At 35.4% G+C, this 72,089-nt stretch overlaps 1 protein-coding gene and 1 long non-coding RNA gene across 4 annotated transcripts; one reads left to right on the top strand and one right to left on the bottom strand.

Moving 5' to 3' along the window:
• Positions 1 to 38,315: 38,315 nt before the first annotated feature.
• LOC145674647 (uncharacterized) lies at positions 38,316 to 55,509 on the bottom strand. Of its 3 annotated transcripts, none has more exons than XM_081744866.1 (2): positions 55,068 to 55,509; positions 38,316 to 40,580 (listed from the first exon to the last, which is right to left on the bottom strand). In XM_081744866.1, coding segments are annotated over exons 1-2 (915 nt in total). In that variant the 5' UTR covers positions 55,070 to 55,509; the 3' UTR covers positions 38,316 to 39,667. The 3 variants fall into 3 exon arrangements, with proteins under 3 accessions (XP_081600992.1, XP_081600993.1, XP_081600994.1); XM_081744867.1 differs by lacking the exon at positions 55,068 to 55,509 and adding an exon at positions 49,520 to 49,648; XM_081744868.1 differs by lacking the exon at positions 55,068 to 55,509 and adding an exon at positions 47,914 to 48,336.
• On the top strand, positions 49,945 to 66,532 carry LOC145674648 (uncharacterized). Its single transcript, XR_014129007.1, has 3 exons — positions 49,945 to 50,072; positions 54,371 to 54,465; positions 63,365 to 66,532. It is a non-coding gene; the product is annotated as an uncharacterized LOC145674648 (long non-coding RNA).
• The last annotated feature ends 5,557 nt before the right edge of the window (positions 66,533 to 72,089 follow it).

The following is a 72,089-nucleotide window of genomic DNA, read 5'->3' as shown; positions in this document are numbered from 1 at the left end:
GCTCCTTATTGATATGTTTGCACTTTGTCGTTAAAGAATATAACAGATTGTTTAGTGTTATGGTAATTGCATACAAACTATATAAAGTGCACTGTCCCCTTGGTCTGGGTAAAAAAGTGTCACATTCCCGCGACACGTGTGTCGAATATCAGCGACGCGACGACAGCCTGTCGCGAGTCTTCGACACACGAAGACGCCTAGTCTGCGAAGGGCCTAAATCCCATCCTCTGCTTTTCAGCGGTTGATTCTTGCTCAAATACAATTTCTCAATGTATCCTTTTCATCGTTCTAGAACTTCATTTGATCCTCTAGAGACTTTTTTATCCTTAATTTATATGTTATCATTGTTGTTTTCAGTTGCTATTTTTCTGTTTCCATTAAATTTAACTTCTCATGGATTATTAATTTTTCTGTCGTTCGTATTTCTTTCTAATACCTTTATGGCTACTGCAGTCTTCCCAGACTTTGTCGATATATTTTCTTATTTCATTGGAACTCTCTCCAATACATCCTTTTCTCTTAATCTGTTTAACTTAGTTTTTACACTTGACATTCCCCCATTAACCGACTTGAAAAAAAAAGTTTCTTAATTTGACCTATGTTATGTATGTACAGTCAGCGATAGAAGTTCATTCCCTTTGATAAAATTTATTTTGAGAATAACGGTAATATGGCTGGAACGTACAGAAAATTATATTTCGTTTAATTTATTGAATATGGATGGTATCGAGACGAGACTTTGTACACTCTCGGTCTCGTCACGGTTGATAAATAGCAATCTCAGTCTCGATCTCGTCTCGAGTCAAAAATCGCCGTGTCGGTCTCGTCCTGATTAACAGATATTTGTCTCGATCTCGGTCTCGAGGCCAAGTCTCGGTCTCGTTCCGAAAGTCTCGAAATAAATAGTGTGAAATTAAAGTTGTGAAGGTATTGTTATCATACAGTCTATCGTTTCCGTTTCTAATCTTTTGCCTTCATTCTTGACTTAGAATTATGGTATGGTGCACCTCCTCATAGCTAATTTGCTAGCGCTAATGCTTTCCATGTGTGTGTTCCAGGTTCAGTCATCAATTGGTATATAATACCTGGGATAAAATCCTAAGAGTAATCAATATTTCACTTTCCGCAATAGACTTTGTCTCATATAGCCTCAGTACTGCCTATACAATTAAATTATATTAAATTAACTCCAGTACTATATAGTAGTTTATTTCCTTCCTTTGAATCTGAAATGTTCAATATCTCTTAACGGATAACGTAACACATAGCAGCACGAATGTATTTAATCGTGCCGAAATTGAAATTTTACAATTTCTGATTTATTATCCAATAAGTTCTGCTTTGACTATTAGTTTGGAAACAGAGTATAACGTTCATTATCTTAACAAATATAGTAACTACTTTATATTTTGTATCATATTGATTAAATGCTTTATTACCGTTTTATATCTCCGTGTTTAATTGACACTTTATAAAGCGAAATTCCTGAATCTTATGGTAGGAGCTAAGGCATTCATCTTTGCTATGTGTGGTCTCGGATTGGATCACCAAACAAGTTAGATTCAAAGTCCTATGTTTCGCATAGTTCGCGTCTCACTTTAAGTATATGCTGTTTCTTATACAAGTTCAGAAGGTCGTAATGCATTACATAAACATATAGCCAGTGCTGTGACTAGGCAGGAACAACTGCGGCCTCGGAAAAAAACAGTCAGGTTTACAAAATTGCTACTCTGAGAACTGAATAGAGGATAATATCTACGAAACTGAAGGATTTAGTGCTATAATTTGATTAAATTGTCATGGATACTGCAGACCTAACTGTTTGTACGCCAGGACAAATGTCACCCCTGGATGGCGACGAAATCTGCTTTGGGGGCAAACACAGTTATTGTTACTCAACTAAGTAGGAGAAAACACTAATTTTTTCCTTTCGGAAACATCTTGTTTTACTCTTCATTCTACTACTATTCGCAGTAGTTTATGTGAAGTATAAAAAAACTTTTTTTTTTTTTTTGCTCTGATTAACCATATAATTTCAATGGTGTCAGGAGAGACTTAAGCAGAAATAAGCTATATTTCAGGGGAGGGAGTCCAAAGCTTTTTGGGGTAATCCAAATTTAATATCAGGACAAATTGTATTAAAATTTGTAAAATCGACCCTAAAATTAGGTAAAATTTACAGAAAAGTGGGGATTTCAAGGAAAGGGGGTTTGGACCTACATCCTGCGCGTCCCTGATGTCATGTATCTTTTCACGTAGCTACGTTGAAATTTTAATAAAGTATTACCACATTTTAATTGTAAACACTGATACCGGAAACACGAGATTTTATTTTAGTGAACAAACTCCATGGCTCTGGATAAGTAGAGTAACAAATAAAACACAGTTTTGACCAGAGCAGAATGAAATATATAAAAAAACTATACTTACAATGTGTTTATTTTAGTATATGTTAGATTCTTATCTTTTGTTTATAATACAAAATATGAGAGGGGGCCTCATGTTGTTAATCAGTCCCGGGGCTCCAATTACCTACGGTATGGCAATTTATATATACTTTTTTCTTACGCTTGACAATATGAATAGTTCCAGATTGTCACATACTTTCGTGTTTGTAGTGGTGCAAAATAAAACTGCTATAATTTTGGATATAATTACAAAGATTACAAAAATAAAAAATAGAAAATAAATTTTAAACATGAAAATTATATCTGCTACTAATTAAGCTTTTCTTATTTTCTTTGTCTTCCGTTCAAATTTAACTGGCTACTTTTTGATCTTCGAATCTGGCAACACTGACTCAGTGACCTTAATAAACACAATGTGAGAACTCCCATTTGGTCTAGTGGCTAGCGCGCTTGACTTCGGTTCGCGTGGTCCCGAGTTCGCTTCCCGGAAGGGGTACATTTGAACGACGGAAGTGGTTCGGATTCCACTATAATCAGTAGCTCCATGTCTCCTTTAGCCGCCCTAGCATAACTTTGGGACGTTAAACTAAAACAAACCAAACCAAAAATCAACACAATGTGTATTACTAACTGTAAGTCCTTGAATAAATGCATATAGCTATATGCTGTGGATCGAGTTTGAAGTGGTCGATGGTCAAGCTAAAACTAGTGAAATGGAATTAGGGTGTAATTAGAACTTTTAATTAAGCACGGTTTTAAACTAAAGTGTACACTAGGCCTAAGGCTTAGACGGAACAACTAGTGTTACTGAAAAGTTATGAGTTACATTTAATTTCAATTACAATTTGCATTCACATGTATTGCTGAAACGAAAACTTTGACATTAACATTATAATTAGCCGAAAGACTATGAAAAATGCCGTCTTCTGAAAACATTATTGCACCATAAAACAAACTACGATTACTTTTAAATTATCTTGCAGTTTAGCTACGTTATTTGCACTATATTTAGAATAATATTTACCAATTTATTTAAGTTGGCAACACTGCATAAAATAATGTAACTGCAACTTGTAACTAAAATCACCGAAAACTATTGCTGGAATGGTATAGAAACACAGAAAAGCAACAAACATTATAAAAAAATAACACAAATACGTCATTTTAAACAGTATAACAATCATTTCCGTTGTGTTTGTTATCTCTGAAACGGTTTGAAATAATAATTGCTGTAAATGGAATTATGATCATTGAAGTCTTTGGAAGCATCTACATGATGATGCATGATATATCAGCACGTTTTCGAAGTAAAGTCTTTAGAAAAAGTTAAATTTTCAATTCCTTGTAACTTTGTTCCTTCATTCATTCGAAATACATTATGCCATGATCATAGTATTGACACTAAGATACATTTGATGCTCGTTGCACAGTCCATGCCATTAGAGTTATTTGAGATTTCAAAAATGTTGATGTTAGTGATACTGTATTGCCCTTTGTTACACTGAATAATGTATATGGTATTGTGGTTTTATTTAATATCTAAATTAGAAATATGTGATCCCTTACGCAGTACAATTTGAGAAAATGCAATTTTATGTTGCTTTGGCAACACTGCTTGTTTTTTAAATGAAATGAAACCTTTGAGTTTTACGTCCCACGCATATGCCGGTCAGGCTAAAGGAGACGGTGATGATCAGTAATGCATGAAATGGTGGAATGAATAAAGTGGGAGGAAACGGGAGAACCCCAAGAATACCCACGCACACGGTGTTTGTCCACCAGAAAATTCACTTGGCGGGGGCTGAGATTGAACCCGGGACCTCAAGCACCAGAGGTGAACGCTCTACTACTGAGCCACCGCGGCCCCTGCTTGTTTATCTAGTGGCATTACAGGGTATCTAGGATAATTCCCTCTTCAATATTTCACACAACATCGTACAAAATTTCAGCATTTTAATATATATATGAAAAAAATGAAATCTTTGAGTTTTACGTTCCACGGTTATGCCGGTTAGGCTAAAGGAGACATTGATGATGAGAGATGAGTGAAATGAAGAAAGTGGGAAGAAACGGGAAAATCCCGAGAAATCCCACGAGCACGAGGTTTGTCCACTACAAAGTTCACTTGGCGTGGGCTGGGATCGTACCCGGGACCCCAAGCACCAGAGGAGAACGCTCTACCACTGAGCCCATATATATATATATATATATATATATATATATATATATATACAACAGTTGCGGATCCAGGATATGATCAAGGGAGGGGCTGAACCATAGTTTACCGTTTTATCCAGTGTGAAGAAAGCAGGATTGAAATCTATTTTATCCAGTGTATATCTGAGTGTCAACGAGGGCTATAGCCTCCCCCTTGGATCCGCACCTATATATATACATATGGAGAGAGAGAAAGCTATATACATCAGCAATGGATTTTGTTTCAGGAAAGCTTGAGCCTTATAGCCACCCCAAAATACACCACTGGTCAACCGTTCTCACACTATCTAACAGCAACGAAGCAAATTTTGAGTAAAGGCAATTTTAATAGCTATTAATATTCGAGACGAGACCGAGACTTTCGACATTGACCTAAGTATCGTCCCGATTTATAGAAGTCTATTTCGATCTCGTCTCGATTATATTAAGTCTCGATCTCGTCTCGATAATTCGACTAGTCTCGGTCTCGGTACCACCCCTATTACAGAAAACTGTACTCAAATTTTCCTACCATTCTGAAGTTATTAACGAAACTAATTTCATCGAACGGAAAGTACTTTTGTCTCTGGCTGTACATATGTTCACAATTATATTCGGGAACTGTTGGTCATATTTCGGTAGGGTTATCACTAATGGAATAAGCTGTTCCCAAGGCAGGTCCTAACATATAAAATATTTGATTTTTTTTAAATAATTAATTTATTAATTTTCAGAAATCAAATAATGCCTGCAACGCCTGATGAGAAAGATATCCTAAAACAGATAATCAAAAGAGTAAGGTGGGTTTCATATAACAAAGGCGTTATACATCTTTGTATTAAGTTTTCTTCAAATGGTTTAACACTGGTTTGTGATGGATGTCTAGGTCACAGACTTGCTTTGATTTTGAGTTTAACGTCGCTTTTAGCAGCGAGGCTACTTTAGACGTGAACCTACAGCTTAACGTGGGATCAGAATCACAAGAGTTCTGGCCGGGAATCAAACCCGGGTCTCCATGCCAAAGTTTCGTACGCTAATCACTATGCCAAGAGGGAACTCTTAAGGTCTTGGATCTTGTTATGGCATTAAATTAAACAAACCTTAAGTAAAAATAACGAACTACAGAAACCTACTAAAGAGCAGAAATTAAAAGCTTTTTTGAAAGAAAAATAACAGACTTTTAAAAAGTTCGCAACGTTGCGGAAAATGAGGTATTTGTAGAAATTATTGAAAACTATTGTTATTTTTCTTCTTCTTCTTATTTTTTAGCATTACAGCGATTTCTTTCTGTAGCATTAATTACAAGTTGTCGCAATTACAAGATTTAAGCAGTGTTACAAACTTCAGCACTGTTTATCATATCTCCGGAACGGTTTGAAATATAGAAGTGCTGCAAACGGCAAAATGATTTGTACGTGCATTTTTTCGAAATAAAACCTTTCAAAAAATTCAAAAATTTTAAGCCTCGTAACTTCGTTCCTATTCATCCGAAACAAGTCATACCATGACCATGGTATCCAACGCTAAGATACTTCGGATGTGCATAATCATGTCCATCTCCATTGTGCTGTATGTGTGATAGAAGTTTCCAAACTTTCGATGTTTGTGATACTATAACATCCTTAGTTTGCAACAGTGAATAATAAATCTGGCATTTTAAGTTTTCGTTTAACATGTTGATTTGAAATATGTAATAATCTGATTTAGTGCTATCGAAAAAAGAACTTTATATTGGGTTGGCAACAATGTTGATCCGGTAACATTACAAAATACCTATTACGTTGTCCCCCTCTCTATAGTTTTTTGCTGCAAAATTTCGCTTCTCTGCCTTTTCGGATTTCTGAGATATTTACTACTATCATTATAAATGGACCACCCTGTATATTAATGTCATAAAATCACCATCGAAATAATTTTATATTAGTCATTAATTTGCTCGATTTGGTACGACTTCATATTTTTATATATAATAATAGTTAAATTATTTTCTGCTTTTCAGTTTTTTTCTTTTTTTTTAAGACTGTTCATATACACAGGATCAGCGAGAAACGACAATACTTTACGAAATGGTACTATTAGTGATTCTAAGCAAAAAAAAAAAAGAAAAAAAGTTGATATGAACATCGAATTCCCTTTCCAATCGTATGCAGCATGTGGCAGATGACTGTGGTGTTCTTGAAAGGAAAGTTATTGAGGGAAATTTGGGAAAGAATATTTTATGGTCTTACAAGTGGGATATTTATGACTTATCTGTAGGTTAAATACAAAGTGAGCAAAAAGCAACATTATGTCAAAAATAGTTTACAACTTGTTGCTCTCAAACCGTTGAGAATAGGTCCCATGCTATCGTAACGTTCGTAACATCACACCCGCCAAAATCGAAATGTTTCCACCACCAGTTAATTTATGCATATTTTTCTCAACTTAAATGCTTTTATAGATGTTTAGAAATAATATTTTTCATTTACTAATCTTTCAACATATCAGTATCTGATCCTTGTATCCTACTTTTCCCTTCTGATTACATTTTACAGTTGGATTACCTTAATGAATTCAGTTGGTTTTGATCTGAGTAAATACTGACTCCAGAGACAATCTTCGCATTCTTCAAACTGTTTAAAAACTCATTGTTTTCATTATACTTACTAGGCAACCTATTACGTATATCTGTTAATCAAATTAAGAATTATAGATCTGTCATCCTCTCTAGCTCTTGCACGCTGGTCTAACAGTTTTGGTGCAAATGGTTCCTGGTTAGATTCCAAGTGAGATAGTATTAAACGCATTATAGTGGCTTGAATATCATCTTAAACTGTTGGTACAAATCTCATATAGCTTCTGTGCTGAAAAGGGTCGCTAAACGTCAACAATAACTGTCTTCTTCTCTTAAGTTAATTGAACTACATGGCTCCTTTTACCAGCAAGTTGTGTTGGCAAATGTTCTTTCATTTAAGCCACATTTATTTACAACAATCATCAATTACCCGCTTCGCTGGGGTAAATTATGCAAAAATTGTAATATGTTCAGTTAATCAGTCACTTTTTACTATTACTAAAGAGCTATCTGAAATCGGTCATTTTCGATTTTTTTATATTTCTCTCCCCTCCTCCTACCCTGCTACGTGGCTGCATTTAGTTTTAAACGGCATCGGAAGTGTCACTGTTCAACTCAGCGACCCCGAAAACTATGGATTCGACACTAATATTCGTCATTTTAGATCATTTTTATATGTCTTCCCCAGCCTCCCCAAGCAGCGAGGCTGAATTTGGATTTAAACATCATTGGAAATGTCACTTTTCATATCAGCGACTACGAAAACTATAAGTTCAACACTAATATTGGTCATTTTTAAATGTCTCTCCTCTTCCCCTTCCTCTAAGTTGCATCATCAAAATGATATGACTAAAAAACATCTCAGGTCCGAAACTCATCTATGTTGAAAATTTGATCGAGATCGGTTGGGTGGTTCAAGAGTGATGAAGTTTTATTTATTTTTATTTATAAATTTCCCTTTCCCTACCTTTTCCTAGGTTCTATCGTTAAATTATATATATATATATATATATATATATATATATATATATATATATATATATATATATATATATATATATATATATATATAGGGTGAGGCATTTAAAACTGTTTTTGGAAATATCTGGAAAACCACAAATCGGATTTTCAAAAAATTGTAATAAAAGTTGTTCGTCCCAAAGGGGGACATCCAATGATACCACACTCGATCCCCTACCCCCGGGGGGGAGGAGGGTCAACTTTGAAATCTTAAATAGGAACCACCATTTTTTATTGCATATTTTGATTCTCCGTGAAAAAATACGTAACTTTTGTTTCGAACATTTTTTTCGTTGCGTGATAGATGGCGCTGTAATCGACAAAAATCAAAATGACTTACAAACACGAAAAATGAGGCATTTAAAACTGTTTTTCAGAATATCAGGAAAACTACAAATCGGATTTTAAAAAAAGTTGTAGTAAAAGCTGTTCGTCTCTAAGGGGCAAATCCAATGATACCACACTGGACCCCCTACCCCCAACCCGGGGGCGGGAGGGGGGTCAACTTTGAAATCTTAAATAGAAACCACCATTTTTATTGCATATTCTGATTCTCGGTGAAAAAATCGAAACTTTTGTTTCGAACATTTTTTTCGTTGCGTGATAGATGGCGCTGTAATCGACAAAAATCAAAATTTCTTACAAACACGAAAAATGAAGCATTTTAAACTGTTTTTTGGGGATATCTGGAAAACTACGAATCGAATTTTGAAAAAGTTGTAATAAAAGTTGTTCGTCTCAAAGGGGGACATCCAATGATACCACACCCGACCCATAACCCCCTCCCCCCGCGGTGGCGGAAGAGGGGTCAACTTTGAAATCTTGAATAGGAACCACTATTTGTTATTGCATATTCTGATTCTCCGTGAAAAAATACGTAACTTATGTATTGAACAGATTTTTCGATGCGTGATATATGGCGCTGTAATCGACAAAAATCAAAATGGCTTAGAAACGAAAAATGAAGCATTTAAAACTGTTTTTGGGAATATCTGGAAAACTACGAATCGAATTTTGAAAAAGTTGTAATAAAAGTTGTTCGTCTCAAAGGGGGACATCCAATGATACCACACTCAACCTCCTACCTCCAGGCACCGGGGGCGGGAGGGGTCAATTTTGAAATCTTAAATAGGAACCACCATTTTTGTTACATATTCTGATTTTCCGTGAAAAAATACGTAACTTCTGCATTGAACATTTTTTTCGTTGCGCGATAGATGGCGTTGTAATCGACAAAAATCAAAATGGCTGATAAACGAGAAATGAGGCATTTAAAACTGTTTTTTGGGAATTTCTGGAAAACTACAAATCGGATTTTGAAAAGTTGTTGTAAAATTTGTTCGTCTTGAAGGGGGACATCCAGTGATACGACACTCGAACCCCATCCCCAACCCCCGGGGGCGGTAGGGGGGTCAACTTTGAAATCTTGAATAGAAACCACTATTGTTTATTGCATATTCTGATTCTCCGTGAAAAAATACGTAACTTTTGTTTCGAACATTTTGTTCGTTGCGTGATAGATGGCGCTGTAATGTACAAAATAAAGATGGGTTACAAACACTCGGTAAAATTAAAGTAAGTTACAAAATACACATGAGATTACAAAAGTTAATACTTGTGATATTTTCGGAAATACTACCAAATTACACCATAGATGATTCTCCCTCTAGTCTCATATTAGAAAGGCAGTTATTCTAAAATCTGTAATGATAAACCGGTGTTTTATAGCAAAAACACTTGATCCTCTAGAACTTCATACATTATTATGTCCACATTGTTAGTGTAATTACTGTCACAGATGTCACTTAAAGAGAGAGCATTTGGAAACACTCAAGGTTTGTTTTTATCAGTGTATTAAAATCTAGTTTTAGCGTTTTTCAGGAACAACCATTTGGATGTAGTAATAGTTTGTTCCCTTCGGGATGCTTTTTTAATGTGTGCTCCCTTGCCTCTCACCAACCGGAGCAGGACGTTTGGGCGCAAGGCTGTTTCGGCTAGGGATGGTATCGAGACGAGACGAGAGGAGACTTTGTACAGTCTCGGTCTCGTCTCGGTTGATAAGTAGCGGTCTCGGTCTCGATCTCGTCTCGAGTCAAAAATCGCCGTCTCGGTCTCGTCTCGGTCAACAGATGCTTGTCTCGATCTCGGTCTCGGTCTCGAAGGCCAAGTCTCGGTCTCGTCTCGGGTCTCGTCTCGAAAGTCTGGAAATAAATACTATGAAATTAAAATTATGAAAGTAATATTATGGTACAGTCTGTCGTTTCCGGTTATTACTTTTTGCCTTCATTTTTGACAGAATTATGGTATGATGTACTTCTTCGTAGCTAATTTGCTAGCGCTAATGTTTTCCATGCGTGTGTCCCGGGTTCAATCATCAGTGGGTATAACATACCTGGGATAAAACACTAATAGTAACCCATATTTCACTTTCAGCAATAGACTTTGTCTCAAATAGCTTCAGTACTGCCTATACAATTAAACTCTATTAAATTAACTCCAGTACTATACAATAGTTTATTTACTTCCTTTGAATCAGAATTGTTCGATACCTCATAACGGATAACGCAACACATAGCAGCACAAATGTATTTAATCGTACCGAAATTGAAATTTTACAATTTCTCAGTTCTTATCCAAAACACTCTGCTTTGATCGTCATTTTAAAAACAGAATATAACGTTCATTATCTTAACAAATAGAGTAAATTATTACTACAATATATTTTGTTTCAAATTGATCAATTGCTTTATTACCGTTTCACATCTTAGTGTTTACTTGACACTTTAAAACAGGCACTTCCTTAACCTTATAGTGGGAGCTACGGCACCTATCTTTGCTGTCTGTGGTCTCGGTTGGATCACCAAACAAGTTAGATTCAAAGTCTTATGTTTCGTATAGTTCGCGTCTTACTTTAAGTACATTCTGTTTCTTATACAAGTTTATAAGGTCGTAATGTATTATAGAAGCATATATACAGTGCCGTAACATATTCCTGAGTTCTCCTGAGCTTATTCCTGAATTCTCAGCGGTGCATGGGGCCGCGGTGGCTCAGTGATAGAGCGTTTACCTCTTGTGCTTGGGCTCCCGGGTTCGATCCCAATCCCCGACAAGTGAACTTTGTGGTGGGCAAAAACCGTGTGCGTGGGTTTCCTCGGGGTTCTCTCGGGGGACTTCCTTCATTCCACCATTTCATTCATTACTCATCATTACCGTCTCCTTTATCCTAACCGGCATAAACGTGGGACGTAAAACTCAATGATTTAATTTCCCTTTTCTCAGCGGTGTATGTGATCTTTATTCGAGAAAACTAATCATGCGTTCATTGCGCTGAAATTTGCGAAACATTGACATACATATTATGTAAGTATATAGGTAATTCGAGCTATATGTATCTATTTTCTCTGTCCCGGCAAAACAAGTGATTCTTAACTTTCTAGTTTTCTTTAGTATTAATTTTCGTAGTTTTGCTGCAATATGAAGGATCAAATTTGTTTTTCGCTGTAAGAATTTCGTTAAATTTTGGATCTGTTTTTACACTGCCCTACCTTACCAAGTAAAAGTTATATATACATGGTGGTAGGTAACTCCACCGACAAACTTTGGGAGGTGATTCCTTATATGAAATGAAAGAAAAAGTTCTTATTAACATAGGTCGGAAAACGTCTCATTTCAGAGTTATGAACCGCTAAAAATTCGAAAAATCATGTTTCGAAACGCCCTGCCTTAGAAACTATAGGACCTATAACAAGCGGTTTAAGGAATTACACAGGAACTAGTATGTGAACTATCTAAATATCCATGTTTTACCATCTTCCGTTATCGGCGAAACGAACGCGTAGTTAGTACTTAAAGGAATATCCCTATACCTCAATTTCCTTTTTACAGATCGTTTCGCCGATAACGGAGCATGGTAAAACATGGATATTTAGATAGTTCGCATACTAGTTCCTTTGTAATTCCTTAAACCGCTTGGGATCAATCCTGTAGTTTCTAAGGAAGACGTGAATTTTCGAATTTTCGGCGGTTCATAACTCTGAAAGGAGACATTTTTCGTCCCATGTTTATTAGAACTTTTTTCTTTCATTTCATATAAGGAATCACCTCCCAAAGTTTGTCGGTGGAGTTACCTACCACCCTGTATACATGAACTTTATAAATAGACTATGCAAAGTCATTTTTTGGTCGAAATTGAGTTAAGAATACCTTTTTTAATAGACTATGTTCTTTCTAGTGGTGTAACAATGTAAGTCTAGAAGCATCCTATTACTTTGTAACTCCTTAGTTTAGTTCGAAAACAGTACTATAGGCCTTACTTACAGTAAGAAACTGGTTTTTCGATTCCCTTGTAAAATTACGAAATTATGACTTGGTTTAGTTTACCTCTTAGGTCCAGATATAATAAAATCATAGCCATAATCATAATCAACCATTGTCAATCCACTGCTGGATGAAGGTATTTCCAAGTCTTCTCCACAACTATCTATCTTGAGCAATTCTTATTCAGTTGGTCTTGATCTCGTCAAATTTTCTTGTATAAGGACGTTTCCTAGGCTGTTTTTATCTCGTGGTATCCTGTGTTGAATTGTTTTTGTTCATCGATCATAATTTCTTGCAATATGTCCAGCACATTTTCCAGCCCATGTTAAAAATTATTTCATTAGTACCAGTCATTAGTTGCCAAATAATTCATTTCTACTGTATATATTTGGCCTACAAATAGTTCAAATCCGCTACTTTTGGAGCACAGACACGCTACTTTTTGATCTTCGTATCTGGCAACACTGACTCAGTGATTTAAATCAACACAATGTGAGGACCTCCATTTGGTCTAGCGGCTAGCACGCTTGACTTCGGTTCGCGTACTCCCGAATTCGATTTCCGGTGGGGGTACAATTGAACGACCGAAGTGCTTCGGTTTCCATTATAATCATTAGCTTCACGTCTCCTTTAGACGCCCTAGCATAATCACGGGACGTTAAACTAAACCAAACTAAACCAAAAATCAACACAATGTGTATTACTGACTGTAAGTCCTTGAGTAATTGCATATAGCTAATGGTATGGGTCGAGTTTGAGGTGGTCGGTGGTCAAACTAAAACAAGTGAAATGTAACTAGGGTGTATTTAGAACTTTTAATTAAGCATGGTTTTGTGTACATCAGGCGTAAGGGTTAGGAGAACAACTAGTGTTACTGAAAAGTTATGAGTTACATTTAATTTCAGTTACAATTTGCATTTACATGTATTGCTGGAACGAAAACTTTGACATTAACATTATAAATAGCCCAAAGACTATGAAAAACGTCGTCTTTTAAAACCATTCTTGCACCATAAAGCAAATTACGTGTTATTAAAATATTTTGCAGCTTAGTTACGTTGTTTGCACTATATTTAGAATAATATTTAGCAATTTATTTAAGTGGCAACACTGTTTAAAATAATGGAACTGCAACTTGTTTTAATTAAAACAACCAAAAACTATTGCTGTAATGTTATAGAAGCAAACTAAAACAATAATCATTATAAAAACTTAACACAAATACGTTATTTTAAGCAATAAAACAATCACTATCCATGTGTTTGGTATCTCTGAAACGGTTTGAAATAACAATTCTTGTAAATGACATTATGATCACTTAAGTCTTTTGGAAGCATCTACATGATAAGACGTGATATATCAGCACGTTTTCGAAGTAAAGTCTTTAGAAAAAGTTAAATTTTTCATTTCTTGTAACTTTGTTCCTTCATTCATTCGAAATACATTATACCATGATCATAGTATTTGACGCTAAGATACAAATGATGCGCATTGCACTGTGTATGCTATTTGAGTTATCAGAGATCTCAAAATGTTGATGTTAGTGATACTGTATTGTCCTTTGTTACACTGAATAATATATGTGGTATTGTGGTTTTATTTAATATCTAAATTAGAAATAGGTAATACCTTACATATTGCAATTTGATAAAATATAACTTTATTTTGCGTTGGTAACACTGCTTGTTTATATATAAGCGCGGATCCAAGGGAAGGGCTATAGGGGCTATATACTGTATAAAATGAGCTTCAATCCTGCTTTACACTGGATAAAGAGAGAAAGTATGTTTTAACCCCTCCCTTGATCATATGGCAAAAGAAGATGGCGGCCGTTGCAGTAGTGATGTGAAGAAGCTCCGGCATAATTACTGAATTAAGTTGTTTAATATATTCGAAAACCTGTAAATTGTAGTGTCATAGTTACGTAAAAGTACAGTGATAAGTATGTGTTAAAAGGTTTTTCATCTTTCGCTAGAATACTGACTATCTAAGTATTTTCTTACGGGTCTGCTCTGCTAGGAAAGAAAGCCATATCGCTCAAAATGGCAGGTAGTGTTGAAACTACTGCGAGTGTAACTAACAATATGTTCGAAGAACAAATTAAATGTCATAAGTGCAACAGAGTTATGAAAAATAAAATCTACTGTAGCACATGCAAGAATGCGTTTCATCTCGGAAAATACAGTGGCGTTCTAAAAAGTAAAAATGTCCTAAACTGGGTATGCTCATTTTGCATGTCCAAAACACAGCAAACAAATGAAGATCGGAGTATGGTGCCAAGTACCTATGTAAATCTTGAACTAGTGTCTAAGCTTTACGAAGAAATAGCCTCACTACGCAAAATAATTGAAATATTAAGTACAGAAGTGCGAAACTTTCATGTGTCAATGTCTAACGAAAGCCCACCTTCAAATGTTAGCAGTGCAAGGCCGAATCAACTTTTGTGGAGTGAAGTTGTAAATAATAAAGTTCCTCCTCGTTTACAACAGGAAACATGTGGAAAACTCAATCCCCAAGTGAATGTGAAACGACAGAAAAAGTAGAATATGCAAAAAACAATGACAAACTAGTACTTTCATTATCTCGTTCAACCCCTAAAGGTCCAACAGAACCTGTAAAAACTGCAGTGCAAGGCAAAAGAATGACCACGTATACCGCTAGTGAAGGTGATTTATATTCAGTGTGTGTTAGTAATAGGTTCAGTGTATTAACTGAAGAAGACACGTTCTCACCTATTCAAGACTCAAAGAGCCCAAATTCTGGACATACCAGAAACGACAAGGAAACGAATAAGTGTACTTGTAACACAGTGAACATAAAATCAATGAAAAAAAACGCAGATTAACTTGTTCTGTGATAGTCACGGTAGAAATTTACGACAGTATATCGAAGAGAAAAGTGTTTATTCCGTACGAAGCGTAATTAAACCATCCGCCAAATTTCAAGATGTAACAACAGACTGTAAGCTACCCTCAGGTAAGAATGACTTCTCTGTATTTATAGCTGGTACCAACGACATTGGAAGAAATGAACAGAGGGATCTAATGACAGCACTACGGAGAAAACTTAATGAGCTACGAGGCTCAAATGTTATTGTTGTGTCTGTTCCTCATCGACATGATTTGACCACTTGGTCTTGTGTTAACTTGGAAGTGCAGAAAACGAATGAAGAAATGCGCAAACTTTGTAAATATTTCAATAATGTTACATTTGTAGATATAAGTAGATTAGGAAAAAGGTATCATACTTCACATGGCCTCCATCTTAATAGATTAGGCAAAATGTATGTAACTAACAAGATCATTGACATTGTAAACAAATCAATAACTTCAAATATGTCTACTGTTTCTAACATTATTCCAATTGGTTGGCCTAAAGAATCTTTAGATGAGCAAGCTTCAGTAAACTTACAAAAAAACTAACTTGTATGACCGATCAAAAAGGCTCAGCTTGTTTTAACTCTGATCGGTCACTAAACACAAAGAGTAAGAACCTCAAACAATTAGATCTAGACAAGAAAAAATAAATGAGCATGAAATAGAACTTAATAATAAGTTTAGCATCTTGCATTGGAATGTACAAGGTCTCTCCAATAAATTTCACTCAGCTGCCAGTTTTATACAAGATTTGGATATAAGTTTAGATGTGATATGTATGGTAGAACACTGGCTTGATTATGACGAGATTAAACTTCACAATATTAACGGCTACAACATTGCAAACTATTACTGTAGACCCTCACGACAACATGGTGGCTGTTTAATTTATGTAAAAAATGGTATAGATTATAAAAGATTAGATGGTGTTACGGGATTTTCAGTTGAGATGGAATTTGAAGTAACAGCTATATACCTTGTAAATTTAAAAGTAATTATCATTTCCTTGTACAGACCAAATACAGAGAATAAGAATTTTGATTTATTTTTAGATGAGTTAGGCTGCATCTTAGAATATGTTTGTAAATACAATTGTAGAATATTTTTGTGTGCTGATTTTAACGTTGATTTTAGAAAAAGAGAAAGTATAGAGTGCCAAGACTTAAATAATGTCATATCCTCTTTCGGCCTAAGCATATCAACAACACAAGTGACTAGACCTAACCCACCTAATGGAGGGAGTTGCATAGACAATATTGTTACTAACAGTAGTAGTAGTATGGGTTGTTATGTGATAAAAACTTGGATTTCAGACCATTGGCCAGTAATAGGTAGCTTAGATTTAATTGTTACGAAAAATGACAGGTACAAAAAATCTAGTTCTATTACTCAAGTTCATACTAAGCAACTGGTACGCAACATCACTGATGATAGTAAAGTTACTTTCAGACATCTTTTAAGTAACGTTAATGGGACCAATATGTATTTAGAACCTTCAATTGATTTTAAAATTACGTTTTTGTTAAATTCATTGATTTACGCAGCTGAGACTGCATTTCCCTTAAAGCCATTAAAAGACAAATCGACGATTCCTAAAGCTAACAAAGTTAAAAGCATAGAACTAGATCGAGTTAAAGATCTATGTAACACGTATTATGATTTCTACATAAGCACTGGCGATAAGTCATTTAAAGAACTTCATATAAAATATAAAAAGCAATTTAGGAAGTTATTGAAAGAGACCAGGATAAAAAATAATGACTCACTAATAAATAATGCTGGAAACAAAAGTAAGGCCATGTGGAATATTGTAAGAAGGGAATGCAATTTAACTAGGAAAAATGAAAATGAACCTATCTCAATTACCGCTACAGATTTGAATGATTTTTTCATTAATAAAATAAATGAAATAGTAAAGAAGATTAAGGCAAAAACTCCTAGTAGAAATTTTTATAATTATCTGAATTCTATTCCCCAACCATCTTGTACTTTTAGCTTCAAATTAGTAACTGTTAAGGACGTTGAAAAAGCAATTTTGAAGATGAAAAATAGTAGTACCTGTGATGTATATGGTCTTAATTCTATTATACTTAAAAGTGACATACATTTTATTTCTGAACCTTTAACACACATTGTCAACAGTTGCATATTAGAGTCGATATTTCCTGATATGTTAAAATATGTTAAAGTAATTCCAGTACACAAAAAGGGCAATAATTCAGAATGTGACAACTATAGACCTATATCTATAATCCCTGTAGTAGCCAAGCTTGTTGAAATATTACTCAATGATCAAATAGTTAAATATTTTGAGAGTAATTCATTGTTTAGTAGCTCCCAATTTGGGTATAGAGAAGGATTAGGTACAATTAAAGCAACAACTTCTTTAGTTAAAGATCTTTTAGACAGTTTAGAAAGTAAATACTTTACTAAAGTTAGATTTTATGACTTGTCAAAAGCGTTCGACACGGTATCTTATAAGATTATTTTAAGTAAATTAAAATACTACGGTTTTCAACATGATGCGTTAAACCTTATAAAATCATATTTATCTGACAGATATCAAAAAGTAGAATTCCATAATTCGAACTCCAAATACTTACAAGTGGGTTCTGGGGTACCACAGGGATCTGTTCTGGGTCCCATTTTATTCCTTATTTATATCAATGACCTTCCCAAAGTAGCTACTATTCCCGCTAAAGGCTATCTTTTCGCTGATGACTTTGGAGTCTGTGTAAGTTCTAAATCAATTATCGAAAGAGAACAATTAACCCAAAATATAACAACCGTAGTTGAGGATTGGTGTACTGCAAACCTTTTGTGTTTAAACCTGAGTAAAATACAAGATCTTAATGTTACATATAACAATCTAGATTACACAGAAAAATATTCTACAGTTAAATTTTTGGGATTTGAACTTGATTCAAAATTAAACTGGTATAATCACATTGACATCACGGCAGCTAGTGTAACAAAGGGTATATACATGTTGAGAAAATTAAGAAGTTGCGTTAGTTTGAAAATCTTAAGAATTGTTTACTTTGCCCAAATCCACAGCTTTCTATCATATGGTACTATTCTTTGGGGTGGATCTAGTAACATTTATAAGCTTTTAAATCTGCAAAAGAAAGCTGTCAGATTGTTATGTAGTCTTCCTTCTCGTAGTCACTGCAAACCTAGTTTCAAGCTACTCAAAATAATGACTCTTCCTGCTATTTTTGTTTTTCAATGTTTAATGTATGTAAAAGAGAATAGAGATAACTTCTCTGAACATTCCAGGTATCATTCATATAACACAAGATACAAAGATAATATAATGGCAGTGTATTTCAATTATACCAAAACACAAAAGAGTTTTATTGGCACGTCCGCAAAATTATTAAACTCTCTCCCAAAAGCACTGAGAGATACCGAAGTGGGTACTTTTAAAAGTAAACTCAAATCACTCTTATTAGATAATCCAATATATGATATAGAAGAGTTTTACGAAATTACAAAGCAATTAAAGTGAAAAATTGAAGAACTATGCGAGAAATAAATAGACATGTATAGTACGAGTAGTTATCTATTGTATTCTGTAGTGATCGTTATTCTTTGTATTGGAATTACAATTGATATGTATTACAGTTATATCTTTATATATTTTTTCTTTCTTTCTTTTCTGTATCCATATTTGTAAATATTATGTATCCAAATTTTTTCCTTTTGTAAATATTGTATATGCATTTTAATCTGTAACTTTAAGATCTGACGATTGTAATGCTTTAGATGTCCTCTGAAGTTTCTGCAATAAAGACGATATGAATATGAATATGAATATAAATATCCTGGATCCGCGCCTGTATATATATATATATATACAAGGTGGCCCATCTTAATCTTTCCATGGAAATATCTCGAAAACGGTTGAACATAAATAAACTGAAAAAAAACTCAAATACGAAATACTATGGGGCAAATCGAATGGTGATTGCATGGTGTCCCCCAGGGCCGCTCTTCAAGGGCGCCCGGAGCCCAACTTTAAAATTTTAAATGGAAACATGGGGAGAGTGACACCTCGTTCGATAGATCTTTAAAAAGTGAAAAGGAATGTGGCAAAAGATTTTTTTTAAATATCGGTCACCGTTTTCAAAATGGCAGCCAAGATAATTATGTTACCCGTATCAGTTAATTGTCCAGTAGCACTAATATGAAAACGGTTGAACATAAATGAACCAAACAAAAGTTCAAATAGGAAAGCCATAGGGGCACATCGAATGGTGTTGTCGCGGTGTCCCCAAGGGCCGCCCTTCATGTTTAGTTTAGTGTTTAGTTTCAAGTACTCTCTTCAAGTATCCTACATAGACAATATAATTATTATCAATGATACTATTGCATATAATAATAATAATAATAATAATAATAATAATAATAATAATACAACACCGTATATAAATATGAAAGATAGGCGGTTTGTGTCTCAATACTAGAAACTAGTTGTCTTCCGACCTCGGTAGTCGTGAAGCTTAGGAAGCAAGGACATCGGGGTTTGAGATCCAGAGGAGGAAGGATTCCGGCTCGAGCCAAAAACTTAAAAGTTATAAGGCGCCTTCTAAACAAGTTCAAAACTGCTCGGACCGGGCTTAGGCCTATCAACCGCTCAAACAGCTCGCCTCACATCTCATTCACTAACGAGCCGAACCGAACAATAAGCCGAGCTAACAGTTCACCCAACCGACCCTGCTCGAGTTCTAGACTCAATTCAACAATACAGAGGAAATGGCTCATCCCAACCGAGCCGATGGCTCACCTCAAGCGAGCTGGCTCGAGACATCGGCTCAGTTGAGTTACATCTTACATGACTTTCACTTTGCAGTCTCATATGACCATCATTTTAAAACGAGTTAACATGGCTCAGAACTCATAGTTCGAATTGGCCCATCCCTAACAGTTTTTACCCATTTTGATGTTTTGAAGATCACTGCGCTATCTATCACGCAAGGAAAAGAATTTTTTAAAACAAAAGTTATGTTTTTTTTTTTACATGGAGAATGGGAATCAGGAATAAAAAACGGAGTTACTTTTTAACATTTCAAAGTTGACCCCCTCCCGCCCCCAGGGCTTGGGGTAGGGGGTCGAGTGTGGTATCATTGGATGTCCCCTTCGAGACGAACAACTTTTCTTTCAACTTTTTCAAAATTCGATTTGTGGTTTTCCTGATATTCTGAAAAACAGTTTTAAATGCTTCATTTTTCGTCTTTGTAAGCCATTTTGATTTTTGTTGATTACAGCGCCATCTATCACGAATGTTCGAAACAAATGTTCTAAACAAAAGTTACGTATTTTTTCACGGATAATCAGAATATGCAATAAAAATGGTGGTTCCTATTTAAGATATCAAAGTTGACCCCCTCTCGCCCCAGGGGGTAGGGGATCGAGTGTGGTATCATTGGATGTCCCCCTTTGGGACGAACAACTTTTATTACAACTTTTTTAAAATCCGATTTGTAGTTTTCCTGATATACTGAAAAACAGTTTTAAATGCCTCATTTTTCGAGTTTGTAAGCCATTTAGATTTTCGTCGATTACAGCGCCATCTATCACGCAACGAACAAAATGTTCGAAACAAAAGTTACTTATTTTTTCACGGATAACCGAAATATGTAATAAAAAATGGTGGTTCGTATTTAAGATTTCAAAGTTTACCCCCCTCCCGCCCCCGGGGGTGGGGGTAGGGGGTTGAGTGTGGTATCATTGGATGTCCCCCTTTAAGGCGAACAACTTTTATTACAACTTTTTTAAAATCCGAATTGTAGTTTTGCTGATATCCTGAAAAACAGTTTTAAATGCCTCATTTTTCGTTTGTAAGCTATTTTGATTTTTGTCGATTACAGCGCCATCTATCACGCAACGAAAAAATTGTTCGAAACAAATGTTACGTATTTTTTCACGGAAAATCAGAATATGCAATAAAAAAATGGTAGTTCCTATTTAAGATTTCAAAGTTGACCCTCCTCCCGCCCCCGGGGTTGGGGGTAGGGGGTCGAGTGTGGTATCATTGGATGTCCCCCTTCGTAGCGAACAACTTTTGTTACAACTTTTTTTAAAATCAGATTTGTGGTTTTCCAGATATTTCCAAAAACAATTTTAAGTGCCTCACCCGGTATATAAACTTTCCACCTCATGTATGTTGAAAATTTGATTGCAATCGGTCGGGTGGTTCGAGAGTTATTAAGTTTTTCTATTTTTATATATTTTCCCTCCCCTCTGCCTCCCCTAAGTTCTACCGTCAAAGTGATATGACAAAAACCACTCCACGTCAAATCTCACCTATGTTGAAACTTTGATTAAGATCGGTCGCGTGGTTTAAGCGTGACGAAGTCACAAAGATAGTCATTTTTATTTTTATTTTTTACATATATCTCTCGCCTCCCCCTCCCCTGCGTTGCATCGTAAATATGAAATGAGAAAGCATCCCTGGCCCAAATCTTATTAATATTGAAAATTTGATCAAGATCGGTAGGCTGGCTCAAGAGTTATTAAATTTTATCAGTGGCGGCGTTTGGGCGTTAAAAGTGTGGGTAAGATATCATCTAAATATATGTATATCAATGTTACTGTTCCTGGTTGTTTCTAACACTTTGTTTGACGAAAGGTTGTATAACTAATAGGATACTATCTTTTTCAGTTAAAATACCGTATATCGTGTTTCATATTTAATTAGGTAAATTGACAAGAGCAACGCACATAGGTACTAACCCTTGATTCCTTTCTCATGAACATCTTAAAATTCTGTGAGGAGAATTGTGTGATCAAATTATTTAATAATATATTTCGTCGACAGCGTCACAAAGTGTCGTATCTCAAAAAAATCCAAAATTGAGATATTTTACTATGTGGTTGCATACACTGACTTCTACAATTTCCCAAAACGACACATCTGTAATGTGCGTTGTTTTGACGGTGGTGATGACGTCACTGTGTCGTATCTTAAGATGAAGCATATAAACCATTTTCACAAACAGTCGTATCTTGAGTTACGACAGTTTGTGAGCAACAGATCTTTCGCAACTGGACAGATACGCCTATATACAAAGCAATTTGTTTGTATATACAAAGTGGCCCAAAAGTAAGTATACAGTCCCGTACTGATAAACTCATTGCTTTTTATATCATTTCTTGTTGTTATCAATCAGGTAGACTTAGTTTCTTTATCATTTGTTCCTAATGTATTTTTACTTATATCTTAAGCTCAGAACAGCCGAAGCAAATAAACTTATAAGCTAGAATGTTATACTTGATTAATGCGGGGCTGTATACATATATATTTACACGGCATGGGGCGTCCTCAGATTGCGGATAGACATGACATGACATTTTTTAGTTTTACGTTCCACGGTTATGCAGGTTAGGCTAAAGGAGACGGTGATTATGAGAAATGAATGAAATGATGGAATGAAGAAAGTGGGAAGAAACGGGACAACCGCGAGGAAACCCATGCACACGCTGTTTGTCCACCACAAAGTTCACTTGGCGGGAGTAGGGTTGGAACCCGCGACCCCATGAACCAGAGGTGAACGCTCTTACCACAGCCACCGCGGCCTCAGGTAGCGGATCGAGGAAAAGGCCTTTAGATATAGAGGTTAGCTGCGAAGATATTGAATAAGCAGTGGCGGGCAGACAAGGAGTGGCCCTCCAGCTTGGGGGTTTGGGTGAACCTAACAAACTCATCCTGTAATAGAAAAAAAAGACACTTTTTCAGAAACTATCACAGAAGCCTCGGACCAAGACTGATAACTTGGCACGACATCAGCAAAAGAAAATGGACATGAGATTAGGAACATGGAATATTAGAATTCTTTATAGGGAGGCGCGTTAAAATCCGTAGCGAATAAGTTAGAGAAATACAGGATGGACCTAGTAGGAGTTCAGGTTGGTTGCTATGATGGGGTACATCAGAGACATTTCTCTCCGATTCTTTGAATATAGGCATGGATAAAATGAGGGAGATTCAGTCTACAGTGCTATAAGCACATCTATTAAGCACTGTGGCAGTAATTTTTTGCCCTCGCAACTTGAATCGGTTGTTAAAGTGGCATGGAAAAAGAACTCATGTACCGTTCATTGTGTTGACAGAAGCGGTGTATGAGACTAGATCTCTGTCCGAATGTCTTTGTATTCTGTCAGTTAGACGTGACGAAAATGGAGATCCAATCTATTGGACGGAAATGCGCGAAGTGAAAGTGAACAAAGACTATCCAAACTGCATTCACTTTAAGACAAGTCATTTTGAGGACACTTACATAACTATTCCCCTGAAAAGAACGCAAATTTAATCCACCAGATAGAAGTTCCTACTTTGCAGACTTGTCAAAAATTATCGCTCCAGAGAAGTACGGGGACTCGTTTTGATTAATTTTTAACGTCCATTTCAGCAGCGAGGCTATATGAAACGTGGACCTACTGATTAACGTGGAATCCGAACCACATGAGCTCCCGCCGGGAATCGAACCCGGGTCTCCCACGCCTACGAGGACTCGTTATCATTGTGCCCGGGCCCAACTCCAATCATTCGAAACCCTGAACATGTTCAATTTTACAGAAACTTACCACATTAGCCATCCTTCTCAAATGCAATATCAAAGCATGCAATTTGCAAATTACTTTGTAAGATTTTATATTCTGACAATGACAACTGGATAGCATTATTTTATGTTATGGTTAGTATGCTCTTAATATTGTGTTTCTTGTGTGTTCTTAGGAATTTCGTTTTACCCTCAAGAATCTCAGGAAGCATTTGTTAAATTATTTTGTGTAATAAACACGAAGTTTTTCAATAAAAGTGCAATATATTTCGATTGTTCATCTATTAATGTAGTTCTCAGTATAAAAAAAAATATGCGTCATATCTTTCATACAAGAGAGGATTACCATCGTCACAAACTGTCGTATCATTTTCCCGCCAAATTTTCCACAACCTTTTACAAGCAAATTCCATAAATCTTTCTACACTGATTTCTTATGATTTAAGTTATAACTTGGTAAATTTTCTCTCCTTTCGGTAAAATAGATTTTGAGTTAGGGCTGTTCAAATTTGTATGAAAACCTAAAAATCGTTCTCCTGAAAAGTTTAGAAAACTGAGATACGAGAGTTTGTGACGCTGTCAACGATTTGTTAAACAAATAAATAGAAAGAATAGTATTAATCATACTAATGGATAATCAGGCTTGTTTTGTAGAAGTTATATTGAAACTGGGGATTAATGAACAACTTGCATTTTTAATTCCACACTTGCCATTAAATGTATGTTGTTACTCTTAGAAAATGAAAGACAGTAAATACTACAAGCACATGCTACGACGCAATTGTAATATTAATTCCTTTGAATTGCAATTAAAACGCAATTCCTGTAGCTGGCTTAACTCCACGGGAAGACAAATAACCCATGCACACTTACGCAACGACAAATATTATTTGGTACAATTTTTTTTCTATGAACCAGTAATATATGATAAAACTTTACATTTTCAAATGAAACTATATGCATTAACCTTTTAAATTATGACTTTTTAAAGCTAAATTATTGAATTTCAGTCAATCAGCTACAGCATCATCCGTATTTATCCTAGGATCATGGTTAGTACCTCACTTTCTTCAGAATAGAACAACTTTCAAACGGTTAAATTTACGGTTTCCTATCATGTCTCTAAGAAGGGGAAATTTTGAGAGAAATTTGGATTTTTTTCAAACTTTGATCCCCTCTGGACTCCCTTTGTTAACCCACATATTTTAAAATCAACTAAAAAATACGAAGGGGTGCAAGGGCGCCCATATGGTGGTTTCCAAGGGGGGCAAGTATAAGCGACGTTTCAAAAATAGTTCCAAATTTTGGTGTAACTAATGTAAAACTCTATTGGATTTTCGATATTCTGAAGTACAATTTCCTTTAAGAGGGGGCGAGCGCCCCACCTTGCCCCCCCTGATGGGCGCCATTGAAGGGGTGCACTAAATGTGTATAAAAATTTCAAGCTTCCATCTTGAAAACTAAGTGCGGGAAAATGTTTACCAATGAGTTAAGAACATTCTCACAATGCCCCAGATGACCCGGATGTAATATAATTTTTTTTCTGAAACAACCCTACTTACCCTATGATCATTGTTCGTACATCATTCCCTTTAGAATAGAAAATACTTTCAAACGGTACCACTTACATGTCTCCATCGTGTACGTGAGGTGGGAAAATCATGAAAAAATGAATTATTTGTTTAAAAAATATTCCTTCTTTGTACCTTTTTGCCCCTCTGTACCCCCTGTTTTAACGCAGAAATCTGAAACAAATCCGAAAAATACTAAGGAGTGTACTAAATGTGTATGCAAAATTTCAATCTTCTAGGTGCAAAAGTAAGCCCGCCAAAAATAGTATCTTTACAATACTCCAGATTCCCGTAAAAAAAAGGATCTCAGGTAAAAATTCTCTGAGATATCCCTATTTATACTAAAATCATGGTTCGTGTATCATTCTTTTTAGAATAGAACTGCCTTTTAAACGGTACCACTCACATGTCTCCATGATGTATCTGAGGAGGGAAAATCGCGATAAAAGGGATCTTAGTTAAAAAGATACCCATTTTTTAAAATCTTTTTGCTCCTCTGGACCACCCTGTTTTATAGAAAAAATCTGAAAAGAATCTGGAAAATATTAAGGGGTGCACTGAATGTGTGTGCAAAATTTCAATCTTCTAGGTACAAAAGTAAGTCCTGCAAAATGTAATTAAAAGTCATAACAAAAAGTATTTTTTAGTTATGATGTCATCACACTCTACGTCTAGACGCAGAAAGGCGTGAAAGCATATGTAACGTATTCTACAATGCCTCCAGACTTGAGAAAAAAAGAAGTAAAAAGCTTTTTTGGTACCTTTTAAATCGAATAATGAAGATTCTAGCCTATCACCGAAAAATAGATGATATAATTTAAAAGAGTTAAATGGTCACTTCAAAAAAGTGGGTCGCAACTGCCCCCTCTTGCCCCCCTAATCGCCGCCCATGAATTTTATTCATTTTCATATATTTCCCCTCCACCTCTACACCAACCCTAAATCTACCGTCGAAGCGAAATGATGAAAAACTTTCCAGGTTCGAATCTCATTTATGCTAAAAATGTGATTGAGATCTATCGAGTGGTTCAAGAATTGTTAACTCACGAACATAGTCACTTTTATTTTTACATATAAGGGAAGTTCCCCAAAGAGTACGCACTTAGTCTTTAAACACGTAACGAAGAGAAGGGAAATCACCCAGAGTGATAATTTCTATCACAAATCTTTATTCATTCCTTAAGGTCAAAATTGGAGGCAAATATAAAGACAGTGACGCAATAGTTACAACAATAGACGCATTGTTATAAAACAATGAATTTGCGCACTCTTGAAGGACTATGCCTCTAAGAGTGTGCAATGTGTCCTCCAAGAGTACGCATTTGCTATGTGAGAATAATACTATTACAAGGCAGCAAACGAAGATGATATTACACAATTCAAAGAAAATTATGACAGAAATACGAAAAGAGGTACAAAGTTTTTTGGTTTTGCGAGAAATTGATATAAATTATGTTACAAATATAAGTGTAACATCAAAATTATTCAAATTCTTGATAATGAGGGAAACCAAAAGATAGCCTACAATTAACCTAGGCCTAGATTACAAAATAAAATTGAAAACTGCAATTACAATTACAATTACAAAATAAAATTGAAAACTGCCAAATTATACCAAAGTATAATTGACACTGCTTTTAAACTAAACAAAAACTTATATGCGCACATAAAACAAATAGAACATTACAATAAAATTATGCATCTAAAATCTGACATTTATATGATCATTAGCAGCTGTCACTCTTAAAAACCCCGAAACCCTCATAATTTGAACAGGCCTCATGCCACCACTTCCTGCAGGCATGACACTGCACCTAAACCTCGATGATGGAGTGCGTGTACTACTCATCACATCCAGGGCAGAAGTAATTCTCCTCGGATGAAGATCGTGGTTGGTCTGAAGAAACACGATATCTTCCTTCAGTCTTGGCATCAACTTAATCGTTAGGCCTATTCCTCTTGCAAGTTGCTTCTGTGGATGCTTCAAGTTTGTTTTTAAACGGTGGAAACGTCATAATCTCAGACTTCTTCCCTGCTCTTCTTATTTTCTGTAAACCTGAGTGTTTAGGAAGAGGCAGACATGCTGACGATGTACTGCTACTGGTTCATTTGGGACATCTGATGTTGTTGCACCATTCTCTTCGCTATCAGCAGAGCACAGTTGTTGATCGATCAGTGCCGAAAGTTGGAAGTCTACTTCGCTCAAGACGTCAGGACTGAAAGAGTGAATCCCTGTAGCTTACACGAACTCCTAGCTTTCTCAATTGTTGCAAACCCTTCGTATGCAATGTGGATGATACCGGAAATGTCCCTTTGTGTTATTCTTCCCACGGGTGATCAATGGTTGTTGACCATCCATTTGTCACATTCAGCTGCAAAGGCGGACTTCAGAGGTCCAAACCCCTTGTCAAGGGGCTGCAGCATGTGGCTTGCATGCGGAGGAAGAAAAAGAAAGGTAATGTAATTATCCCTACAATACAGCACTGCTTCCAAAGTGTGTGGTGTGGTTATCAAGAACGAGCAACATTTCATCATTCTGAGTTGGTTTCACGAGGTGAGAGAAATGTTTCAACCAATCCGAAAAACGTTCGCTGGTTATGTATCCAAAATCTGAGACCAGAGATAAAGTTCCTTCACGTCCATCTTCATACAACACTATTTTCATTCTATTTCTGAGAAATATGATGGCTGGAGACACGTAAACTCCAGTTGGAGGCAAGTAACAGAGAACAGTAATCGTCTGTCCCCTCTCACTGGACAACTTTACCCACATGCCTTTTACCGATTGGCGAAAGTACTTTTGGAATTTTATTTGGGAGAGTTAAAATTCCATTTTCATCCATATTAAACATTCTATGAGAGAGAAATTGTTTGTCTTGTAACACTACCTGGAAGTTGCTGAAGAATATCGTGTATTGAGTTTTGTTGAAGCCAATTATTCTTCCAAGCTGCATTTCTCCGGTGAGCGCAATGTTATTATTCCTTTTGCAAAATGCATATATCCAATTCTTTCTGGCTTTCTTCTTCTCTCTCTTGAAGTTGTGTTGATCTGATTTCTCTCTGCATAATCGAACGCAAGGTCCATCAATTGTTGGCATGTGATACCGTAAAGCATAGAATCAAGGTCCCTTACGTACTGAGCCAATTCTTGTTCTTGCAGAGGGCTGAATGTTGGCTTTATCCGTCGCACGGACGTTGGGACAGTTTCTGAAAAAAAAATTAAAAAAGGAACTGTAGCTAAACAAAAACCATTAAAAAATCAGTGCAGTATGTTAGTTGACTCTTTTCCGAGGTTAGTTCGCATGCATTAGGTTCAAATTTGTCATTTTCTGATCCTGAAAGTAATCATATCCACTTTTCTGAGATTTTGTCCTATTTCATTCACTTCAGGAATAGTGTAATTACACATTGCTATAATGTAAATCATTGGTGATTTCACATTAGTATTACTTTAGTGAGCCATGTAAATGGCCGGCGATTCACATCATACCTAGGCCTACCTACTTTCTCGGGCTATGTGAATCAACAGCGATGCACACTGCTAGTGTTTGTATTAGAGAAACCTATTCATTTTGCCTCAAAATAACCCCGCAGTGTCAGAATTGGAAAAGAATCTGACAAGGTGTTCTTTTCTGATAGTCAAATTCAATTGTCTACACAGTCCTCCAAAAGTACGGCATCACCGGTCCCCAAGAGTGCGCGCGTACTCTTGAAGGAAAGAAAATGCGTACTCTTAGAGGAATCGCACTCATTTTACTAATCTATCGCAAGTGTGCAGTAATTTCCGGATATGATGGTATTATCTGCCTTATGCCCAAACTTGATTGTGACACCTAATATTTGATACTAAGTTTAGAAACAGAATATATCTGTATTCAACTACACACACTAATTAGTGGGAACTCAATTATTACACTGCAAGTATCAAAAATATTTACTTACCAATAAAACGTAGGGCACAGATGCTGGCAGCAGACAACTTGTGTACAACCACCTTTCACACAACGACGCTTCTGCAGGAATATAAACAAACATCGCACAGCGTTGCCAGATCTGGCAAATCGTTGATCGTACTCTTAGAGGCCGCGCGCTCTTAGAGGAACTTCCCTTACTATTGATTTTTGTATATTTCTCCCTCCTCTCCCACCCAACGTTGCTCCGTTAAAGTGAATTGATAAAATGCATTCCAGTCACGAAGTTCATTTATGTTGAAAATTTGATCGAGATTGGTGGTTTGCTTCTAGAGTTATTGGGCCTTACGCAGAATCGCTCTGACGCTTGATTAGTGCTATACTAAAGAGTTCGACTAACATATGTTTCCTGCAGTAGTCCGGCCTTTAGTATGATGCTAATCATACTTCAAAATGACTCTGCATAAGGTTGATTAAGTTTAATTTTTATTTTTATAACTCCCCCTCCACCCCTCCCCTAAGATACACCATCTAACTGAGCAGACAAAAAGACTTCCAGGTCCAAACCTTATTAATGTTCTAAATTTGATCGAGATCGATCCAGTGGTTCAAGAGATTAGGAGTCACAAACATAGTCACTTTCAATTTTATAATATAGACTAGCCTTTGGCTAGCTGGGAGTTCCGCCCCCAGATCCCCGAGCTTGCTCGGCCTACGGCCTTGCATTTCTTATATATCGGCCCTTGCATCAGCATTGAATTTCGTGAACTTGCTCCTCATATTTCCTGAATTTGCCTATCCGAGGGCTTCGCCCCTACACACTGTCTTTGCTCGGCCTACGGCCTCCCACCTCTTGAACCCACAATTATATCGTTTCTTTTCCAATTTGCAACTATCTAAAAGATAAGATTTTGTATCCCAAGAAAACGCCCATTTAAATAGCATGGGAATTTGTTCATCCTCCTTTAGACCTCTAAAAAATTAAAAATATTCACTTTGGACAATTTTTCTGTGGGTTAGTCCCGGAAGGCTATAATTATGCTCCTCCTGACGGAAGTGCCTAAATATTTTGGGGTAATGTCAATCTTTTGATGGTAATACTAAGTGCCTCATTTAAATTCTTACTCACTTCTAGATGAGATAGAGACTTCCGTTTTTATATTCGCTTCCTTGATATTGGTTTGTACATCCAGAAGCGTCCAAACAGTTGAAATTACCCAGTCGAAAAAGGGAGAAAACTCTTCCAGAAGATTTTTTTTCGAATTTCGAAACCTTTTTCGTCACGGTTCGAAAAAGGTGTCGGAAAGGAGATGGTCATTTTTTCATAAGTTCATATATTCTTTTTAATTATTTCGGTTCAAACTTCCAAAAACAAATTCCGAAGAACCCAAACTTCTAACCAACTTGTAGATGAGATAGAGCTTTGCGAATTTTTTATTCGCTTCTTTGAGGTTGGTATACATGGAAAACCTTGAAACTCTTTGATGAAATCATGGGTTCTGCAGAACACACTTTGAGAAACGCTGATCTAGATCATTCATACCATATCTCTATTATTAAAACGACACATCTTGTAAACATTTTCCAGTCGCCCATATGTGTTAAAAGGATATTTCTCCATGTTTTGGACTTGAGTTATATCATGTGAGTTGCCTATTTGATGCTATTATTTGGAAGTCAATATGTAAAAAAGCATTTACGTGCTTACATGTTTAACGGGGCTTTAACTCCCCTCCCGTGACCAATATATTATGCAAATATAAGCATTTACCGTGTTAGTATATATGTACAAACACCCGAAATTATATAAACCTGACAGCTAGAACTCTCCCTTGATGAACTTGTGCGTACGCCAATATATATGTATGTGTGTGTGTGTGTGTGTGTGTTTGTGTATTTATGTGTGTGTTGCAATGTATCTGCAAGTTTTACGCAATCTGAATGAACATTTTTTTCCCAGGAAATTCCCAAGTAGATCTGACTAACATGATTTCACTAAATGGACTGTGTATGTTAGTTGCCTATAAATACGCTAGTCTTTGAAAGTCGGTATCTCAGACGACGTCCTCATTAATCCATTAATCCTGTCTCTCCCATTTGGTAGTCCGCGGACCCATAGAGGTCCGTGGAACAACTTTAGGTGGTTCGTGGATTACTTACAACTAATAGTTTATAAAATATATTAAAATGTCACCGATCTCCTTTACGCTTGTACGTAGGTTGTACATGTACAGTGGCGGATCCAAGGGGGGCTATAGGGGCTACATCCCACATTCAGGCTCAGGTATATACTGGATAAAACGGCAAAATATGGTTCATCCCCTCCCTTTTTCATATCCAGGATCCGCCCTATATATATATATATATATATATATATATATATATATATATATATATATATATATATGTGTGTGTGTGTGTGTGTGTTATTTTATTTTTAGTTATAAATATAGCTACCAACCTTTCAACTACTATTGCTACTACTACGTAATACCAAAATTTAAAAGTGAGTCCGTAACTTGCTTTAAAAATAAAAAGGGTGTCCCCAACTCTGAAGTCAATGGGATCCACTGTCCCAATCAATCAATCGATGTTTGAGAAAGTATTGATAGAAGCTTTTTAGTTTTATGTGAGAATAGACGATCATATCGAGTACTAAATTTTGGAGCAGGTTTCTCTAGTATGTCCTCACTCGGTGAACTACCCTTATGTCTGTTGGCTATTTACAGACTAATTTTTGAAGGCTGATATCTTCTGCTCTTTACTAAATTGCGGTTCTGAAATTAAAATATCGCAGGCATTCGTTAATTCATACATTAGTGTTTCCCAACCTTTTTCAACTTGCGGCACACTACGGGTGTAAGTTGAATTCTCGCGGCACACTCATAGATATTATTATTATTATTATTTGCAAATATAAAATATCATGGTATTTTTTTCTGTCATTACTGATCTTCTTCTCACAGAGATGAAAGCTCGATCACTGGTTTTCCCCTATGCTAATTCATTATGCTTATTTTTTATTCTAATTTTAAAATAGAAAACAATTACATTGAAATAAAGGACTCATATTTTTAAGAATACACTTTCTTTTTCGAAAATTGTATCCAACCTTTCACTAAGAACGAAGATCACTAAATAACGAACGAACAAACAAATGTCTTGTACTTTTAACTTTGCTGTTTTAACCAAAACTGGTGCATATTATTGCAATCACACAGCTTGCGATGCGTGGAAGTCAAAACACAGCTGTTGAACAAAGTGTTGTTCTGTCATTCACGTGCGAATGAATGTTCTACGAACGTTCATTTGACGCGTACCATACAAGTGCTTCCATTTCTCAGTGTTAGTATGACTCTCAATTGAAGCGTAACATAGCAGCTAACCGTGGAAATGTGTACGAGCCGAAATACTGTGTATATATATAGTAGGTGTATATGTAAGAATTAGTAAACTTAAGCGTCCTAGTTTTGATAGAGGTTTTACACGCAATTGGAGTACAGACATCTTTCGAATTGCTAAAGTTTTCTTCACTAATCCTCCAACATATCACTTAGTAGTCTCAAATAATAAACCTATTGAAGGAAGATTTTACGGACACGAATTACAATTACGAAATTTCCAAAAACATATTTAATTGAAAAAGTTTTGCGAAAGAAAAATAATAAGGCCTATGTTAAATGGTTAGGTCTGCCAAAAAGTGAAAATTCTTGGATTGATTTAAAGCATACTCTATTGTAAAAGAAAGGTCAAGAATTTATAGGTGAAGCATGTCGTCACGAGTATTTCTAGTAGATTTTATAATTTCAAAAGGTGAATTCTAGCAACATTGTAAATTTTCGTTGCTTAGTTAAATTGTCATCATCATCACGAGGTATATTAAATCAAATTTGTTCTTCAAACGCTGTGTTTTTATGTAAAGAAGAAAATAAAGCAAAATGGTTAAAAACGTTATTTAAAATAAATGTGATATATCTGTTATAGAGAGAAAAAGAACATGGAATGGAATATTCCTTTTACATGTATGGTAGCAGGTCCTACAGGCTGTGGAAAATCATATTTTGTTAAAACATTTCTTGAACATTACAGTAAGTTATCTAAAAATTTTGTATGGTGTTATGGTGAATGGCAGCCGTTGTATGATACTCTTTCAGGCTGCACGTTTAAAGAAGGTTTACCTTAAAATAATGAATTTCAAGCACACGAGAGTCCACATCTTGTAATTATTGATGATTTAATGCGTGAGTGTGACCATCGGATTGTACATATTTTTACTAATGGTAGTCATCATTGAAATATAAGTGTAATATGTATAACACAGAATATTTTTCATCAACAAAAGGGAATGCGGGATATTTCGTTAAATTGTCATTATATTGTTTGTCTTAAAAAACCTTGAGACCAAGCTCAAATTAATTATCTGGCACGACAATTGTATCCAGGTAATACAAAATTTATTCAAGAAGCATATTAAGATGCAACTTGAATTGCACATGGTTATTTACTTTTTGATTTAAAACAAAATACTCCTGATGAGCAGCGAGTTGGAACAAATATCTTTCCAACAGATTCTTTTAATTATGTTTATGTGCCTATAAAAAAATAATTGCAATATGGTTTATATTCTAACAAGTATTTGTGCTATAATAACCGTAAAAATGATTAGTAAGGAAAATGCACATTTGTTAAAACTTTTAGCAAAGTGAAAACCGAAAGCACGTAAGGCAATTTTACAAAATGCAGATCATGATTTAATTTGCTCTATTTGCGAATGTTCCTATAACGTATTACAGGGAAATGTTCCATTAAATAAAACAGAGATAAATAAATTTTAAAAAAATATAAAATGGAACTGAGATATTTGGTGAAAATGGTCCGTTATTAAAACAAAAGAAAAAACGAATAATTATACAAAAAGGTGGTTTTCCGGCGCCGGCGCCTATTTTAGGAGATATATTATCAAGTTTAATTAAGTAATTATGCAAAACACACAAAAACTTATATTAATATCACCAGAAAAATTACATCATTATCAAACGATATCTAATCTTGATGATGAAATGAAAGAAATTTTAAATAATAAAAGTTTAAATGCAGAAGAAAAATGGGTACGATATAGAGAGGCCTTACAAAAATATTTAAATGTAATTCAAAAACCGGCAGCAGGTACAACAGCAACTACTACTATTGATAAAGAGGTGGAGGAAGACGAGGAGGAGGAGGATGAAATAATCTACTCTCTCCGCAATTTGTAAACGTAAAGCAAGACCTTTATTACGTAAATTGAAATAAAATCCTAATATTCAATGGGATGATAATGGAAATGTGAGTATTAATAATAAATTAATTCCAGGTGCAAATATAGTGGATTTGGTATCCGATTTTGTTAGATGTCGTAAGAAAAATGTTTCAGTTGCAGCTTGGAAACCTTTTCCTACATTATTAGCAAAATCAAATATACCCTTAGAGTACATCGGTAATCCTCAACGAATAGAATGTATTAGAAAACTCACACAAGTAGAAGGTGGGGAAAAGGACGATGATGATGAGAACGAAGAGAATGGTCCTCCAACACGTAAACGTAAAGCTATCAACAAATGGCGTACTTATAAGCAATAATACTAATATTCTATTGTAATCTGTTGATATATTTGAGTATATAGAAAGAAATATGAATAACCCGTATTTTCGTTATTACAACAATCAAGCAGGAGGTGGTTACAATGTATATAAAGGTACAGCATATCAAGAAGGTTATGGCATTGGTAGTTTTCTAGGAGGTTTATTCCGCACTGTATTTCTTTTATTAAAACAAGGTGCAAAAACTGTTGGTAAAAAGTTGATACGTACAGGAATTAATGTAGCAGGAGATGTACTAGATAATAATAGACCTATTGAAGTCTTTACAAAATCGGTGGCAAGAAGCTAAAACAAATTTAAGAAACAAAGCTCAAAATAAATTAAATCAGGTGTTGGTAGGATCTGGAAGAAAAAGAAAGTTCATTTTACATCAACAGGTTGTGGTGTAAAGCGGATAAAAAGATCCAAAGATATTTTTGATTGATTGATTATGGAGCAAAGTGATATTTTTATCTCACACTTCCTAGCAATAGTTCTATGGAATATTATCCTCAAAATACTCTTGCTTGTTATACTATTAAATTATATCATCCTATTGTACTGGAGAAGGGAATGTGGGAAACAGCTGTTGTTGAAGTACATTATACAAGTTCATTTCAGAATGTTTTCAAATATCCTAATAATATTTATTACCGTATCATGAATACAAAAACCTGGAACATAACTAAAATCTTACCAGGACACTATTATCATGTTGAAGATATTCTATCTCAATTTAATCATAAAAGTGATATATTAAATTTACAATTAAAAGTTATAGCATCAGTAAAACGAATTGAGGTTAATAGAGTAAGAAAAGATCAAGAGAAGCATATAGAAGTACGTCTATCTCCTGAACTAGCCAGAATACTAGGGTTTGATCATATAAAACAGGAAGATATTGCAGTTGTGCATCATGCTCGTCATCCACCTGATTTAGAAAAAAAATAATAATAATAATAATAATAAAAATAAAAAATAAATTAGGGCCGCGGTGGCTCAGTGGTAGAGCGTTCACCTCTGGTGCTTGGGGTCCCGGGTTCGATCCCAGCCCCCACCAAGTGAACTTTGTCGTGGACAAACACCGTGTGCGTGGGTTTTCTCGGGGTTTCCCGTTTCCTCCCACTTCCTTCATTCCACCATTTCATTCATTACTCATCATCACCGTCTCCTTTAGCCTAACCGGCATAACCGTGGTACGTAAAAAACTCAAAGATTTTTTGATTTACAAAAATCGCTACCTACACTTATGTATATTTACAGTGATATTGTAGAACCACAAATGGTAGGTTATATTATAGCTCCATTGTTACGTATTATACATACAAATATTACAGAGTATGGTATTGATAATGTACATATTTTTGACAATCCTCATTATGTCACCGTGCAACGTAAACAATTTGATCGAATTATTATTGATTTAAGAGATAGTACAGGTATTCCACTTCTTTCCAATATGGCAGTGTATGTGTAAAATTACATTTTCGTAGACGTAATACGGTATTGTAAATCTTAACTTGTGTCAATATTAATAGTAAGAAAAAAGACAAAAATGCAGTGTGAGCGTATGAAATCAGAATTTGATTCATTTGCTTGTTTACCCACTCAAACTAGTATTATAGGTAATAAAATACTTCCATATAAGGCTGTGGCTTCAATATCTGATAATGCACCAATAGAATTTGTTGTCCCCGGTCATGGAGATGACTATATGGTCTTACCGCACACAGTGTTGCATATTAAAAGTAAAATTACTAAATCAGATGGTTCTAATTTAACTCCTGCCGATAAGAAAATTGGTCCTGTAAATGATTTTCTCAATGCAATGTTCAGTGAAGTGCAATTATATTTGAATAATCAATTTATTTCCTACTCTTCACATACATATCCATATCGATCATATATTGAAAAGCTACTAAATTATAATGTTGATGCTAAAACAACGCATCTTCAAACATCAATGTGTTTTAAAGATACTGCAGGTCATATGGACAGTGTGGCCGGTGGTAATTTAGGATTTAAGCAACGTTTTGTTCTCACTACTTTAAGTCAGTCATTTGAATTATTGGGTTATATTCATGCTGATATATTTAATCAGGAGAATTTTTTTCTGAATGGTGTACAATTGCGTATTAAACTAATTCCAGCTAAACCTACATTTTGTCTAATGGGTGACGCAGATGCTGATGGAAAGGTTGTAATTACAGATGCAACATTGCTTGTGAAAAAGATTGATGTATCACCAGCAGTTAAAAGAGCACAAAATAAAGAATTTGAAAATCCTAAATTTAGAATAAAATATCCTCTAACAAAAGTGCAGGTGAAGACAGAAACTTTACCACAAGGAATTATGGATAGTACATTTCCAGATCTGTTTTCAGGCATAGTGCCTAAATGTATTATTATTGGTTTTGTTACTAATGCTGCTTTCAATGGTACTTATCAAACAAATCCATCCCATTTTCAACATTTTAGTATGTTGCTTTTTACACTGTATGTTGATGGAACGCCTGTACCATCCAAAGCACAACAACCTGATTTTGATAATAAGCTATAATACAAGCATATTCTACGTTATTTACAGGTTCAGGTATTTATTATTCTAATCAAGGTAATGATATTTCACTTGCCGAATATCCTAATGGTTATACTCTCTGGTTTTCGATTTAACTCCCGATTCTAGCGCTACTGCTGCATTTCATACTAGTCCACAACGGCAAGGATGTGTACGTTTAGAGGTTCATTTTAAAGAAGCACTGCCATCTCCTGTAACAGCAATTATTTATGGTGAATTCTCTTCAGAATTAGAAATTGATTTCCAGAGAACAATATATATTAATTAACTTTTTAAAAAAATGTTAATTACAATTAAACTTTATGAGGCACTACAGCATAATTTGCCAAAAGAGCATTTTATTTGTGTGTACGCTGCAGATGAGCTACCGCTGTTTATTCATACATTTCCAGCCGCCATCATTATAAACACTGATTCTAGTGATAAGCCTGGAGAACATTGGGTTGCTGTTTATATATCTAATATATGTGTGGGAGAGTATTTCGATAGCTATGGTATACCTCCCTATATACATCATATAAGGTTTTTAAAACGTAACTGTCTGTATTATACATGGAATAATAGACGTATTCAAGGTGATTTATCTCAATTTTGTGGACATTACTCTTTTCTATATCTAGCAGGTCGCGCATCTGGTTATTCACTACGCGATTTCTTAAACAAATTCTCACTCACCGCTATTGATGCTAATAATATTATGCTTTATTCATTTATGAGAGTATAATGATGATGATGGTCACTTGCCTGAGATTAAGTTCTACGTAAACCAGACTTGTTAAATTGTGTTATTTTTTGAAAACACTGGTTGTAAAAAACCTTTTAACTCCGCCATTGCCGGCTCCAAGCCGTGGATGAGAACTACAAAATGTAATGACACAGTAACAGTATCGACAACGTTTACCACCGATTAGACTATTTTGAGCACAAAAGGAAATATTAATCTTCTATTGGTAATTTGACACACACTATGCTATATATCTACCTGCGTACATAATGCGACATATAACACATTATTGACTAGAGTAATGATACATATTCTATGCTAATTTTCATGCAGATTAAAATATTTTGTAAAAAAATGTAGTAAATCTTCAACCATTTTTGACAAAAAGAAGTACAGCATATCAGATTCTTTCAGTTCACATTTCTTAGTGCTTTTTCATTATATAACCTTATTGTGGATTGATAATACACTTGTTTCATCAAACATTAACAGCATATTCCGTCTTAGTTGCAGCCTGATTAACCATTTTTGAAATCAAAATTTCGAAATTACGTAAGCCCCGTTATATGATCCATAACGGGGCTCGCAATATCCCTATGGCAGACTTCCGATGTTTGTGGATACCTAGGTACAAACATAATGTAAGGCCGGCCACACATTTTCCAGAGGCAAGACAGCCATACCAAGATAGAGGGAGGCAGGAAAGAATGAAGAGAGAGAAGCATGGATATCTCAACCACAACGTTGAATAGGCCTTTGTCTAACTGGTTCTAGAGTGAATATGTGATACGAGATGTTGTTCTTGCATCGCTCATATTATTGTGCCTCGGTTCGGCTGTCCCGTTCTCTAGTCAATGTGCGGTCAGCCTAAGAACTAAACAAAGGCTGACGCTACTGGCATCAAATCTGTAAGTCCGTGGACTGATTTTGACTTCTCGTTTTCTTAGTCATATAAGGCGAATATAGGGGAGGTACCTTCAACTAGTACAGAGCACTTTCGTTCTAAGTTCAAAATCAGAGAGAATACAAACAATCGGATTCTTTGTTCAATATACACTGTATAAATGTCTGGAGATCAGATATTAGTTTACCATCACTTAATTGAATTTATAAGAACAGTAGGTAACTTATTGGATTCAGATACAACAGTTACAGAAGAATGTAGATTTCTTTAAAAATATTATTTCCTTTACATAAAACCATGAGGTAAAAATTGTAGTTTGGTGACTTAATCGCTGCTACTTTCGCAATAATAGTAATAATGTGTGTTGCTCAACTGGAACGTTGTTTCAATGCCTTACTACACACTTGGCATTTGTGAGGTTATTCTCATGTGTGGATTGACATGTGTGTGGCCAAACTTGAACGTCGATTAAATGCCTTACCACACTCTCCGCAAATGAGAGCTTTTTCTCCTGTGTGGATTAACATGTGTGTAGCCAAATTTGAACGTCGATTAAAAGCCTTACCACACTCTTGGCATAAGTGAGGTTTTTCTCCGGTGTGGATTAACATGTGGCTAACCAAATGTGAACGTTGACTAAATCCCTTACCACACTCTTGGCATATGTTTGGCTTACCTCCGGTGTGGATTAACATGTGTTTCACCAAAGCTGAGCGTCGACTAAATGCCTTATCACACTCTAGGCATCTGTGACGCTTTTCTCCTGTGTGGATTAACATGTGTGTTGCTAAACTGGAACGTACATAAAATGCCTCACCACACTCTTGGCATTTGTGAGGTTTCTCTCCTGTGTGGATTAACATGTGTGTAGCCAAATTTGAACGTCGATTAAAAGCCTTACCACACTCTTGGCATGTGTTTGGTTTATCTCCTGTGTGGATTAACGTGTGTGTAGCCAAATGTGAACGTCGATTAAATGCCTTACCACACTCTTCGCATGTATGTAACTTTGCTCCTGTATGAATTAACATGTGCCTAGCCAAACTTGAACATACACTAAATTCCTCTCCACATACTCTGCAAATGTAGGTTTTCTCACCAGTATGAACTAACCTACCGCTTGACAAAGTTGAACTTCGAGTAAAGCGTTTATCACTCTTTTGAAACGTATTACGCTCTTTACTTGCCTGTGTCAGCATATGTCTTGACAAACGTGATGGATGAAAACCTTTGCCAAACTGCATCGAAGTATGAGATTCCTCATCTGAATGAGAAATGGCTTCCTTTAATGCAATAAACTTATTCTCTTCTCCGTGGAAAGATAATACGTTATCGCCCCTGTAACAAATTCAACAAAACAAGGAAATGTGAATGGAGATAATGATTAAGTAGCAAAAAAAGTGATCATTCGCTATCTTTCATGATAAAATTACTCTTAATTTGTTTTATTACATGAACTATTGTAGAAATATGAAATGGAGTACCATAGAGAAGTCTCCATATCTCTCTATTCTCAAAATAAGCGGCTGTAGTTTGTTTCATTATATCAAATTGAACAATCATTTATATCGTGGCGGCCATAAGTCTTTGACAAGGCAATGGTGGCTGATTTGAAACAAATGCACAGTATGAGAATTAAATCTGTCTTATCTGTAGTTACGTGTGGAGAAAAAACAAACTTGCGAACCAAAGGTTTAAGAACAACTGAACTTATCAATATAAACTCTTCCGAAAATCATTCCCTTATATCATCATAAAAGGAACACGAAAGGCTCCTTGAAACGAAGAAAAAAAAATACCACTTTCCAAGCTCAGGCAGAGAAACTTAACGTAACCAGACTAAAGACGAATCATTTAAAGCGTAGCGATCGTGGTTCAGCGGTCTACGCGCTTGACCAGTAATCTGGAGGTTCTTCGATCGAATACACGTCGAGCATTTTTTTTTTTTTTTTTTTTGTGCTTTAGAAATTTTGATGGTGATTGATCGGCGATAACACACGCTCTATTACATTCAAATATCTGAATACTCGTTTGTTTCAACACTTGAACCATCAAATTTTCAGGAATAATACTAGTGATAAGAATAATTATCTCGAAGAATATTTAAAAATTAAAAACTTATTATCGCTCAGGACATACCATTAATAGCAGAAACGTGATATTAGACAAAAAAAAAAAAAAAATATATATTTCGGCTTTGTGTAATCTTGCCCATGAAAAGACGAATTTCTCATCTCGATTCTAAAACAAACCAAACAAAATCGGGATGAGACTTAACATTTTCATTCGAGACGGGACAAGCCTAAGTCAGGCGATCGTCATGATTTGGAGATGAGAATCGAGAGGAGACAAAAAGTATTGTAAACATTTCTCGTCTTATCTCCATTCTCGAAATAGTATATGCCACTCTTTAAGTAACAACTGCTCTGTAGGCTGAATCTTATGCATCATTTTGTTACTTTTTATTTCAGAGGTTACTGAATTATGCTCTTTGTAAATATTTTTGTAGCAAAGCTTTCATAATTACATCTGCAAACTCCACAAGTTAGTTTATTATAAGCATAAGTGGTCAATTATATTCAGTTCTTTTTATTACACTTATTGTTCTGAAAACGTACAGTAGAATATTTTCAACACAAAATATTAGCGGAAAACTTACGTTTAAATTTGAGTAACTGGAGAGCCACAGTTGGAGTAGGTCATTGAGTCAGTCGATCGCGGGTCAACAGCACACGACCCACCACCACCATGACCCACTACGAACCACCACTCACCATGACCCAGAATTATGTATCTTCTGCACACGAAACTACAGGTATGACAGAATTAATTCTCATACTCTGCATTTGCTTCAAAGCAGTAGCCACAAGGAGCGTAACAAGTTGGGTGTAGCGGGAAGCGGGAGGTTGTAGGGGTAGTAGGGAGTTGGAGAGGGGTAGGTGCCGAAGAATCCAGGAGGGGACAAGCGTTTTGTTGTGATCAAATCATATAAAATGTGCCTACCTTTCAATGCGATAGTGTAAAATTTTTCTTTCTATAGAATGTAATCGTGTGATTGTAACGTTATAATTAAAATAACGAATTTTTGTCCCATTAAATCAGTTCGAATACTAAGATAAGTCACCACTATCAGGCATTCTCTATTTATAGGTATATTTGCAATAACTAGTGATTGCATAACTTTCAAATTAGACGCATCACATTCACAACTACTTTTTATTCTGTAATCTCCATTAATAACTACCAGTTGCCATAGCAAACCGAAGCAAAAAATCTAATGGTATTACTGTAACCACAATTACAGATTATCTATCTAAAATCAACATATCTTCTATATATTTTTTCTTCTTTTTAACAACAGATTGTGCAATTTTAAATCTTTGACTTTTACGTCCCACGGTTATGCCGGTTAGGCTAAAGGAGACGGTGATTATGAGAAATGAATGAAATGGTGGAATGAAGAAAGTAGGAGGAAACGGGAGAACCCCGAGAAAACCCACGCACACGGTGTTTGTCCACCACAAAGTTCACTTGGCGGGAGCAGGGTTTGAACCCGAGACCCCATGCACCAGAGGTGAACGCTCTACCACCGAGCCACCGCGGCCCTGTGCAATTTTAAGTAGCACCTTTGCCCAAAATAGGTACAAAAAAATGGAAGTAATTCATATATATGCAATATCGCTGCATCATCTGAATTGGCATGTCACGAAATCAGAGATACAGAAAAGAAAAGTTTCAGACTATGTGATTTCAGTGATGTCCTTAACAAAATCGTTGAAAATGTGACTAATCGGTTTTCGAAACACGAAAATGTTTACTGCGAATTGGTGTGTTTCGATCCAAGGCGGAATTCTGATTTAAAAGACGAACTACCCTCAAATGTAATGAACAAAATCTGTGGCATAGATAAAGGGAAACAAATCGAAGAACTTAAATTGTATGCAGATATTTAGTCCAAGTCATCGCAAGGAGATGTTGTGAGTGAATATGATATTGGATATATAAGTAGTGAGTATGAAGAGGAAGCATGGTGAGGCAATATTGAACCAGGGATGTAGGAAATCAAAGAAAGCTTGCAAGTTTTGCCTCACGTGTGCGTTCAAAATCATATATGAATATCACCTGTACGCCTTATGTTATACTTATAATTTTGAGCGTTTAAACGGTCTGCGAGGATAGTTTGTAATAATACTCTACACACAACTGTTGATCAGATTTAAAACGACACCCAAGCCTGTATCCTATGTGCTTTGAGCCATCAGCAAGTGCTAATCGAAGGTCAATTTTAATGGAAATGTAAAATCTAACTTTAATTTTTAAGGCTTCACTCGTGAAGTTCCTTTTTCTATATGGAATAGCTCAGCGTTTACAGCTTCAAGTGCAAAAATATGGACCTGTACAAAAAGGCAGTATGAAAAATGGTAAATGCTATCAATACACACAAGAACTGACAAAATGATAGAAAACTCATATCTTGGTGGTATTCAATCGAAAATAGTGTGAAAAAAAAATGAAAATTGACAAAAAGGTGCAAATTAATGAAAGCGAAGAATACGTGGAAACACAAAATACATTCAAAAATTGATACACAAGTAAACTATAAACCATTAGCTCCATAACCTTTTCGTCAGTCTTGATTCCTTGTACTCTCACGTTCCTACACTTTCGATTGGATCATAGAATATATTCCCCGTGTAAGAAATATAATAAAAGTGGACAATATTTTTTTCTTAAAACAGTTTCTATCTTTCTCTCATAAAACCTTGGATTCATAGCCATCATCGTGCTTTCCTAATTTGAACCTGGATTCGAGAATGAAATGCAGCTTAGACGATGTAGTTTTCTATGCTACTAAGAAATTTTATTCAAAAGGCGGGATGTACTTCATAATATCGTATTTGCGATAATATTCTTAATCTGGACTGTACATGGCTAATTTATTAATAGATAAATATTGCTTCGCTGGCATTTTATGAGTACATCTCATTAACCCACAATGAAATTTGACTTAACATCACTCTGAAATGAATTTAAATAATAATGATGATGTCAGCCTACAGGAGTTCTATATAGAAGAACGAAAAGTCGTTTATAAAATACCCCTTTCAAAAGTACAACGAGAACATTATCTGATAAAATGCTGCTGCCACATAACAAAAATTGAACTAACGTTACTTACAAATCGATTTGTAGTCACAATGACCACCTCTTTAAGGGAAACCCAAAAAGAAGAAACCGACGTCGGGCACATTTTTTAAAGATATTAAGATTATATTTTGTCAAAAAGGATATTTCGTATAGTTATTTTGTATTGATAAATCTATTCTTAATCTTCTATTCCAAAGCTTTTCTTAAAAAAAAAATATAAAATCAGGGAGGGACTTGTATCTGTGGCCATTTACACTTCTGTCTAAAATCTAAAAGCAGAGTAACAAAATTTATTTCACTCACCTAATAAGAAAGACGTGATCTCAAATTACATTCTCTGCTGTTAGAAGGAAAATAAATGCCAATAGCTGTTAAAGTTCGAAACATGTTTCAAATAGATGGTTGGAATTTTTTTTATGATTTGGACCTGGGATATTCTTACATTTCTCTATTCTCAAATAATATCTATATTCATTTCACTCGCCTAAAACAAATGAAACGATCTCAAATTATACCATCCGCAGAGTAGGAGCCGTTCTGATCACCAAGTTTGAAAAATGTTCAATGCTACGATCAAAATTTCTCTCATTGTTTGTCAGTACGGACATTCCTTCTTCATTAAAAAAAAAAAACTCACGAGTTACTTGCCTCTTCTACTAGGAATAGCAGGATGTCAAATATATACTACTACGATAGGCTCAAAGCAGCGCAAAAAAAAAAAAAAAAAAAAAAATCATTTGGAAAACGCTTGAAATAGAACGAACTGAAACTTTCTTTGTAGTTTCCAGCTAGGGATATTCTTACAATTTTCTCAATTGTAGAAACCACAAACTCCTAATCTTATACACTTAACTACTAAGAATGAAAAAAAAAAATTAAAAAAATAAATTATTTATTCCGTAAAGTTGGTTGTAGAATAGTTGCAAGTAAAAGGTACAAATCCGAAACAAATTACGAAAATATTTCCAATCCTTATTCTTGAAATATTATCAAACTTGTGGTTGGTAATAACAGTTTTTCCGCTTCTCAACACAAAGGATATAATTTGAAATTGTCTTATCCGTAATAACTGAGGGAAACACATTTGTTGCTATATGATACAATATAAAAGATACAAGTATGTCCGTACATAACAGAAACTAAAATTAAAATTATCCATTTCTTCTATTCTTTACCTACTCTAAATTTTGACCTTCATTTACGCGCTCGCAGGAACTGAGATGGAAGTGTTTCACTTCAGATCACGTTATCGCTATCCGATGAGTCAAATAATTGGTTATTTTCTACCATCTGGAAAAGGATGAGAATATCCTAGGTAAGAGCTATAAAAATGTGCCGAATCGTTTTATTTGCAACATGTTTTGAATTTTGATCTAAAATGGTGTGCGTTCAGCTTTTCACCATAGGGGTTATAATTTGAAATCACACCATTTAAAAGACAAGTGAAATGACTTAAAATTTTCGAGGATTTTACAGAACGAATGAGACTAGATATGAATCACAAACAATTTCTTTCTTTTTTATTTATTTGAGACGTGTTTCCAACTGTAGTGGCTATTGATGCCACTTTCGATTTCAAGTGGTGAATGTTTCAATGATTGTTATAAATATTTTTATACATCATTCGAAACATTATGCATTGTCTTCCATTACTCAATATGTTATGATTATTAATATATATTTTTCAGTTATATCTTTTGTGTGCTATGTTAAATAAATGATACACAATACGAATTTTTTGCGCAGCATTTAGGTAAAAATTCTTATTATAATACTGTACAAATTTGTATTTTACGAGGTGCCAAGAGAAATAGCACTATCTTTAGGAAAAAAATGCATACACAAAGAACTCTGAAATAAGAAATTGATGAGAATAAATAAAAAAAAGCAACATTCTTGCGACTGCAATGTCTATTCACGGTACATTTGCCATTCCTTATCATAATTGTAATAATAACTATTATTAACAAAAATAAACAAAATAAATACAAATGAGCAACACCTACTGCGCCAGAAGACTATGGATTCGATACTGATAGCGACCCTGATTGATCATTTTCTCATCTCTACCCTTCCTAATATTTTGGGGTCTTTCACATCTATAGTATCCTTCTCCATAATGTTAGTTAGAAGTGTATATTAATTTACTGTTATAAATTGGTATACGAATCGAGCTTCATTCTCCTAACGTGATGACAGAGAGAGAAAGAGTAAATTAATAACATCTTAGCACTTCCTCTTCCCCATTTAAGGTTAACCAAATAATGATATATAACCTACTGTTTATTCAAAACTATGACGTCTAGCATAAAACTACTTTGAAGTACCATAAGACGGGGTTACTGTAAACATTGGGCGTTACTTTGGACAAAGTTTGAAAAGAGTTTCACAGTTTTCTGTCGGGAAAACCATGAACAGTAAAGAGGAAGTTTCAACAGCCACCGTAAGGTAGAAAATGTAACTGTATTTTGGCTATAATGTTTGCGGTTAAATTCAGTTCCAATTACCGGGAAAGTTTGTTCGTGTAGACGTATTGAAAGCAGTCACTGTAAAGGCTAATAAAATTCGAAAGATATCATCTATAAGAATTTCCGTCAAAGTTAAATTAGTTTCGTAAAATACTACCATGTATAGTGGGACTTTGATGCAGTAGTTGAAATTGAAATGTGTATCGCTCTAAAGTCTAATGAAAACGTAAAACTCGGAGAAGGCATTTCAGCTCTACCCGCGGTTACTTTGCTCCGGTCCAAAATAACGCTTAGATAGGAAATTATTACCACTGGAGCCTCCTGTGTTTTAAATTTAGGTAAATTTCCTATTTAGGTAAATGCCGGAAGGAATTTCTTGTTAGAAAACATATTATGCACAGTGGCGTATCCAGAAAAGTAGTTTGACAGGGTCTTCACTGAAAACCTTTTTTTTTTTTTTAGGAATCACTAAACTTTTAGGAGTGGGCTTGAAGCTTTTACACGTAAAAATCACTAACAATAGATTTTTAAACAAATTTTTACTTTCGCTCAAACAGTGACTGCAACAGATTAATCTGATCCGGTTACCGGAGCAGTTTAGGAATCATTCCTAAATTGTTCCCGGAACCGGATCAGATGAATCGGTTACAATTACTGTCCGAGTCAACGTAATGTACAATGTTAAGATTTATGCTATAAGAACAAGGGCCAAAATGTTACTAAACACTATTCCTAATCAATCCAGGGGAAGCACTATCAATATTGATATCTAAATGGGGGCTACCGCTCCCCAACACCCACTCAATTTCCATAAAACATGCCCAAAAAATAATATTTAGTGAAACCACTACTCTAAAGCTAAGGTAAGAAGGAAAAATAAAAAAAAAAAACCTCATCACTAATTATAATCAGTTCAGCATGACGAGGAAAAATAAATTACATCTCACCAACATAATGGAACGACCAACAGCAAAACAAATACTTTGCCAAATACTCAAATTGAAAAAAATAAATCAAGAATAAAGTAATATCAATCAAAAAACGAAAGCACTCACCGTTTAGCAATACCAGAACAATCATGAATAAAGAACTCATAATTGCTGCTTGACGAAAAAATAAGATAGCAAGAACACTCGCGCAATACTCAAGTTCACATTACTAAAATGTTCCTTTAAGCACAGACGTCAATTTCTTAAAGCGAGAACACTTGTTATTATTACAAACAAGAATAACCAATAAACGCCCACTTTTACCATACGTCGGAAATATCTTCAGCCTTCGACCACAACCACGATAGGTTTTCTCTAACTCAATTAAACTACACACGAAACGATATGAGTTAATATCCGAATCTAATACAAACATATTTAAAAACGAGAAGTTCAAATACTTTGTATTAAATTCATCAAACGGTTTCTCAATCGCATTTTCTAACTCGATCGTCGGCATGAAACCAAAATTCAAGTACGCGCTCACCTCATTTTACACATACAAGCAGACAGAACATGTGATGTCACAGTAACAAACTACCATATGACTGTACAGAGACAACTAGTGAGAAAAATATCAACTACCAACAATCTTTCAAAAAAGACGTCAAACAAAAGGCACGAACAGTTCCAATAAATGACTCAGGCAGAAACAGTTTCAGCAAGTGACTGAACCGATTAAATTCACTCTTTGAGCCTAATTAAGGACTAGCCTTTTTTTAAAACAAAAAAAATCATGCAATTGTGGATTGGCTTCAGCCTGAAAGTTACAAACCCCGTAAATCTTAAACTGATTACGGTTCGAATGATATTCTTGGACAACAGGAATAACCAAATCAAATCAGTTCACGAGGATCACTTTTTCTGTTTGAGAGTTGGCACTTTCGTGGGACATATGCTAAACTATTAGAATGTGGTTCCTGAGTCGGTGCCAGAAATACATAATTTTCTTTGTAAATATCGATAATTCAAACTAAGTACTGATACCCCTACCATTATTCTAATATCAATATTAATAAAATGCATGTAGTTTTATGTAGAAAGTAAAACGTTTAAATACTGAAGGGAAAACATTGCACAGAAACGTATATTCAACATACTTTTGTGTATGTTGTGCAAAGTAGCCGTACCTATGAAACGTTTCACATTTCAATTTCAACAATTACATCGAAGTCCCATTATGCACACTAGTATTCTACGAAAATAACTAAACATTGACGTAAATTCTTTTAAAATTTGTCGGTCTTTATAGTGACTGCTTTCCGTACCAGTACAACAACAAACCCTCCCGGTAATTAGAACTGATAGTAAACCCCAACATTATAGCCAAAATACAGTTACATGTTTTATCTTACAGGCTAGTTGATTCTTCCTGTTTACAGTTCATAGTTTTACCGACAGAGGACTGTGAAACTCTTTACATATTTTGTGGGAAGTAATGCCCGATGTGCAAAGTAAACCCGTGTTATGGTAGCTAGTAACCACTAAGCGAAATGAAGTGTCAAAATTGAATGTGGCAATTCATGACACGGAACTATAAAAACGTTTGGGAAGGAAGGAATCCATATAATTAAGAAATTACGTCCCTAATGTATTGTGTTACTTTGGAACACAAATATACAAGCAAAGAAAGCATTTAAGGATGTTACCTATAAAGTACTTAGGAACGTACCCCGATAGCACAGAAGTTTTCCGTAAACTTGCCTATTGTTCGTCATACCAAATAATGTGAAAGTTTTCATTTTGTATATGCGGAAAATGCAATGCAAACTTCGAATGTTTGTGGCAAATTAAATATCATTTGCAATTTTTATGAAAGAGTAAATTTAATGCAACAAATTTCATACAAATGTAGTTTCAAAACTTGGCAAAAGCAAACATTTGGCATTTTTCTGCAAATTTGCTTCCACCTATCTAGTGCGCTTGACAGTTTCAATTCAAACTTTGAATGTCTTAGCAAATTAAATATTATTTTCAAGTTTTATGTTATAGCAAATTTCATTCAGCAAATTATATACAGATGTAGTTTCAACAATTTGCGACTACAAACTTTTGGCAAGTTGTCTTCAAGCTACCTACCCACAATTCACTGCGCTTGGACGTTTCACGAAAGAGACGTCATATGTTTGTTTTGTTTATGTGTTGCGGCGTGTGAGTGCTGTTGGACGAGTTCCTGGACATCAAAACATTGAGAGAGAGAGAGAGAGAGAGTGCTGTACAAATTGGTAAGTGCACAGTAATAGTTAAATATTCTTTTATTTTGTATAAAATAAAAATGTTACAGGAGTAAATGTGAATTATACGAAGTTCGTGTAGCGCTTGCTAGTGAATCGAGTCGGACCTTTCAATCTGATAGCGCGAAAGGTTTATTGGATGCAAATATTTTACTCGTTATTTTACTTACCTTTAGAACATTTACAAGTAGAACTGATTGATTTCTGTGTGAAGAACTTAACATGATGTGAAAACAATGATTTAATGCACAAAGTGACGTGCAGGTTTACTTTTGGCGCACCACACGAAATAATTGTTGAAAAATTGATACTTTCATTGGTTTCTTTTATATTGTCTCCTAAAAGATTTCGCTAGGTAATATTTGAAAATATCTCACTATGAATAGATAAAAGGATATAGTATACGTAAGATCGTCTGAGTTCCAGAAGAAGCTAGACGCTCATACTTTTAGGGATTATTCATTGAGTATCTACGAACTTAGAAAGGGGGTAACAAACCCACTTTCATTTACTTATCCGGTAATAGTTAAGAACAGCTACTTCTCATCTCCCGTGCACGAGGATACATCTTACTGTTGCACTACCTAAACACCCTAAGTACAAGGGCAAGAACTCAGTCTATTACCTACTTTTTAACATCCTAGATAGTCAATGAATAATTCCTCGAAGTATGGCGTTTCTCGTCCTTCCCTAAATGGGAAGTACGGCTCCTTAACTATAACCACTTATCCACTGATACGAAAATAAAAAAGAACGTACCTATTTGCCCTTGTACTTTATATGCTATAGCGCATTACATTATATGCAACAAGGATTTTGGTCTGCATCATGATATAAATTTAAAAATATTTAGCATTTTTCGAATCGAAATCAACAATATTTATTCTAGAAAGTAAAAATAGAATGTTAAGCACATATAATGAAGACAACGCAGTGATTTAATTTGGTAACGTATAAATATATAATATGAAGTATCCTCGCGCACGGAAGAGAGGGGGTTCTCATGTATACTATTACCGATAAAATTCAAGGAGGCCACCAGAAGTAATTGTTGAAAAGTTACGATTCTTTTTCGATTTCCATATAAATACGCCTTCGTGGTGTATGACATAAGAACTACAGTCCAAAAACACAACCAGCCTGTCCTAAATGACCACAAAAAGCACGAGTGCGATCTAACCGAGCCAGGGCGGTGCAATGCTGGTGTGCCTGCGCGGGGTACGTCCGTGGGAAGTGGGCGCGTCAATGATCATGGGTATACGCGTAAGCGAGGGTAGCAAACCTAAATGGGTTTTGGCAAAGATACGAATTTGAATAGAACTTGTCATACTAGTAACGCTCCACATATAAACATAATATACAGCTTCTGTACACTGTGCAGAAGAACACCGCTGCGCCTGTGGAAAATAACATGTAATAGAGTCATCTTTCATATGCACTCAGTTATTTTATCGAGTGACGCGGTGGCTCAGTGGTAGAGTGTTCACATCCGGTGCTTGGGGTCCGTTGTTCGATCCAGCTCGCGCCGTGTGGACTGTGGTGCTGGTGGGTTTTCTCGGGGTTCTCCCGTTTCCTCTCACATCCTTCGTTCCACCATTTCACTCATCTCTCATCACCCTCTCCTTTAGCCTAACCGACATAAACGTGGGACGTAAAACTTCATTTCTGTTTTTTCAGTTATTTTAGCACAGAATTGTGCTTTGGTCCAGGTCTTAGAAAAATGTAAATCTGGTCCTGACTATTACACACGACACAGGGAGAAATATCAGATTAAACTGACGAACGTAATTTTGGCAAATACAACCATGTTAATAAATATTGCTAAACGCGCGAAGAATATTGAAGGTAGATTGTACCACTGATTTAAATAATTTGCATATTGTTTTCCTGTAAAGCATTTTTACAGCGCATCTTAAGTTTTTTAGGCATCTTTAGTTTATACAATTAATTGCATGGTACGAAGAGAGCAAAGCGGCTGCTGGATAGTGAACTTTCGCCAATTATATTCTAGAAAAAAAACTTAAATTAAACAAAATGAAATCTTTTGCTTTTAGTCTCACGGTTATGCCAGCTATGCTCAAGGTGACGGTGATGATGAGAAATGAATAAAATGACGGAATGAAGAAAGTGGGAGGAAACGTGAGAATCCCGAGAAAACTCACACACAAGGTTTTTGTCCACCATAAAGCTCACTTGGCGCTAGCTGGGATCGAACTAGGGACCCCATGCACCAGAGTGAATGCTCTACCACTTAGCTACCGCGGCCTATTACACTTTTGTTCATAAGCAGACTATTGAATTCATTGTGTTGGAAAGTTGAAGGGGGGGATCTGAGGTGTCCCGTATTCTCATGGAGAAAATATGACAGGTTTATTTACGCTGTAAGATGTTAATTTCATGTAAGAAATTTTAAAACATTTATTTATTTCATAATCTTTGTTTTAAATTAATAGACCCCTTTTGGTATTCATATTTGGCGAACGTCAGTCAGGCTTCTGGATGACTTGATCTACATTTGTTCATTTCTCTGCCGAGGTCCTTCATGGCTAAGCCGTTAGTGTACGCATCTTCGGCGTGGGTGATCTGCGTTTGCTTCCCGGAGGGAGCTCATGTGGTTCGGATTCCACTTTAATCAGTAGGTCCCGTCTCACATAGCCTCGCTGCTGAAAGGGACGTTAAACACAAAATCAACTCAATTCCTTTGTCTGCCTCTACCACACACACTACAGGGTACAATTTTCGGACTTTTAAGTTAAAATTTTCAGAGTACACGTACGCGACACTGTAAATTTCCCGTATAGATTTTGGCGGTATACCAACGTAAAATGTCAAAATGGCGGCCATTTTTTCAAAACAGCGAGTATTTACGCTACGAAGCGCAATTTTCAGTCTTTTACGTTGAAATTTTGACGGTGGAAGCACAAGATATGCTAACTTTGCTGTATAGATTTTTTCAGCGATTGAATGTAAAATTTCAAAAAGGCAGTGAGTAGAAAATTGCTGCAAGTTGTGACAATGACAATCTTGAAATATAAATAACATTTTAACACTTTTATCCCAAAGACATTGAAATATTTCGAAAAAAACGATTAAACCCGAAAAAACCCATATGGGCCCAGGTGTGTTGGGCTTTTTCAAAAAAGCCCGGGTTTTTTCAAACCCTGGTTTAAAAACATTGAATTATACAAAATAATCCACGGTTAGTACTAGTTACATATATTTTAATATAAGGTGTATGAAAATGCGGTATCCATAAAAGTGCTAGTAGTTTGAATTAAATTTATAGTGTGGAAACTTGTTTCAATACTTGAAATACATAGTCGTTATAAATATTAAGTATTGGAATTTTAAAATGCGCGGATTTGTGTCGTGTCACATAGACTTTTACTTTTTTTTTTAAAAAAGGTAATATAGAATTAGTCTTTAGTTAAGTAAATAATAATTTTTTACGACTTCGCACAATAAACCTTAAACGTCATTTGTGTTTGTATTGTAAAAATAAATTGCGGAATTCTCATAAAGGAAACGGACCAGAATATTAAATTGCACCATACGTTCCAAATGTTTAGAATTTTCTTTGAGAACTTGAATTTGGAGGTTTTCGTAATGCACACCATGGGCCATAATATAAACATTTTCTTCAGTTTTTAATGGTAAATGTAATGTTTTTAGGTTTGATACCCTGAGAGAATCCTACCACACAATCAGAAAAGGGGGATAAAAGGAGCTTATAATATTAAATGCTTTTCGTTTCAGATTAAATACTTTTAGTTTCTGCCCATTCAAGTGTAATGAAGCAAACTGCTCAATCGATGCCTTTTAAAACTGAAAATAGGTCTATTTCTCGTGGTTTGTTTCTAGTGTTTTGTTTTAATGAATGCATTTTATAACATTTAACCCATTGCACTTTGTTGTACGTTTACTTTGGAACGCAAGATATTTTATAGAGGATACTGTTGTTGAAATGTTGCAGTGTGCGAAGCACTACATATGACGAGTCTAGGAGAAAAAAAAAATTTTTTTCAATTTTTTTACAATTCGAAATCTGAAATTGACCGAAGTTGAGTCATCTTTTGATATGAAGGTTTTTTGGTGTTGAATATCAAAGCAATCCTAGTAACGCTCAATTTGGTCTTCTTATCCGGCTAGACTCTTTGCATTTGACGACTGCTGTGGTATTTGAAAAGTGTCGGACAAGGCAACCACCATGTTCAAATAATGTGTGTAAAAATTAGAATAAACCATTTGATGTTTAACATTTTGATCAAAAATATTCTTTTTCAATGCAGATGCTGTTATGAAATCACATCCCAACACAACCCAAGATTCAATAAAGAAATATACAAGGATTTGTGAATCAAGCCAAAACGAGGTTAACTCGAAGGTGAGTAAGCAATTTTACGTTCAAGTATCACTCGGTTATTTCATTACAGGTATGATTTATTAGTTCATTGTTTGATGTTGTGTTCACTCGAGATGCACACAATCTCGAAAGTCGAAAACCCCGGCACGCCGTATGCTTTCTTCATTTGTCACTTTGTTAAACGAAGGTTAGAGACAAAAGACGACAACCAATCAGAGTCGATTTTACAAATTGACCGAAATTTACTTAAACGAGGTTTACTGAACTTCGATTTTCAATGGTGCAACAAAAGTCCGGGAACCACGTTTAAACTTGAAAGTTTAATTTTGAACGCGCTTAAGTGAACGCTCGTTTAAACTTCGTTGGTGCACACGGCTGCGAGACTTAACCATGAACGTTGTTGGTGCAACATACATTTACACCGAGCTTGGTTATGACCCTCGTTCAACAGTTGAACTTCGTTGGTGCACACGGCCGTTACAGCCGTGTGCACCAACGAAGTTTAAACGCGTTCAACATTAACCCCTTCAGTGCGTAATTTTCAGATGCGAACCGCTGTAAAAAGTGTAGTTTTTTTCGAGAACTTTGGATGTTGATTCTAAATCTGTTTCAGAATTACTTACATCAGAATCACTAATTAATAACTCTTCCTCGATGTCAGCATGGTTGAAATATCGTTTTGAAGCCATTACTGTGTTGTCTGCTCTCAAACAAAACAAAGAATGAAAACTGTATTTGACGAAGCACAAACTCTATTTTAATTTCTTTCTTCCTCTTCTTCTTTTAATTAAGCAACAATTGAAACCAGCTGAGCGCAAACTCGCTAAATATTGTCGGGATAACATTACTCATACTATGGGCAAGTATATTCGCCATACGCAATACAAAGTAGCCAAAGCAAAATGAAAGCATATATATACGCCATCCGCACAGCAGGTGTGTTTTGAAGACACGAGTTAACTCGCCACCCACACTGAAGGAGTTGAACTTTCAAGTTTAAATGTGGTTCTCGGATCTTCGTTGCACCATTGGAAATCGAAGTTCAGTAAACCTCGTTTAAGTAAACTTCGGTCAATTTGTAAAATCGACTCTGATTGGTTGTCATCTTTTGTATCTGACCTTCGTTTAACAAAGTAACAAATAAAGAAAGCATACCGCGTGCCGGAGTTCTCGACTCTCTAGATCGTGTGCATCTCGACTGAACATAATCAAAGAATGGACTAATAAATTATACCTTTAATAAAATAAGCGAGTAATACTTGGTGTTGCAATATTGGTAGTAGATTTTAGATTAGATTGTAGCGTGTAGTTTTATACGAATCCATAGTATAAGTAGTAGTAGGAAAGGGTTAGAGGTCCGCAGGGGTTTGTTGGGTTCTGTTCTCCGTGCAGTTTTACTATACGTTTACACGTCCATTTTATGTCGAAAACTGAACCCAACTAACCCCTGCGGGGCTTCTGACTTTTTCCTACTACTACTTATACTATGGATACGTATAGTAAAACTGCACGTTGTTCTCGACATAAAACGGACAAATTAAAGACGTCTGCAATTTTTTCCATATATTTTACAATCTGTGGATCCGCAGCCCCTATAGTAACACTGCACTATAAAGATTACACTAAACTTATAACAAAGAACAAATATAATGTGAATCTATATGGACCAGTGGTGATTTCATGAATTGACCGGGGGGAACTTCTCCGCGAGAACCATGAAATTCCCTCATGACCATATCCTATAGGTCAATGTTCCGTTAAGGGGGTCCAGTGTCTTTGACACCACTTGTTTCTATTGATTTTCGTTTGATTACATAATATAACGTTATATTAGGTTTGGTTAGATTAGCTTAGGTCTGGTTAGCTTAAGGGGGTCCAGTGCAGTTTTGGACCCCCTTAACGGAACATTGACCATCCTATCATCCTCAATGTGGATTCCTAGTACACTTCATCCCCAGTATATTAAAATTCGCCACCACTAGAAAATAAAAAATGAAAAAAAAAAAAAAAACTGGAATCCGCTGTTGGAGAAAATTGATTCAACAGTTATTCATATTTCATCGTGAAAATGTTATTCTAATGCCTTTAACATTCTTTTCCCTGTTGGTGTTTGCCTACAATTCCTAGTTAGCGTAGGTAAAGTTGAGGAGCTCTACCATTTATTCTTTCCATTTATGAGCTAACGACTTCTGCATTTTTAGTTTCTCACCTGTCCACCAGCTACGCACACATTTATAATATGTTTGCAAACTTATATATTATAAATACAACAAGTGCAAAAACCACGCACGAATCTGTGCTAAATGGCCAAAACAACCGAAGTTTGTATCTACTCCGATTCGAAGCAGGGCACAATTTGAGGGATCGCTCGTGATTGTCTCCGCGAAAGCAGGCACATTAGCGATGGTGGTGTGTGCATAAGAAAATACCACTGTTTAAAATATCACCCTCCTGTTTTGCGGTGCAATTTCTCAAAAAACATTCGTTACACATGTAAGTAATCTGTGATTATAGAAACAGCGTTAAAATGTATTGTTCATAATTATGCAATTATAATGCAAAACTAGTTTGTAGTGATCACGTACTACAAATTGGTAGGTATTTTTTGTACTAATTTGCTCATCACTCCAGCATATGGTTCTACCAAATTTCAACGCTTTTTTTTCTTTCTTTTTTTTTCTTCTTTTTACATTTCCAGGTTAGATTAAAGCTTTCTTTTACCAGAGCATGCACTAAATGAAGAGCGCCATTACTTTAGGATGGCTCAGTAACGAATAAATAAAGTGTGGACGTATAGCATAAAAACTACTGTGTATAAAGCACAAACCAAGTTATGCTAGGTGGCCACTAAAAAGCACGAATGCTATCTAACCTAGTTACAGTAGGAGCGCAGTAGGGAGCCCCAAGCGTTTGCGTCCATAGGGAGCAGGCGCGTAAGCACGGGGTATGTACATAAACGAAGACAGTGGAAGAGCACACTTACTATTACTATAATTTCTTTATCACTAATAATTAACTTCAATATGCTGTGATAAATGGTAATTACTTATATTCACATTTTCATTCCTTCATGAAAGATATTTCACTCGTTTTTTACCTATAAATTTTCTATTTGTAGAACTGCCTGCTGAAGTGAACCATTAATTTGCTTACACCATGGCAAATTTGCCTGTTCACTACGGACGCACCTCGAATATAGCCGAGCAGCTTCACCTTGGCGTAAACCGTAATAGGTTCAAATATAGCTTGTAATGAGTAGCTTGCGAAGTTTGGTACGTGGTTTTGAGACGTGTGGCTTTCACTAAGTTTCTATGTGTCTTATACAATTGTACGCAATTGGTTGATAACACTCTAGGAATAACTGGGTAATGAGTTTTACGAGGAATAACTGGATGAGAAATAAACCACATATACTTTTTTTTTAATCAGCTCATTGAATTTTCGACAATGAATTTTCTAAACAATTTTCCAGTAAAGGTTAGCCTTAGGAGGGCATAAAAGTTATGTCTATAAATACAGTATTTTTTTTTCTTTTTTTGTCAAAACTCCATGCAAATAGCATAAAAATCCTTATCCAATTATTTATCGTAAAACTTATTATCTAGTTATTCCTCAAGTGGTATTAACTTGTGCGTACAATTGTATAAGACATATACAAACTTAGCTTCATATAATGAAAGCCACACGTCTCAAAATTACGCACCAAACTTTGGAGGCTGCTCGTAACAAGCTATTTTTTAACCTATTACGGTTCGAAGGTGAAGCTGGAGGGCTATAGTCGAGGTGCGTATACCTGTAAGCAAATTAAGGGTGAACTCGAGCAGACGGTTCTACCAAATAGAAATTTCATAGGTAAAATACGACGTGAAATATTTTTCTATCACAGCTTATTGAAATTAATTATTAGTAATAAAGAAATTATTGTATGTTTAAGTGTGCTCTTTCACTGTCCTCGTTTATACGTATACCTGGTTGTTGACGCGCCTGCTCCCTATGTATGCAACCGATCGCTATCGTTCGGGCCTCCCTACTGCACTCCTACTCTAACTCTGTTAGATAGCATTCGTGCTTTTTGGTGGCCACGTAGCACAAGTTGGTTCGTGTTTTATACACAGTAGTTTTTATGCTGTACGTCCACACTTGATTTATATGATACTGAGCCATCCTGAAATCAATCCGCAAGTAGTAATGGAGCTCTTCATTTAGTGCATGCTCTGCTAAACGAAAGCTCTAACCTAACCTGAAAATGTAAGAACGTGTCAAAATTTGGTAGAACCGTCTGCTCGAGTAATGAGCAAATCAGAACCAAAAATACGTACCAATCTGTAGTAGGTGATAACTACAATCTAGTTATGCACTATAATTGTATAATTATGTACCATACATTTTAATGCTGTTTCTATAATTACATGTTACTTACACGTGTAACGAATGTATTTTGAGAAATTGCGCCGAAAAACAGGAGGCTGACATTTTCCACAGTTTTCTTTTCCTTATTCACACACCACCATCGCTAATGTGCCTGCTTTCTCGGACAAAATCACGAGCGATCCCTCAAATTGTGCCCTGCTTGGAATCGGAATAAATATAAACTCCGTGGTTTTTGCACTTATTGTATCTATAACATATAAGTTTGCAAGCATATTATAAATGTGTATGCAGCTGGTGGACAGGTGAGAAACTAAGAATGCAGAAGACGTTAGATCATAAGTGGAAAGAATAAATGGTAGTGCTCCTCAACTTTACCTATGCTAACTGGGAATTGTAGGCAAATGCCAACAAGGAAAAGGATGTAAAAGACATTAGAATAACATTTTGATGATGAAATATGCTGTTGAATCAATTTTCTCCATCAGTGGATTTTTTTTTTACTGGTGGCGAATTTTAGTATACTGGGGGAAGAATTGTGTTAGTAATGAAAATATTGGGATTCCGCATTGAGCAAATTCCGATGGAATTTCATGGTTCTCGGGGAGAAATTGCCCTGGCCAATTCCTGAAATCATCACTGCTCCACATAGATCCACATTAAATTTGTTCTTTCTTATAAGTTTAGTGTAATCTTAATAGCGCAATTTTACTATACGGAACCACATATTGTGAAATATATGGAAAAAATGCAGAAGTCTTTAATTTGCCCATTTTACGTCGCGAACAGCGTGCAGTTTTACTCTACGTATCCATAGTATCAGTAGTAGTAGTAGTAGTAGGAACGGGTTAGAATCCCCGCAGGGGTTAAGTTGGGTTCTGTTCTGGACATAAAATGTTCAAACTAAAGACTTGCCCATATATATATATATATTTTTTAATATATTTTACAATCTGTGTATCCGTATAGTAAAAGTGCACCGAGAACAAAACCCAACAGACCCCTGCGGGACTTCTAACCCTTTCCTACTACTACTAGTACTACTACTTAACTATGGATGAGTATAGTAAAACTACACGCTACAATCTAATCTAAAATCTACTACTACTAATATTGCAACACCAGGTATCACTCATTTATTTTATTACAGGTAGAATTTATTAGTCTATTCTTTGGTGTTATATTCAGTCGAGATGCACGCAATCTCGAAAGTCGAAAACCCCGGCACGCGGTATGATTTCTTCATTTGTTACTTCGTTAAAAGAAGGTTAGAGACGAAAGACGACAAGTAATCTGAGTCAATTTTACAAATTGACCGAAGTTTACTTAAACGAGGTTTACTGAACTTCCATTTTCAACGGTGCAACGAAAGTCTGGCAGCCACGTTTAAAGTTGAGAGTTTAATGTTGAATGCGTTTAAGTGAACGCTCGTTTAAACTGCGTTGGTGCACACGGGTGTAAAGAGCACTTTTGATGGTAATAAATAACTTTTCTTCCATGATTACTCATCAGTTGAAGCATGTGCTTCGGTTATTCAACGATTTTTTTCTTAAAGTAGCACTAAGAAACAGTTAAAAATTCAGTAGTCATTATGAAATGAAAGTAGTTGTCACTTCAAAAGCAGTGCAATCTTCATATCGTCCCTAGTATTCTTTTCAAATAATGAAAAAATAAAAATACTCGTGCAAGTTTGAACCAATGCAAGAAAATCCATATTTTCAGGGAAAGCACTTTATAACCACATGGAGGGTGTAATGGCGCTGATTTTTATATGTTTGTAGTGTGTTTGCTTACGAGGAAAGTACACGAATCATGAGAGTTGGATTTTTATGAAATTTTGTGTTAAAATTAAGTTCTAGTTGCTAAGCAGGACAGTAGTGGTCATTCGTTTCACAAATGTTCCATTGAGCTGCTACTTGCATGCCATTTTGAAATCAGGTAGGCAATAAAATGTGAAGAATACCTGTTTGGATCCGTCAAGAAGGAAATATGGGCAGATCCAACACAACTATTGGAAATCGGGGTAGACAACTTATGTTTGAGGGCACTTCCAGTGCAATGTCACCATCTTAAACGCCGCCATATTGAATTGCAAACATAGTATAAATGAGAATGGGGTCATGTGGGGTATCAAAGACCACTGGAATTGTAAGCAAAGTCTACATATCTGCTGCCACTTGTGAGTTAATAGCTGTCTCACACAGGAATGTATGGAAGCCATTCGACCCTCGAAAACATCTTTTGGTGTGTTGTAATTAATGAAAGATAAGTTGCTTATTAAAATATCCCCGTGAGGAATCTTTGATGGATGGCCACATGTGATGGAATACTGAGCTAGGTTCGTTCTTTGTAGCCTGCCTCAATTCAAAATGAAGGATGTTTCTATTTATAGATAAAAATGTTTCATTTTAGTAACATTTTTTTCGAACCTGTTACTTTGACATGTTGAACATTTTGTTGATGTTTATTCTAAACAAAATCCAAGTAATATAAAACAGGTTATTGTAATAGGCTCAGGGAAAACAATAAAACTTAATAACTTTTATTCATGATCACAAACCATCCTTAAATCTGGATTCAGGCAAATGCTACTACGTACATTAAGTCTAGTCAATGCTGCAAGAATGACGTTACATAGACACCACGCCGCCATATGCACTCTGTTCTTTGTTTCTTGTTCCCTGCTAGTTGCTTTAGTTCTTTCTTCGTGAGTTTTATTCGATTTTGTTTCTTAGTGGTATGAATTCGTTTTTGTTTTAATAATATTTTGCCTTGTATCTTTGCTAGCTCGCCACAATAGAAAGAATTTGCTTATTTTTCCATATCATGTGGTAGCTATTTTCTCATGAGAGGATATTTGAGTGGGTTACCAATCTGTTATTGATTTGAATCATTTTCTCATGCGCCTTTGCATCTAACGACGGTGTATTCTGTTAAACCATGTGTGGAAATAAAATTATGGTAAAACAATTATGTTTACAAAGAATATTCAGTTTGCGTGGTGTACATTTTCTATAACGGAAGAAGACGTCGGGTGCATATAGGGCCAAGCCACATTTTCCAACTTCCCAGATAATACGTTTTAAAAATTTAGAGCAGTTATGACCAACGTCTTGGGATTACGGAGTCGAAGATTACAAATTCCGAAACGTCGAAGGTCACAGGAGCCATTCAATTTTCAGGAACTTCTTTATATATTTCATCATTTTTCAAGACCGCTTTGGTATTTGTGGTAATAAAGCAAAGTGTCTGCAACCATCAACTTTGTCAACCATTTTAGGAGATTCGAGGATATATACATTATCCCAAAACACCCTAAAAACATAGGTGCTATAGTTGAAAAAAAGAGAAATAAAGTAATGCTCTCCAAGACTATACAACAAATGAAAAATGTTTAAAGCGAATAGTGTCCCTCACGAAACGTTAAGAAAAATTGTTGTTTTCGAAAATGTTCAAAAAAAAGCATGATGTTTTTAAAAACTGAAAGCTATGTTGTTCCTTATGGAAAGCTAAGAAAATTGCTTCCTCGATTATTCACCAAATCAGGAATCACTTTTAAAAATCGGGTACCGAAGTTCATAGTCCTCCTTACAATTCGAGTCTTGTGAGGCAGCAATTCAACTCTTTGCTTGTGTTTGTTCTAAAATTCCTGCAATAATTAGCATTAAAGTAAATGATTTTAATGTACAACATACATGTCATCATGAACCAAAAGTACAAGGGAAGTCTTAGTATCTTTCGGAAATTTGACATACAACGTTTGTATATTTAAAATCACAAATTGGGGTAACAAAGAATCTCGAGGGTCCCATGTGCTACCTTCAGTTGTATGAGGATTCCAAAGTCTTATGGCCATTGAATCACAATTCAGTGATATAAAATCGCAGCCCGAACTGTTGGACTTAAACTAAATTTGATGCGAAGGTATGTCTTGAAGAGCAAGTTATGTCTTGGAGAAAAAGAGAATTTTGGCCAGGTCGCCATCTTGAATGAAATAGGGCCGCCAGTCAATATACGATTAGAAAGTGCCTAGCGCGAACAACTATGGCTAGAGAAGCGGAATTCGCTATCATGGTATATCATGAACAGTAGTTTGCGGAAAATTACGAAGTATTAAACAATTCGCAATCTTGAGTTTATGACCACCGAAAGTGGATCATTAGGTATAGGTTACATTAAAAACACGATCCAAAATAGCGGGAAAACGTATATGAAAAAGCTGCACAGGCTAAAGCGCTGGAGCTAGAGAAACGAAATTTGTTCTGATGATTGTATCATGAAGAGTAGTTTATGAAACAATTGCGAAATTTTCAAAACGATGCTGTTTTTAATGGAAAATGAGCACCAAGTATCGGAAGCAAACTGAAATCATCGGAAGCAATACAACGTAGGCCTAGGTGATTTATTCTGTAGACATGTAGACATAAAACTGCCATCCGTGGTCCTCAGATATTTCCTTGTCAATACGTGAGAAATTGACTCTCGTCTTAATATCATGTTGATAATCGAATGTTATAGCGCAAATGCATAATTCTTTGAATTTTCATTTCAGAGAAGGCAGAAGCAGAAGTACTCCAGTTTCCTTGGATGAGAGTAGAAACACCACTCGAGTTTCAATGGATGAGAGTGGAAGTGCTACTCGAGTTTCATTTGAGGAAAGCGGAAGCACTATTCGAGTTACTCTGGATGAGAGAGCATCCTCATCTGGAGGTGGCACTCACAGTAGCACAGTCACAGTTTCCAACGGAAGAACAGTGATGGCGAAAAGTGGTGATAGGTCTGTTTTGAGTTTGTAGTTTTTGTTGGGTGCTATGTTGAAGGAAAGTTGCACATAATGAAGTGAGAGTTGTTTAGCCTGCATGCGTATGAAACAAGACCTATAACTAAACTTAAGGCTTTGTTCATATATGGTTGAAACCGCATGGTGATAAGTCTGTTTTGTGCATTTAGTTTTTCTTTTTTTTTTGTGCTAATTTTGAAGGAGAGTTACACAAAGTGAGAGTCGTTTAGCTTGTATGCGTAACGGAAGAACAGTGATTACAAAATATTTGTAACTATTTGTAAGAAGTAATCCGAACAACTTAAGACTTGTTTATATATGGTTGAAACCGCACACGGTTGATAGATCTGCTTTGTACATTTAGTTTTTGTTAGGTGATAATCAAGGAAAGTTGCGTATAATGAAAAGAGAGTCGTTTAGCTTGTATGCATATGAAACAAGAGTTAATGTTTAACATCGGGGTAGTTATCAACAAAGATGCATTGTACATAGTTTCCAGTAATATAATTGTTTTGTTCATCCACGAGATAATTTGCAGCATCTGTGCTGTAGGTAGTGTGCTATATTATGAACTGAAAGATCAACATCATTCAAATACCACATTCACTATGCTTTATATATATATATATATATATATACAAACTCGTATTACTTCCGTGAAATTCATATAATTATATTAAATTTTGACAAAATGGTCGTATGGTATTTTGTGAGCTGGTCAATGATATCGGCAGAGAACTGGGTTTATAAATCTATCAGTTGGTATGACTCAAGCGGCTTGTAACTGCTAAGAAAAGTTACCCCCAAAAATATTCACCTGTTTTTCGAAATAAAGTAATTAGCATGAAAAGGGTGTAAAGTGTGAAGTATTTTTATAATTGAGTATGTAGGGAAACTGCATGGTACGAATGGATTTTTAGGTATATTGTACTCACCTCACGGACCTCGTTTTTGACAGCATCGACCAAAGCATGAAGACCGGCAAATAATAGTTAAAAACCACAATGTAGTGTTTTATAGTTTGTGACCTCAGTTCCAGATAAAAACTGAGAAATGGAGAATTTTAACGTGTAGCAAAATATTCCTCACCAGAAAACTCCAACTTCCTACCTCAAATCGCCTCCGAATTTGCACCAAGCATGGCGAGCATATATAAAACACAACCGGATGTTTTTGTTTCTCAATATAAGATAGTATTTAGCTGAAGTAACTGATTGCAAATAAGAATTTTGAAAATGAATCCTGTATCGTGCAGATGCTATGCAACCAGTTTGTGTGAGTGATGACTGGGTCGCTTCTCGATCAAGTATGCGTCTATACGCCAGATATTGGCACACGTTTGTTTCTGGATGCATGTTCCGATAGTTCGGGGGAAAAGCTTCCGGGTGTGTTCTATCTCTGCTTGATGCGAAATCAGGTTGATTTGAGATATGAAGAAGGCAGAGTTCAAAATTTTGATATTTTCTTCCATTTTCGCACGATTTTCAAACTTAAAAGAAATGGTGGGAAGCGTTGTGAATAGGCTTCAGATACTGGCATCTGGTACTAAGTATTTTTATATATACACAACAACTTACTTTTCTCAACTTTTTTTTTCTATAAAACAGTTTTTGTTAATCTCCTTATGAATTCTGTAATATGATTACTGAGTATTGTTATAGTTTGTAGTACATTGTCATTCTAAAGTCAAAATCAAGCAATAAATATATAATGCCCTTTATTTACCGTATAGTATTTTTTTAATGTTTCATCCTAATCTTCTTAGTTATTTTTATCTGCTTGTTCTCACACATTCTAATGCGGTTGTGCCATTACCATGATTTTTACTGTTTTTTTTCGACATGATAATTTAGAAAAGGCTTAATCCTTTGTTCTTGGAGCCATCTGGATGCCGCCATGTTTGTTTATGCATTTGGAAGTGTGGTTTCCCTTGTGCATTATCTTCGAGTATAATGTGTTGTTATTGGATAATTTGTCGTCAATTGCTACTTTGCTGAGTGATTGTGCAGCCGACTTTGTAAAATTTTGGATTAAAATGTACAGGCCAAATTCGTTAAAAGGTCAAATTTATTAGATTTGTTTCAATGACTCGCTTTTAAGTCGAAATCTCCCTACGAGGAACCAGAAAACCTGCCATGTCCATTACAAGAGTATGTGATGGAATAAACGTTGATGTAACCTTCAGAAATATTCAGGTTTAGGCGTTTTCTATTTTTTTAAGTATTTATGTATGCACATATATAAATTAAATGACGTTAAAATAGTCGTTAATAAGTTACTTCTTATTTTATGAACAAGAAAAGTGCAGCTGGAAGGTAGCAAACTATCTTCTATATTTGCTCTCTTCAAAAGGATGTGGGCTGATAAGGGTCATTTTTCGCCCATCGAACACCGGAAAAATGTAAAGTGTCTATAGAGGCTAGATACATTCTGTTCTCTCATAAGTCGAAAGACACACTACCAAAATAAATTGATCCTCATATCAAAACTTACACAGCGTCATATTATTATGAGTTTGGTTTATTTAGGTTCATCGAATCCTTCTTACTACAAGCCTATGTCAACGACAGCAAACATTGTCAAAATGACGCAAAACTACTTCTTTTTGGGCACTAATTTCTATGACTTATTTTCTTTCTCACATATCTATTATATTCACATACAAAACATATCTTCCAATATACAGACATTGCAAACTTGTCTGAATCGGACTCGTCATTTTTCCGGTATTCGATGGGCGAAAAATTACCCTTATCAGACCATGTCGTTTGATATTTTTATATAGTTGTACTAGTTTCAAGACAATTGCTGCAAATTTTGATTAAGATATGTAGAAAAATTCTGAAACTAGTGAGGTACAAGTCAGAATATAAACTGCTTGGGATCTAAAAACTATTAAAGCATACGAAACACAATGTCTCATTCCGATTACATTTAGACAGAACCTGGAAATAATGAAAAGTATCTTCTAAACGTCACAGGTGATTACTCCATGTATGCAACCGGAATGGTAGATTGTGTTTTCTGTTTTAATAATATTAAATCGCAAGCAGTTATTATTTTGACTTAAACCTCGATCACTAGTTTCAGAATTTTGATACATATTTTAGCCTTATACCAAATTTGCAACAAACAATACCTTCTAAATTTGCTACAAACAATACCTTATAAATTTGCTACAAACATTACCTTCTAAATTTGCTACAAACATTACCTTCTAAATTTGCTACAAACATTACCTTCTAAATTTGCTACAAATATTACCTTATAAATTTGCACCAAATATTACTTTATAAGTTTGCAGCAAACATTACCTGATACATTTGCAGCAAACATGATCTTGCGATCGTAAAAACACTTTCTGCAATGTTGCTGCAAACCTTTTAATATTTTTACCAAATTTATCAGCTCATTTTCGGAAATTTCGTCAAACAAAATTTGCACAAAATATTTGCAGCAAAGTCCTGGCAAACTTTCTTGCTGTGCAGTCGCAAACATTTCGTTTGTATTGGCAGATGTTTTCGTTTTCTGAGGCAACTTTGCTGCAAACTCAGCCAGCGTCAACTTCGTTATTTGCATTGAACTTTCGGCAAATTTTCTCATTTGAAAAGGCAAGTTTTTTGCAAACTTTTTAGTTTGCCTCTGCAAATTTTTAAACATTTTTAAAAACTTTTCTGTGCTATCTGGGTAGAAGAACACATTCAACACGTAAGATATGTAAGTTTATCTTAAATACAGTATTTTGAGCTATCCCCGTTTACCAACATTCTTCCTAATGCCCTAATCTGCATATTAATCTTATTTTTAACGGCCATCTAGCACATGCTGGTTAGCGTTGTTTGTACAATAATTCATATATCATGTACGTTCACTAAGCCCCTAAAGTTATCCTATATTGAGAAATCGAGGTCCATACCCAAGAAATGATTCCTGGGGATGTAAAAAGTCGACTTCCTTGAAAGAAATGACTGCAGCTATGAAATGGATTGATGTATGGACCTCTACAATTAATGAACATCCATTGTTGGTTAAAATATTATTTATCTTCTATTTTGCTAATGTCATTCGAAGCCCTCCGAAAAAATTAGACTAGACCCATTTGAGCTAAATCCTAAGTAAAATCACAAACGTACATAGTTTTTGTTCCAATATAATACATTCCACGTTTAAATTTGAAAAATTTTAGGATAAATACCATTCTCGCGATTTGTTATTTTACGGAAGTCTCTATATAAATAAAACATTATCGTCGAGCCCATATTTAAATATGTGCAACAATTAGTGAGAAATGTGTAATCAATAATACAGAAATAATTATTTTATCAAGATATGAACTACGGTACATACGATTTGAATGAGTGGTATCAATCTTATTAATATTTTTATTTGGTATACAGCTAGTCTATGTGTGCCATGCCATTTCCAAATTGTACGTTAATAACTTACGTTCGAGATATATCCCATACCTAAATATTTCTCGTGGAGTATTGCTTTTAACCAACAAAGTTTCCGAACCCATGTAATCGTATTTTCAATCTGAGCCAATTAGTATATGAGAAAATGAACATTACCTTTCTGGCTGAACTGAATTTAAACTTTTTGTTGTTAATTGTTGGGAGTCGTTAGAGTACGACGCGCAAGCCTTTTGAACCACTATTTTTCTTAGAATTTCTGTGTTACTTTCAGATGCAGTCCCTTCTTCTACTACAAATTCTGATTTCACACTATCAACGTTTAGTTTCACATTCAAAGAACACATATCTGTATCCTTGTCCATTACTTCCTCTCCTTCGTTGGTAGATAATATTAACTCTTTGTTGTCAGTCATCAGTTCGTATGTGCACCCTTTCCCTTCGAGTGGATCTTCCTGTGATAAGTCATAAGGAATTTCTTCTTTGCACATCAATTCCAACTTAACAGACGCCTCAACAGACATTGTGAATTGAAATATAATAAGAATTTAACACTGTTCTTATACTTCCCTTATATTTTATGTTGTCAGTGTTAATGAAGGGCCTAGGGCAAATCTGCCAATTACCAAATGCGCCAATCGTGAAAATGGACAAATCTGCCAATTGACAAATCTGCCAATTACCAAATCTGCCAATTACCAAATGTGCCAAACGCAAAAATGACCAAATGCGCCAATTGTGAAAATGGACAAATCTGCCAATTACCAAATCTGCCAATTACCAAATGCGCCAAACGCGAAAATGACCAAATGCGCCAATTGTGAAAATGGACAAATCAGCCAATTGACAAATCTGCCAATTACCAAATGCGCCAATCGCGAAAATGACCAAATGCGCCAATCGTGAGAATGGACAGATCTGCCAATGGACAAATCTGCCAATGGACAAATCTGCCAATTGACAAATCCGCCAATTACCAAATCTGCCAATTACCAAATCCGCCAATTACCAAATCTGCCAACGGATAAGTCACCGAACTATCATTTTATTTTAGATGTATTCTTCAATCATCATCCTACAATATTACGAAAAAGAAGAAGAATTATTTATGAAAGAAAGCGGAAAAGGGTTTTTTAATTTTGATGTGTTTTACTTTAATTAATTCGCAATTATGTTTCAAAATGAATATTTACTGATGTTGGTTGTTGGAGTTTAGTATCCCATTGCTGTACATAGGTTATATGAGACGTGACGTAACGCGATTGAATTTTAATGCCCTCTTACTGGGAATCGAACCCGAAAAGACTAATGTTTGTTGTAATTATTCGATAGCCAACAAATAATTTTCAGAGTAAGTTTCTCTTTATGTAGTTAATACGTTTAAAGTGGATTGAATATGATCCAAGATTAGTTCATATAAAAGGAAAATTAGTATAATTGAGTTCACTTCGCATCTATTAGTAAATACACATTAGTAACTGGTGTTTTGTAACTTGTATGCTTAGTGATTTTGTAATAATTTTGTGATCCTGATTACAGATTTCTAAAGTGAAAAATATTAACTGTTAACAATCGGATTGTACGTTTTGTTACTTGATTTCTCTTAACACTGGCACACATATTTCCAAGAATGAAACGCGTAGTTCTAACAGTCTTCCAATGACGAGACATATATCATTCCATTGATAATATTGAGGTAAACAAAATGTTATACATGCGTGTAAAAACCCATGTAAACTTTTCTAGAACATGTAGTAAAATATCGTATTCGTAGATATGAACATTGATGCTCTGTTACAGATACTTACTGATATAAAAGTGAAATTGAATTATATCGTCATTAACCATGCACACTGATCTTGGAATCTGCCTCCCTGGATGTAGATATCTTTATTCGAATTTGTGACAAGGATATACACATATTTCAATACCTCCCCAAAATTATACAGAAGTCGTCGTCGCTGTCATTAAGATCTTTATTACACCAATTCTAAGACTACATTACTCAGTTAATGAGATATAGTCCACACTGTTGATTGATTTTCTTCCTTTAAAAATAACATTGTCAAACACATTATATATGTATAAATCGATAAATCACATCGAACCAAATGAAATGAGATGCTCGAATACAAGTTTAGTTTATAAAAAAAAATGCTGCACTAACAACTGTATCTTTTGTTGCCAATAATCAGTGACAGCTTTCATTCATTGTCCTGGCAGTAGCGAACTAGCAGAGTTTCCTTGTCTTTTCGTAAGGTGACACATACACTTTTTCGAACATGATAGTTGTAATCGTAGGTAATAACAATCAAGTTAATTAAAAAGTCTTGGTAATAAGTATTTTCAAATTGGTTAAAATGAATACGAACCTGTTTTCGGAACGGGTAATTTGAATAGGGACATCAAAATATAAGCCGTCACTTTAGAATCTTTTTAAAGAAAATTACAAAAGTGTTTACTTAAAATATTTACTTTATATTTTACAAGGCTATGAAAATATTTCTTCACATTCTTTCAAATATTCACAACTTTCACAATTACAAACTAGAATTTCTCACCAAGTACAAGATCGTATAAAAAATAAATACCAAAATTTAGTTGTAAAAGAATTTTTTTTCTGTTATAACTTTCGATTTTAAATTTCACGACTGTAAATCAGGTCAAGAGGACAAAAGTTACTTGTAATATGGGCAAAGTTCCTACAATCTAGAACCCCGCAAACCTGACTCTTAATAAATTATATAGAAAAAAAAAACTATATATTCTAAACGTTCTAAATAGAGTACTCAAAAAAGATCTCAAGATACGTGTTTGCAAACAAGTCATGATTATACTAACTACTGCCTACTTATTAACGATGTTATTATTGCTAAAATAATTGCGTTTCTTCTTACTTTCCTTATCCATTTTCTGTTAAAGATTATGGATTCTTGTTCAAGACTTTTTATTATTAACTTTTACCGACTGTATTTTTCTACTTATAATAAGGAATACATATATTGGTTTATTTCGAAAATGTAAAAAAGAAGCAGACATCCGCTTAATGAATTAGGTCAGCCATAGACAGGGCTGCTCGTATATTTCATGGTCTTTCACACAAATTCTATGCGAGGTCCAACCAAACTTGTGAAATCTCCATCCCCGTAAAGGTCGTCAGCACAGTTGCAACTTCGTTTTTGTTGAAATAGTCAAGTAACAATATTTATATGGTTCAAGTCCTTTTTCTTTATTATTTCTTCTACTACTTTTAAATTTGAAAATTGAAAGAGCTTTTGTGTAAAGTGTATCCCTCTCATAGTGGGCTACTTACATGATGATGCACCAGAGGCACTACGTCGGTAACTTCAAACTTGAAATACTCATAACGGAATAAATTGAGTTGAGTTGATTTTAGTTTAGCGTCCCTTTCAGCAGCGAGGCTATATGAGACGTGGACCTACTGATTAACGTGGAATCCGAACCACATGAGCTCCCGCCGGGAATCGAACTCGGGTCTCCCACGCCAAAGGCGCGTACGCTAACCGCTTAGCCACGGAGGAGCTCTCATAACGGAATAAACAAAATAAACAAAGAAAAGAAATAAACTGGCTCTCCAAAGACCCGCTTTTCCACAATATTAGCCACGGTTACCCCCTTTGCGGTCATATTAGTAAAGAAACGCAGTTTGTCCTTTACAAGATAATATTTCCTCTACATACATTTACAGTCTTTTTAAAATTAAATAATATACAATAAGCCAATACATTACTCACATATTTATCTTCGTATTCTCTTGTATTTCTTTCATTATAATATATTCATGGGCATATATAGATTTATCCTTTGGAACAAATGCTATAACTTCAATAAAAGTATCACAAATTGCCTACTTATAATACAGCATATACAGGGTGCGGCACGTAAAACCGGCCCGTAAAGTGAACACATAAAATGAAATGTAATGTATTGAATATGATTAACTACAACACATAAATGAAATGAACCTGTTGACTCAATCTCCTGGTTGACTTTCGAAGACTTCTTGTCATTGTCTCCTCCACCTGCATCTTTAATTCAGGTGTGCAGACAGATGGTCGTCTGTT

Source organism: Thermobia domestica, chromosome 17, assembly GCF_964235325.1.
Source record: "Thermobia domestica chromosome 17, izTheDome1.hap1.1, whole genome shotgun sequence".
Lineage (NCBI taxonomy): Eukaryota > Metazoa > Arthropoda > Insecta > Zygentoma > Lepismatidae > Thermobia > Thermobia domestica.
Note: the sequence above shows the minus strand (reverse complement) of the source record. Positions and strands in the feature narration are given on the sequence as shown.